The sequence below is a fragment of the Ostrea edulis genome, chromosome 3 (assembly GCF_947568905.1).
Source record: "Ostrea edulis chromosome 3, xbOstEdul1.1, whole genome shotgun sequence".
Lineage (NCBI taxonomy): Eukaryota > Metazoa > Mollusca > Bivalvia > Ostreida > Ostreidae > Ostrea > Ostrea edulis.
The window spans coordinates 97,304,478-97,376,566 of record NC_079166.1 but is presented as its reverse complement, the minus strand read 5'-3'; the positions used below and the strand labels follow the sequence as shown (position 1 = coordinate 97,376,566).

The 72,089-nt window shown below is 35.5% G+C and overlaps 4 protein-coding genes across 6 annotated transcripts in view; 1 reads left to right on the top strand and 3 right to left on the bottom strand.

Moving 5' to 3' along the window:
• LOC125674293 (ficolin-1-like) overlaps positions 1–2,102 on the bottom strand; it is an 8,234-nt gene extending 6,132 nt beyond the window's left edge. The window contains exons 1-2 of the mRNA XM_048911418.2: positions 2,076–2,102; positions 1,742–1,857 (exon numbers count right to left, since the gene is read on the bottom strand). Coding sequence (XP_048767375.1) covers positions 1,742–1,857; positions 2,076–2,102 — 143 coding nt within the window. The remainder of the gene's footprint in view (positions 1–1,741; positions 1,858–2,075) is intronic.
• Positions 2,103–16,974: 14,872 nt separating this feature from the next.
• Positions 16,975–24,109, bottom strand: LOC125673932 (uncharacterized). The gene is made up of 4 exons (XM_048910890.2): positions 23,994–24,109; positions 21,771–22,411; positions 19,893–20,037; positions 16,975–18,486 (listed from the first exon to the last, which is right to left on the bottom strand). The coding sequence occupies exons 1-4, from the start codon at positions 24,077–24,079 to the stop codon at positions 18,342–18,344; spliced, it is 1,017 nt and encodes a 338-aa protein (XP_048766847.1). The 5' UTR covers positions 24,080–24,109; the 3' UTR covers positions 16,975–18,341.
• Positions 24,110–24,144: 35 nt separating this feature from the next.
• On the top strand, positions 24,145–39,140 carry LOC125673931 (nuclear migration protein nudC-like). 3 transcript variants are annotated; one of them, XM_048910888.2, is made up of 10 exons: positions 24,145–24,333; positions 28,526–28,603; positions 30,492–30,716; positions 32,607–32,690; positions 33,960–34,064; positions 34,661–34,729; positions 34,884–35,009; positions 35,313–35,396; positions 37,384–37,502; positions 38,635–39,140. In XM_048910888.2, exons 1-10 carry the CDS (start codon positions 24,256–24,258, stop codon positions 38,684–38,686), a joined length of 1,020 nt encoding a protein of 339 aa, XP_048766845.1. In that variant the 5' UTR covers positions 24,145–24,255; the 3' UTR covers positions 38,687–39,140. The 3 variants fall into 3 exon arrangements, with proteins under 3 accessions (XP_048766845.1, XP_056015633.1, XP_056015634.1); XM_056159658.1 differs by having other exon boundaries at positions 30,492–30,908; XM_056159659.1 differs by having other exon boundaries at positions 24,170–24,333; positions 30,492–30,812.
• Positions 39,141–40,486: 1,346 nt separating this feature from the next.
• LOC125673933 (uncharacterized) lies at positions 40,487–51,331 on the bottom strand. The gene is made up of 10 exons (XM_048910892.2): positions 51,271–51,331; positions 48,817–48,979; positions 48,549–48,711; positions 46,788–46,845; positions 46,592–46,655; positions 45,269–45,424; positions 44,426–44,484; positions 43,734–43,839; positions 43,170–43,229; positions 40,487–40,856 (listed from the first exon to the last, which is right to left on the bottom strand). Exons 2-10 carry the CDS (start codon positions 48,942–48,944, stop codon positions 40,718–40,720), a joined length of 933 nt encoding a protein of 310 aa, XP_048766849.1. The 5' UTR covers positions 48,945–48,979; positions 51,271–51,331; the 3' UTR covers positions 40,487–40,717.
• Between the last annotated feature and the right edge of the window lie 20,758 nt (positions 51,332–72,089).

Genomic DNA, 72,089 nt, shown 5'->3' with positions numbered 1-72,089 from the left:
TCCTGTCTGTTCTTGTATGAATTGGAGCCTTTGACCTGTTTAAGTTTTTCTATTAATCCTGTCTGTTCTTGTATGAATTGGACCCTTTGACCTGTTTGAGTTTTTCTATTAATTCTGTTCTTGTATGAATTGGACCCTTTGACCTGTTTAAGTTTTTCTATTAATCCTGTCTGTTCTTGTATGAATTGGACCCTTTGACCTGTTTGAGTTTTTCTATTAATCCTGTTCTTGTATGAATTGGACCCTTTGACCTGTTTAAGTTTTTCTATTAATTCTGTTCTTGTATGAATTGGACCCTTTGATCTGTTTGAGTTTTTCTATTTATCCTGTCTGTTCTTGTATGAATTGGAGCCTTTTCTACTTTGTGGTCAGTGTCCCTTCAGTGAGTCGTCTTGCAACTCATACTTCACAACACAGGTGCTTGGCGTTTTAAACAAACATGTCTTTCTGTAAGCCGACTACCCAGTATAGGAAGGACGAAAGTGGACATTATTTCAGGATAGCTTTTTTCCATTGGTCAGTATATTTATAAATATGTAAAACAAACGTTCCCATTATAACCCCATGCATCTCATATCATCATATCCTGGTATAAGCAAGATAATATGATACGACGGGAGACAATATTTTAAAAAGTGGTATGTAGCGGAGGAACCCCAATTTGAAATGTTTTCGTATTGCACCAGCATTTCCATCCCCAACTTTATGGCTTCGTTGCAATTTTCACAAGAATGTAATGGCAATTGTAATAAAAAGATTTATATGGCGCCTTATTAACTTAGTTCTCTAAAGCGCTTTACAAATATGAGAGGAAAGATGATGTAATAATAATAATGATGATGAAATAAAGAGAAGAGTTGCCCTTGGCGGATGGTTGATGGTGAATGACCATATGCAAAGAAAATAGATGCGATGGGCTAAGATAATGTATAGAACACATACATACCCGCCGGTCCTGTAAAACCTGATACACTGAGCGTATATTTACTGGCCTCATTTCCGACATGAAATGTGGAGTACTTAGCAAAGGTCTGGTCGCAATCAAAACTTTGAAGGTCAACCCGAAGTACTTGATCATTCTTCTTCGTCAAAATATGAATTGCTTCATTTCCTGTGAGGAAATGAAAAACCAATAATCACACATTCTCTCACCAGAGGGCGCGTCATAGCGATACGGTATAATTCAGAAGGAGAGATATATTTGCGACAAGGAAAATAAGTGAGTGATTTGTTTTCCGTATAACATACATCTGGAATTGTAGCGAATCTGAATGCGAGATTTGAAAATATTGGTATCATACAACGTATCTTGACTTTTTCATTACCATCTTTCTCTGTAATTGGTGTTCGTAAGATTCCATTTAATACATTTTCAATGGGACATTCCGTCTCTCTATGTCCAAAATGTGGGTAGGTAATATTCCGTTGATGTATGGATATTACAGTGACTTTATAAAATCTTTAAAAATCCGTAAAGATTATATACGTAATCATGATAAAAAAAATTTACGGATGTTTACGTGTAGACCCGGGTATACTTAATAATGTACCGGATGTTGTTGGAATCTAGAGCCCTATATTGTAACAATATTTAAATTGTCGGGCTCGGAATTCAAGTATCTTTTGTACTGTACTGTATTCCTGTTGATGATATTCCCGCCATTACAGGCTTTAGCACAACACGCTGCTTGTTGTTATTTATTGGACATCTTTGCATTGAAACATATATAAATATGTATACGTATTAATAGCAATCTTGCCAATCAAGTAGTTTTTGCATGGATCTCCAAATCCGTTTTTGTATTCCACCCAATTCTTATAAAAATCCGTAGATCCATCAATCCTCTTTTGAATGACCTATGTACATATTTTGAAATTAAAAACAATTCATTTAGCCGAGATAATTTAGTAAACAGGATTGATAACCTGTCATCAAAATGGGTCTAGACAATCCAAACAGGGATAAAAATTATTATTTCCAGAAAGTTTATAAATAAAAAGAATGTAGTCAATCCGTTAAAACTGAATCCAGCTGTTTTGTATTGTTTAGATTATTAAGTTGTATAAGAACGCACTGTCCAGCCGCCTCCCTCCGTAGTCATGTCACAGAACACTTTCTTTTTTTGATCGTCCAAGTTTATCTCATATACACCATCTCTTCCTTTTACGCTTGACGTCTTTTTTAAAATATCGTAACAACTTTCATACCGAAAACCCGAATCTGCAATAATTATGAAATAACTAATGACAGTAATGCATTTTATGCATTGCCCGGTTTCACAAAAGAATATTAGCTATATGGACATTTTGAATATAATTCTTATTTCATCATTTGATAATTTTTGATAAAAACATTTCACTATTTGCGTATTTTGCCACTGACTGAAAGTTGTTTTTAGAGGTAATATCCTCAAGAATTTTCAATGCCTGTATTTACATTTCTTATCAGGTAAACATTAACATTAACGGCAAACTGACAACTCAACTGTATGACAAACGGGATGATTTCAGCTTCTCCATCGTCAACTTCCCACATTTATGTAGCAATATTCCATTATCACCTGCATATGGTGTTTATATATCTCAACTGATTCGATATGCAAGAGCTTGTTCTGGGTATAGTCAGTTTTAAATTGAGGTAAGCTACTGACAAACAAGTTGATGGTAGAGGGATTTCAACAGTCTCGATTGAAGTCAGCATTTCGCAAATTCTATGGTCGTTATAACGATCTAGTTCGTCAATACAACCTCGCATTGGGTCAAATGCTGTTTGACGTGTTTCATACCGATTGTTAAGCCGTTCTTGGCACACTGATTTTGACTGCGGATAACACCGTTTACCTGATCAGGATATGGGGCTCACGGCGGGTGTGACCGGTCAACAGGGGATGCTTACTCCTCCTAGGCACCTGATCCCACCTCTGGTGTGTCCAGGGGTCCGTGTTTGCTCAACTATCTATTTTGTATTGCTTGTAGGAGTTATGAGATTGATCACTGTTCGTTATCTTTACCTTGCATAAGGGAAAATATTCATTTATAGTTAATGTTCAGTGCCAAGTGTTACGAAAGGTCGTAAATCTTGTCATGGAGTGAGAGGTAAACGTGTGAGGAAGCTGCGGTTTACGAAGGGACGTAAGTCTACACTTAAACGGTGTATTAATCGTGGATTTTAACGTATCTTACGAAAACCTAGGTTTTAACGTATCCTACGACAAACGTGGATTTTAACGTATCTTACGACAAACGTAGGTTTTAACGTATCTTACGACAAACGTGGGTTTTAACGTATCTTACGACAAACGTGGGTTTTAACGTATCTTACGACTGGGATTCCTTCATATATTTGTCAAAAGAGAAAAAGGGTAGCAGATACGTAACTTGTGCACACTTAAAAATGATTTGGTGATTTGATTGGCCAGGAATTGATGTTACCAACTAAATATAGAATACATTTTATGCACCTAGAATCCAGGGGGCACTTTTGTGAGACCGTTCATCATCAACGTATCTTGATTTTTTCATTAACATCTTTCTCTGTAATTGGTGTTTGTAAGATTCCATTTAATACATTTTCAATGGGACATTCCGTCTCTCTATGTCCAAAATGTGGGTAGGTAATATTCCGTTGATGTATGGATATTACTGTGACTTTATAAAATCTTTAAAAATCCGTAAAGATTATATACGTTATCATGATAAAAAAAAATTACGGATGTTTACGTGTAGACCCGGGTATACTTAATGAAGTACCGGATGCTGTTGGAATCTAGAGCTCTATATTGTAATAATATTTGAATTGTCGGGCTCGGAATTGGTGGGCGGTAAATCTAGTACTGCCGACTCCCGACTCCCGATGGTCCCGGATTGCGATGTTTTAAAGATAATATTAAAACCGGCGAACAGAATTACTTCATACTTCTCGGGAACAATCTTTATGTCCAAATTGATTCACACAATTGTGTTATTTCATAGCAGGAATGGTAAATAACGTGTGTTTTATTATCATGTTGGCTTGTTATGAATTTTATTACAGTAGAGAATGGTAAATAATATGTGTTTTATTATTATGTTGGCTTGTTACGGATTTTATTAGAGTAGGGAATGGTAAATAATATGTGTTTTATTATTATGTTGGCTTGTTACGGATTCTATTACAGTAGGGAATGGTAAATAACGTGTGTTTTATTATTATGTTGGCTTGTTACGGATTTTATTACAGTAGAGAATGGTAAATAACGTGTGTTTTATTATTATGTTGAATTGTTACGGATTTTATTACAGTAGAGAATGGTAAATAACGTGTGTTTTATTATTATGTTGAATTGTTACGGATTTTATTACAGTAGAGAATGGTAAATAACGTGTGTTTTATTATTATGTTGAATTGTTACGGATTCTATTACAGTAGAGAATGGTAAATAACGTGTGTTTTATTATTATGTTGAATTGTTACGGATTTTATAGCAATAGAGAATGGTAAATAATGTGTGTTTTATTATTATGTTGAATTGTTACGGATTTTATTACAGTAGAGAATGGTAAATAATATGTGTTTTATTATTATGTTGAATTGTTACGGATTCTATTACAGTAGGTAATGGTAAAAAACGTGTGTTTTATTATCATGTTGGCTTGTTACGGATTTTATTACAGTAGGGAATGGTAAACAACGTGTGTTTTATTATCATGTTGGCTTGTTACGGATTCTATTACAGTAGGGAATGGTAAACAACGTGTGTTTTATTATTATGTTGGCTTGTTACGGATTCTATTACAGTAGAGAATGGTAAATAACGTGTGTTTTATTGGCTTGTTACGGATTTTATTACAGTAGGGAATGGTAAATAACGTGTGTTTTACTATTATGTTGGCTTGTTACGGATTCTATTACAGTAGAGAATGGTAAATAATATGTGTTTTATTATTATGTTGAATTGTTACGGATTCTATTACAGTAGGGAATGGTAAATAACGTGTGTTTTATTATTATGTTGGCTTGTTACGGATTTTATTACAGTAGAGAATGGTAAATAACGTGTGTTTTATTATTATGTTGAATTGTTACGGATTCTATTACAGTAGGGAATGGTATATAACGTGTGTTTTATTATTATGTTGGCTTGTTATGGATTTTATTACAGTAGAGAATGGTAAATAACGTGTGTTTTATTATTATGTTGGCTTGTTACGGATTTTATAGCAGTAGGGAATGGTAAATAATATGTGTTTTATTATCATGTTGAATTGTTACGGATTTTATTACAGTAGAGAATGGTAAATAATATGTGTTTTATTATTATGTTGAATTGTTACGGATTTTATTACAGTAGAGAATGGTAAATAATATGTGTTTTATTATTATGTTGAATTGTTACGGATTTTATTACAGTAGAGAATGGTAAATAATATGTGTTTTATTATTATGTTGAATTGTTACGGATTTTATTACAGTAGAGAATGGTAAATGATATGTGTTTTATTATTATGTTGAATTGTTACGGATTTTATTACAGTAGGGAATGGTAAATAACGTGTGTTTTATTATTATGTTGGCTTGTTACGGATTCTATTACAGTAGGGAATGGTAAACAACGTGTGTTTTATTATTATGTTGGCTTGTTACGGATTCTATTACAGTAGAGAATGGTAAATAACGTGTGTTTTATTGGCTTGTTACGATTTTATTACAGTAGGGAATGGTAAATAACGTGTGTTTTACTATTATGTTGGCTTGTTACGGATTCTATTACAGTAGAGAATGGTAAATAATATGTGTTTTATTATTATTTTGAATTGTTACGGATTTTATTACAGTAGGGAATGGTAAATAACGTGTGTTTTATTATTATGTTGGCTTGTTACGGATTTTATAGCATTAGACAATGGTAAATAACGTGTGCTTTATTATCATGTTAAATTGGCTTGTTACGGATTCTATTGCAGTAGGGAATGGTAAATAACGTGTGTTTTATTATTATGTTGAATTGTTACGGATTTTATAGCAATAGGGAATGGTAAATAATATGTGTTTTATTATTATGTTGAATTGTTACGGATTTTATTACAGTAGAGAATAGTAAATAATATGTGTTTTATTATTATGTTGAATTGTTACGGATTTTATAGCAGTAGAGAATGGTAAATAACGTGTGTTTTATTATTATGTTGGCTTGTTACGGATTCTATTACAGTAGAGAATGGTAAATAACGCGTGTTTTATTATTATGTTGGCTTGTTACGGATTTTATTACAGTAGAGAATAGTAAATAACGTGTGTTTTATTATTATGTTGGCTTGTTACGGATTTTATAGCAGTAGGGAATGGTAAATAATATGTGTTTTATTATTATGTTGAATTGTTACGGATTTTATTACAGTAGAGAATGGTAAATAATATGTGTTTTATTATTATGTTGAATTGTTACGGATTTTATTACAGTAGAGAATGGTAAATAATATGTGTTTTATTATTATGTTGAATTGTTACGGATTTTATTACAGTAGAGAATGGTAAATGATATGTGTTTTATTATTATGTTGAATTGTTACGGATTTTATTACAGTAGAGAATGGTAAATAATATGTGTTTTATTATTATGTTGAATTGTTACGGATTTTATTACAGTAGGGAATGGTAAATAGCGTGTGTTTTATTATTATGTTGGCTTGTTACGGATTCTATTACAGTAGGGAATGGTAAATAACGTGTGTTTTATTATTATGTTGGCGTGTTACGGATTTTATTACAGTAGAGAATGGTAAATAACGTGTGTTTTATTGGCTTGTTACGGATTTTATAGCAGTAGGGAATGGTAAATAACGTGTGTTTTATTATTATGTTGGCTTGTTACGGATTCTATTACAGTAGGGAATGGTAAATAACGTGTGGTTTATTATTATGTTGGCTTGTTACGGATTTTATGCCTTGTTCACACGGATGCGTATTATCTTATGTTTGATGCGAATTAAATTTTTCGTGTGAACAGGGCATTAGGTAAGTTATCTTCTTCGCCGCACCCATCCTCATGTTTAGAAAAACTGATATTACATGTCTATATGCATTAAAACTCTACATCCACTCAGTTTTAATTGGGTCAAATGCTGTCTGACGTGTTTCATACCGATTGTTAGGCAGTTCTTGACACACTGATTTTGACTACAGATAACTCCGTTTACCTTATCAGGATACGAGGCTCACGGTGGGTGTGACCGGTCGACAGGGGATGTTTACTCCTCCTAGGCACCTGATCCCACCTCTGGTGTGTCCAGGGATCCGTGATTGCCCAACCCTCTACTTTGTATTGCTTGTAGTAGTTATGAGATTGATCACTGTCTTCACCTTTCATGTTTACATCGGGGTCTACCTTGTTCTATGATTAATTGAACAGTAATCGATGGGAAGGTACACCTGGGTGTTCCTGCTCATGCTTGTTGTATGATTAATTGAACAGTAATCGATGGGAAGGTACACCTGGGTGTTCCTGCTCATGCTTGTTGTATGATTAATTGAACAGTAATCGATGGGAAGGTACACCTGGGTGTTCCTGCTCATGCTGTTGTATGATTAATTGAACAGTAATCGATGGGAAGGTACACCTGGGTGTTCCTGCTCATGCTGTTGTATGATTAATTGAACAGTAATCGATGGGATGGTACACCTGGGTGTTCCTGCTCATGCTGTTGTATGATTAATTGAACAGTAATCGATGGGATGGTACACCTGGGTGTTTCTGCTCATGCTGTTGTATGATTAATTGAACAGTAATCGATGGGAAGGTACACCTGGGTGTTCCTGCTCATCCTGTTGTATACACTTAAGGTGTTTATCATGTTTATCTCACACAGAGCGACGTTACATCACAAAATTTATAACGTTAAACGTAGATTGAATATACCTTGAAGTAGGTTGTATTATTGGTATTTGATTGTAGATAAAGACACGTAAATACATTGCAATTTAGCCTGAAATAATAGCACAACGGTGTAAAAAACCATAAACAATCAATCAATCATGTATATATAATCGACTAATAAATTTACTCATTTTGACATCTCTAAAATTTACGCCAACGCTTGAGTTAACGCCCTTCAGTAAAACTGCGTCTAGATAAATGTTTATCTCCCCTGACGTACTTAGATTACCATGAGGAGCTTTATCAGTACGTTTTTATTACTACAATTACTTAAAACAACATTCACTTCACTACATTATCATATATATAAATCCGTTTCAATTCATTTATTCACTCAAACCATTTATACAATGGTACACGAGGTACAAAAATATGATTTTGTAATGATATAAATAACATTGCCAAGAGTACAATTCTATAAATAATGTACATATATGTTCATTAGCAAAAAATAGAGGCGGGGCATAAAGCATACATGAGGTTCAGGAATTTAATAAATACACCTGTTAGGGAGGACAGCAGATAAACTCTTGGGTTTTAGAAATGAAAGTTTTATTTTAATGTTTTTAAATTTGGTGTTGTCATTAATTCTCTAAATTTCTGTGTATTTGGTATACATGACACTATCTAGAAACCAAATTTTCCCCCGAAAAGTGGATAGGGTTTTACATTCTAAGACAAAGTGGCATTCGTCGGCTAAATTACCAGTATTACAGAGTGTGCACTTTCTATCAATTGCTGGAATTTCATACCACCTACCTACCTCTATGGGTAAATGGTGGTTTGTTGTTCTGAATTTAACAACGGGTTTCCAAAAGTATGAATTTCTAACAATTTTATACTAAATTTTACATATAGGACATTTGTCCCCGCTCGTGTGTCTAGTAGTCCGTGTTTCCTACCCTTAATGTTGTATTCTGTGTGTCTAGTAGTCCGTGTTTCCCACCCTTAATGTTGTATTCTGTGTGCGTTTTATGGGATTGATCACTTTTCGTTATCTTCGTCCAATGTATAGCAAAATATAGGGGGAATGTTCCTCTTTTTCTCTCACTCTCCGTCGCTCTCAAATCTTTACCTTTTTTCTTCATTGGTGGACTGTCAATTGCGTCATTACCGGTCAGGAAAACAAGGATAACACCCGTTGCAAATGAAATCTGGTTTGAAAAATGAATTAAAAAAACCCAATAATTTACCCGAGATGCTCATTTCACTATTGTGTGGTGGGCATATAAACCAACAGGGTAAATCTTTCTTTTATTTTGTAAATGAGTTTTAATGTGGCCAAATAACGAATTTCTCACATAACAACATGATAAGAAGCCGAACTTCATTTCTATTTCAATGTAGTTTTAGCTAGCTCATCACAAGTCAATATAATTCAATTTAGAATTCTATTTGCAACAATTCATTAGTTGACAGGTACTGGTTTTTTTTGGCTGATTATAGTTTCTTATTAGCCATTACATTTTGATTTTAGTTATTGCGAACTGATAATTAACCCTATCCATCCATTGTTTCAAGGTTGTTGACTTATTATTCCGCAATATTCATTCTCGTCCAATAATGTTTCACGCTAAAATCGAACCCTCCAATTTCCTCGAGTCATTCCCTCTATCAATTCACGTCAGGACTCTAATATCAATTTCCCCGAGTCATTCCTCTATCAATTCACATCAGGTCTCTAATATCAATTTGGTTAAAGTGGAGGGTATAGGGATTCTGAGTACTTGAAATTGGTCCCTAATCATATCTGTTTCGTACTTCACCCTCCTTGGAAAAGCGCTTAAAGAACTGCGACAGTCTCCAAATATACCCAAGTGATAATATGAAATACAACCAAAATACCCAGTTTCATGTTTAAATAACATAGAAGAGTGAGTGGCATGCCAGTATTCAATATTTACTAATTTCAGCAAAACACCCGAATTTTGTAAATGTTGTAATGGGTAGATAGATACCACGGTGGGTGTAACAGGTCGAGAGTGGATGTTGACTCCTCCTAGGCACGTGATCCCTGCTCTCGTTTGTCCAGGGGTCCGTGTTAGCCCTTCTCTTAATTTTGTATTCTTTATAGGAGTTGTGAGATTGATCACTGTTTGTTATCTTCAACTTTCCATTGGTCCGATTACGTATTTATCATTTCTTTTCTTTTTAGTTTTGGTATACACAAAGATTTATCGTCAGCTTACCGAGATGATTGATCCAAAACATTCGTCTATGATTCTAGGTAACTAGCACATACTACTGCATTTAATGTTTCATATGATACATAAACTTTACATGTATGTGTGATACTGTTAAGATTGATACATTGCATCCTAATTTATTTATCTATTACTTCTGATGAAAAGTATATTCGCGAAAACCACTGATTTTCTAGTTCCAGTGAGACGAATAAATATATATGTTATTCATTGTATCACTTACCTCTAAACAGTGCATGTTGATGTCGTGCAAAAGCCAGAGTTACACTACATCAGAAGAGCTTGTAACTTATATCATGAGCTGTCAATCAATAAATCTCTTATTAGTTATGAACTCCACCCACCTCAACATTGTCTAATAATGAAATCATTTGATTCGAAGACTGCTGTTTAATATGTAAAATAAAATTGTGACTATTTTACACGTCTCTGGTTAGTAACGTAACTACAGCGATAATAGACTAAATTTAACCTAATGTCATGATCTTAAAACATTACAGTAGATGAATCATCATAAAGAGCAATTCATGTCAAAAAGAACTTTATATGTTTATTTTTGGTAAATGCAGGAGAATTATGGCAACTACCAATCTCGCAAATGGTAGAGGGGTTTCAACAGTCTCGATTGAAGTCAGCATTTCGCAAATTCTATGGTCGTTATAACGATCTAGTTCGTCAATACAACCTCGCATTGGGTCAAATGCTGTCTGACGTGTTGCATACCGATTGTTAAGCCGTTCTTGGCACACTGATTTTGACTACGGATAACTCCACTAACCTAATCAGGATATAGGGCTCACGGCGGGTGTGACCGGTCGACAGGGGAGGCTTACTCCTCCTAGGAACCTGACCCCACCTCTGGTGTGTCCAGGGGTCCGTGATTGCCCAACTATTTATTTTGTATTGCTTATAGGAGTTATGAGATTGATCACTGTTCGTTATCTTCACCTTGCATGGAAGAGGCCACCACCAACATTATACTTTTTGTATGACGTTACAGAATATATCATTTAAAAAAACCCATTTTCATTTAGATATATTCATCACTGAGCATCACTGAAGAGACACTATTTGTCGAAATGCGCATCTGGTGCATCAAAATTGGTACCGTATAAGTTTTACATTATGACCCCTGGGTCGAGGCCTCTGCTGGTGGACTGTTAGTCCCCGAGGGTCTCTACAGCCCAGTAGCTAAGTACTTCGTTACTAGCTTGAAAATACGGATGCATATTTAATTGCTGTTGTAAAATTTATAAATTCATTTCAAAATTAAGGATTATCTCCCTCACGCATAGCTCTTATCGTTAGACGAATTTGACTCCACTTTTTTGGCACACTGTTTTTCCCTATAATAGCTCTAAAACTTCATTGTTATTTCGGATTTCAAACATTTCGGTTGAGCATCACTGAAGAGACATTATTTGTCGAGATACGCATCTGGTGCATCAAAATTGGCACCATATAAGTTTTACATTCAAAGATAAGAGATGGGTGAAATACGACTCTAAATCTAGAAAGCGGGATTTGAGACCGACATTCTGCTACATATATATGAAATAAAAATCAAATCAGCAAAATATATATTTTAAGTTTGTTAACGCATTACGGTTGAAAACTATTTGGTTCACAGAGTTTTATGTGATTGATCCATCTTCGATTTCATCACTTTTCATGTTATCTATTTTACAATATCTAATAAATAAAAGTGAATTTTAACTAAGGATTAGTCCGTTTACCTAGCCGAGATAGATTTATTCACGGCGGGTGTCACCGGTAAGCAAAGAACACTTACTCCTAGTACCTGATTCCAGAGGCCCGTGTTTACAATATTTTCATATGTGTGTAGTTTATAATTGACGAGAGTTATTACTGTTTGTGATATCTACGTTCATAATACCATTCATAAATGTTTTATGAAACATGGCTGTAAGTTTTTCTGGCCCTTTACAGCTTTTCTTTCTATGGTTACACAAACTGCTTAAATACACTTGACGAAAATTGTATCGGATACGATAAGTTGTCCCTGAAAATATTATATTCACTGTCTTCATTGAATATATAGAAGTTTTGTATCCAAGAATGTACTTTTCGACTACTAGCTGAAAATTAAATATCAACAGACAAAGACGCTGAAGTTGGATAAAATTATCAATCACTAATAATTGTAGCGGGGATTACTTTTTAATATAACTGCATGAAAGGTGAAGATAACGAACAGTGATCAATCTCACAACTCCTATAAAGGTGAAGATAACGAACAGTGATCAATCTCACAACTCCTATAAAGGTGAAGATAACGAACAGTGATCAATCTCATAACTCCTATAAAGGTGAAGATAACGAACAGTGATCAATCTCATAACTCCTATAAAGGTGAAGATAACGAACAGTGATCAATCTCATAACTCCTATAAAGGTGAAGATAACGAACAGTGATCAATCTCATAACTCCTATAAAGGTGAAGATAACGAACAACTGATCAATCTCATAACTCCTATAAAGGTGAAGATAACGAACAACTGATCAATCTCATAACTCCTATAAAGGTGAATATAACGAACAGTGATCAATCTCATAACTCCTATAAAGGTGAAGATAACGAACAGTGATCAATCTCACAACTCCTATAAAGCTGAAGATAACGAACAGTGATCAATCTCATAACTCCTATAAAGGTGAATATAACGAACAGTGATCAATCTCATAACTCCTATAAAGGTGAAGATAACGAACAGTGATCAATCTCATAACTCCTATAAAGGTGAATATAACGAACAGTGATCAATCTCATAACTCCTATAAAGGTGAAGATAACGAACAGTGATCAATCTCATAACTCCTATAAAGGTGAAGATAACGAACAGTGATCAATCTCACAACTCCTATAAAGGTGAAGATAACGAACAACTGATCAATCTCAAAACTCCCCATGTATTGTCGTCTTTAATAACTGACTTTATAATGAACAGGTATATTTGGCTGCATCCAAACAAACATTGGGGTCGCACTTAACGTTTTATTATAAAAAAAAAAATTGAAAGATGTTGCTGCAGTCAATTTTCCATCCTTTAGCTAAATGTTGAACAGACTGTTATCTACAGACAAATCCAAGTATTAATTGATTCCCTTCGAAATCAAATTTATGAACTTAATAGCAGCATGCAGCTTTTCGAAGATTGCAAATCATAAAAAAATTGTGTCTTAAAGCAATTTGGTGAGTGAAATCCATTTATATAATTGCATTTTAATGAATGTACATAAAGTTTTACGATTTTGTTTGTACATCAGTACACGTGTGTTAGACCGTTCTTTAATAATTACTTTTACTCTGAATTATTACGTTCAACTGGTCAAAATATAGGGGTCATAGAGAGTGTGACTGGTCAACAAGGGATGCTAATTCTAGACTTGTACTTTATCCCACCCATAGTATGACCTTCTGAGTTCAGTTTTTACGCTTGATTAGAACAGACTTTTCTATTGCCACATATTACACACTCGATTATTTTAATATGTAGACGTTTTGTTTGTTACCAGCTTTTGTAGTTTAGTTGTAGTGTTAGTTTTCTTTTCTATTTAGTTTTCTTTATTATGTAAATATTCCATTGTCCTGAGGAAGTGAGTAAGGGACAGGTCGTCCCGAAAATTTTACAATTCGTTGGTCAGTTTTAGTGATATACATGTGTATATATATACAGTATATATATATATATATATATATATATATATATATATATATACACATGTATATATATATATATATATATACACATATATATAAGTAAAGGATATAAGCCAAAAAACTGTCCATTCTATGTTGAGGCCCGTAGTGCCGAGATCAGTTCTTTCTCTCACAGAATGGACAGTTTGAGGCTTATATCCTACTTAAAACATTACATCTTTTGTTCTAAGAATGGACAGGCTCAAATAAACCCATTGACAATGATAATTTTTTTGAAAAGTTTGACAATATAACCAGTCTTGTGTGGAAGACTGTTTCTTTTGTTAACTTATTGGATAGTGTCAGGTAAATAGTCTTGTACTGCAGGTTTTATATTCACTCACTCTATAGTACTGAGCCATATCAACATGTCTTCCTCTGATGGGGAGAGCATTTTCATTGCACAGTCAAAATGTAAGGATTTTAATGAAAGTACTGTGAATATTATCTTAATGAGTGTTATATTCTGGATATGGAGGGTGAGAAAGTTATCGAGCCAAATTTTGATATGAAAAACATTGTGTTTTCGAATATGTGGATGAGGAAATAATTAACGCCATCCAAAAGAATCCCACACGCCCATCTCGTAAAATGAAATTATTCATGAAAGCGAAAATAATAATTCAGAATTAGGATATATGCTAATAAAGAAAACACACAAAAGATTTGTGAAGAAGTTTTGGAATGTGCCTCTGAATCCAGCGAAATTCAAATACAGTATGGAAATGTGTCATTCAAATTTCAGTCTTGATGCCAATGGAATTTAAAAAATTGTGATAATCTTAAAGTTGAAGCATAAAATTCTACTAAGGGGAAATATCGTTTTAAGTGTTTCAGTGATTTTCCGATATCTGTTTTGATTTTTGCTTGTAAGGAATTTAAAATTAAATTTGTATCTGTTTGACAAATGTATTGTCTTTCACTTATGTTCAGCCTACCTGTAGACGTCTAATACATACACGTTATTGGGTTTACCTGGTACTGTCTAATAAGTTGACAATTACTACCCATTATCCTTGGACGAATTTGGCTCCACTATTTTGGCACGCTGTTTTTGGCTATATTTAGCTCTAAAACTTCATAGTTATTTCGGATTTCAAACATTTCGGTTGAGCATCACTGAAGAGACATTATTTGTCGAAATGCGCATCTGGTGCATCAAAATTGGTACCGTATAAGTTTTACATTATGACCCCTGGATCGAGGCCTCTGCTGGTGGACTGTTAGTCCCCGAGGGTCTCTACAGCCCAGTAGCTAAGTACTTCGTTACTAGCTTGAAAATATGGATGCATATTTAATTGCTGTTATAAAATTTAGAAATTCATTTCAAAATTAAGGATTATCTCCCTCATGCATAGCTCTTATCCTTGGACGAATTTGGCTCCACTTTTTTGGCACGCTGCTTTTGGCTATATTTAGCTCTAAAACTTCAGAGTTATTTCGGATTTCAAACATTTCGGTTGAGCATCACTGAAGAGACATTATTTGTCGAAATGCACATCTGGTGCATCAAAATTGGTACCGTATACGTTTTACATTTAAGAACGGACACTTATCTGTCCATTCTTAAAAATAATGGACAGCAATTGTCAACTTATTGGACACCTACGTACAGGTAACATTTTCACTACAAGTGGACTTTCCTCCATATAAAGGCTTAAAAAGACAAAGGATTGCGTAACATTTCATGGGCACGGATTGTGCTTCATTGTTAGCTGATCTGGTTTAAGGAGGTATGCTACACCAGAGAAATTTGATGTAGATGAAAAGTGTAGGATATGTACAAAAATATTTTGAATTTGAAAATTTGAAAATTTACTTTATTTTGTCAAAAAATACAGTTTTAGTAGAAGGTAATCTTAAAAAAATTTAAAACCCCTGCTGGACTCGAACCTGCGACCTACAGTTCAGCAGTCGGTATTCTAACCTACTGCGCTACTCTGCTAGGTATTTAAATGGAAAAGGAAAAGTCAAATATTGCTGATATCGATTTTGTCATCCATGTTTTTAAAGGAAGTCAGCCATTATGACGATGTAGAGTACTACCTTAATATTCTTATGAAGCAGAATTCATTCAAAAGCTTCTACATGAGAATAAAAAAAATCTCTTGCTGTGGCCTTCAACTCAACATTTAGATATATTGACGATGTTTTAACTATTTATAATTCTCATTTTCATGTCAATTCGATATATCCCTATGAAATAAGAATAAAAGACACCACAAAGTCATCCACATCTGCTTTGTACTTCGATAGATATTATAGGTGTCAACGACAACTAACAACTCAACTTTATGACAAACGGAATGATTTCAGCTTCACCATCATCAGCTTCCTGTTTTTATGTAGCAATATTCCATTATCATATGCATATGATGTTTATGTCTCTCAACTGATTTGATATGCAAGAACTTGTTCTATGTATGAAATCAAAACAGGCTACTGACAAACAAGTTGATGTTACAGGGGTTTCAACAGTCTCATTTAGAGTCAGCATTTCGCAAATTCTATGGTTGTTATGACAATCTAGTTTGCTAATACAACCTATCATTGGATGATTGATTGATTGATGTTTTCTGCCACACTCAACCATTTTTCAGTTATCTGATGGCGCCCAGTTTTTATTGGTGGAAGAGAGAACCCAGATACAATGTACCTGGGAAGAGACCACCGACCTTCCGAAAGTAAACTGGGAAACTTTCTCACTTACCGGCGCGAGCGGGATTCGACAGAGGTGAGAGGCTGTGTGATTTTGAGCACAATGCTCTAACCACTCGGCCACGGAGGCTCCATTGGACGAAATACTGTCTGACGTGTTTCAGACCGATTGTTAGGCCATTCTTGGCACACTGATTTTGACTACGGATTACTCCGTTTATGTAATCAAGACGGGGCTTAGAGCGTGGGTGACCGGTTGACAGGGGATGTTTATTCCTCCTAGGCACCTGATCCCACCTCTGGTATATCCATGTGTCTGTGTTTGCCCAATTCTTTACTTTGTTGTTATATACAGGTGGTTGTGTTGGACTTGTAGCTGGAGAATAGGGATGGCAGATTGATTCAGTTTCCTCATTACAAGGATGATCCTTCTATCCAGTCATTTAAAGTAAATTGTACTCATAATATAAGACAAAAGTCATTAAAAAATTTATTTGTTGTAGTTCCAGTAAAAATACAACAGTATGGTGAAAGCTTGAGTAAAAATACTGTGTGGTACTGAATGTGAACTGTGTCTATACATACAAAGTTACATGTAATTCATTAATAATCAGAGTTATCACAGTCATCTGTAGATCTAATGGAAATGTTTTATTGAGTGAAGATCTCAAGTTTAATTCTATTTAACAAAAAAAAATTGTACAATTCATAATCATTTCATCTGTCATCAACTGGTAGGAAACTTGAGATTGTGGTACGTGATCTTCCTTTTTAACCTCACTGTGTTACATCCACTATTTGTTGTAATATTTAGTTTGAAAAGTTGAACATTCAATATTCAGGTTGATACGGAAAACATGATTCTGAATCTAAGCCCTATTTCAAAACAAAAACACACAGGCAATGTAAGGGCAGTTTACGTCAAAAATATTTGAAACGATCACATGGTAATATAATTCACTCAGACAATCATGGATTTCAATTCCGTTTATAACAAAAAGAAACATTATACCAACAGGTGCTCAAAAACAAAACACAGAGCACAATAAATGCATCGATACAGGACTAGGAACAGGTGCATAAAGCTAATATGTGTAAACTCAGTCTGATAACTACACCCTGATGTCAATTGAAGCACTGGCAACCCACATGAACAATGATCATACAAACATGGGCATTCTAATTTCATTTTTGAGCTTGCATACATGAACATTAAAATCTAATAAGTATAAATATATAATCTGAATAATGTTTAAAGCAATCTTTGTCATTCACAGAAAGCTGGAACACCTCTCTACTGCATAATTATCTGAATAATGTTTAAAGCAATCTTTGTCATTCACAGAAAGCTGGAACACCTCTCTACTGCATAATTATCTGAATAATGTTTAAAGCAATCTTTGTCATTCACAGAAAGCTGGAACACCTCTCTACTGCATAATTATCTGAATAATGTTTAAAGCAATCTTCGTCATTCACAGAAAGCTGGAACACCTCTCTACTGCATAATTATCTGAATAATGTTTAAAGCAATCTTTGTCATTCACAGAAAGCTGGAACAACTCTCTACTGCACAATTGTTTGCAACTGTCAAGTTTTACACTGAAACTATACTTAATATGTGAATAAATAAAAATGACATGAAAATGAAAGCTTGCTGCTATCACCTAAGCTCTGAGCTTGAAGTTGGCAGTAGTATACATAAAATCTAAGCCCTAACTAAGCACAAAAGTTTTTTTTTACTCATGAAAGGACACATCCCTGAAGTAACCCTTGTCTTTCTCAATCACACAGCCACTGGTCATATAATGGTCATTTCCTGGTCGGACATGGGTCTATTAACACTACAGACAGACATTTGCCAGGGATTTCATCAGAGTCTCATTTCTGTCGATTTTCGTCATGTTGTCCTTCCATTTTTGCTCCGTTTTCTCCAGCTCTGTATTTTTGTGGCATTCGTAATGGAAGTCTGTTCCCGAGGACTCGTACCTACACAAAGTACACTCAGGTGAGTTTATTTTATTACAGACTCGTACCTACACAAAGTATACTCAGGTGAGTTTATTTTATTACAGACTCATACCTACACAAAGTACACTCAGGTGAGTTTATTTTATTACAGACTCATACCTACACAAAGTACACTCAGGTGAGTTTATTTTATTACACACACATACCTACACAAAGTATACTCAGGTGAGTTTATTTTATTACAGACTCGTACCTACACAAAGTACACTCAGGTGAGTTTATTTTATTACAGACTCGTACCTACACAAAGTACACTCAGGTGAGTTAATTTTATTACAGACTCGTACCTACACAAAGCAGACTCAGGTGAGTTTATTTACCTACACAAAGTACACTCAGGTGAGTTTATTTTATTGAAATCACACCATGGCAGTTATGTAAAAATGCTGAGCAGTGTTTAATGGATAACAGATAACCTCACCTATCCTGATAACCCGGGATACGAATTGTTAATGGGTTAGTCAAATTTCTCTGGCAATATATAATGGGCTAGTAACAAATTGTTAAGGGTTAGTCAAATTTCTCTCTGGCAATATATAATGACCTAGTAACAAATTGTTAATGGGTTAGTCAAATTTCTCTCTGGCAATATATAATGGGCTAGTAACAAATTGTTAATGGGTTAGTTAAATTTCTCTCTAGCAATACATAATGGGCTAGTAACAAATTGTTAATGGGTTAGTCAAATTCCTCTCTGGCAATACATAATGGGCTAGTAACAAATTGTTAATGGGTTAGTCAAATTTCTCTCTAGCAAAACATAATGGGCTAGTAACAAATTGTTAATTGGGTTAGTGAAATTCCTCTATGGCAATATATAATGGGCTAGTAAAAAATTGTTAAGGGTTAGTCAAATTTCTCTCTGGCAATATATAATGACCTAGTAACAAATTGTTAATGGGTTAGTCAAATTTCTCTCTGGCAATATATAATGGGCTAGTAACAAATTGTTAATGGGTTAGTTAAATTTCTCTCTAGCAATACATAATGGGCTAGTAACAAATTGTTAATGGGTTAGTCAAATTCCTCTCTGGCAATACATAATGGGCTAGTAACAAATTGTTAATGGGTTAGTCAAATTTCTCTCTAGCAAAACATAATGGGCTAGTAACAAATTGTTAATTGGGTTAGTGAAATTTCTCTCTGGCAATATATAATGGGCTAGTAAAAAATTGTTAAGGGTTAGTCAAATTTCTCTCTGGCAATATATAATGGGCTAGTAACGAATTGTTAATGGGTTAGTCAAATTTCTCTCTGGCAATAAATAATGGGCTAGTAACAAATTGTTAATGGGTTAGTCAAATTTCTCTCTGGCAATGCATAATGGGCTAGTAACAAATTGTTAATGGGTTAGTCATATTTACCATTTCTCTCTTGGGGGCCTTAATCTTTCTATTTCTTCCCATTTCTTTAATTCTAGCAGCCTCTCCTCCTCCAGCCTCAGCCGATCTCGACGTAAATTGGCAATGTCATCCTCGTAGGGCGTGGTAAGCATACCTTTCGCTGATGCTAAAATAATTTTAGATCATCTACTGTAAGTCAAACTTATGCTCATACATGACATTTCTCAATAATAAATAATTTTTCATGGCATTTCAGATATAATTATCTTGCATCCCATCTTGTTTCTGCAAAAAAAAAAACCCAAAAAACCATGGGGTATCTTATCAGGTCTAATTCAGAGTTAGCATATTTTATTGTAGTTTCTGGTTTTGGCAAGTAAAAATGTAAAGTCAACTCTTATATACCACACACATACTTAATTCCACAGTCATCATTTTGCGGATTCCCATTTTTGGTTTGGTTCATGGGTAAGAAATTCCGCCAATTTGCATATATGGCTTACATGAAAATAGCTTATAAACTTTTAAGTCCGCTAGTATGAAATTACATGAATTTAGGTGACTGTAGACTTAGCAGAAATAAGTACCGTGCGTAAAAAAGTATGTTTACACTACAGTAATAGGAATTACTAATTATTGTAGCAGAGAAGTGGAGGAAAATCTTTGAATACACTGGAGATGGAATGCATGACCCTTGCATTACTAGATAGGTGATTTAACAGTAACATAGGAAAGGAGAAATTTTTGGGCTAGACGGGGAATCGAACCCGGGACCCCTGCATTACTACAGTGTCAGGTGCTTTAATCACTGAGCTATCTGTAAGCCCAAGGGTGGTCAACAGCACCAATTGTGATATAGGAAAGGAGGACAATTATCGCTGGACTGGGGATCGAATCTGGGACCCCTGCATTACTAGTCAGGTGCTCTAACCACTGAGCTACCCAGGTCAATATCAATGTCCACATAGTCCTAACTTCCACATAACCACTGTGTTACCCAGGTCAATATCCATGTCCACATAGTCCTAACTTCTACATAACTACTGAACTACCCAGGCTGATATACAGTAATGTTACTACAATATGAAATTTAAACTCTTTTCAGAAATCATATAAAAATTATTTTTGTCAAGGAATTTTTTTTTTTTACAGAAATGTCGTTTATGACCTTTTCAAAAGGACTTAAAGTAATTCCACCCTCCTGTGATGTCATCAGATTTAGCAAAATCAATGATTTATTTAGATTTATGCATGATAGGAACATAAATTTTGTTGGAGTCTTTTACTATAGTTATTGTAAAAAATCTTGTTAAAAATAAAATATTTCGAAAGTCTAAGTTATAGGTGTATGATCAATGATACATTTTAAAATATTGAATCCAAGGGCAGTAACTCTGTTCCTATTTATTTCTTTATCAAGTCTATTATGCGATGATTTCCATCATTTTTTACAGACATTTTGTATATTTTTGTGAAGATACAGTTTTATGAAATTGTTATGAATGCTACTATATTATCATAACCAGTTTGTATGGAATGTTAATAACACTGTTTAAGGAAAATTGCAATTTTCTGACGGTGATTATATATGATTCTATTTATGTACGTCTCACATCTTAAAAAGTGTGATGACCTATGTATTTTATTTGATAATTTGTTAGTTTTAACTCTAATGAATGGAAATAAATACACATTTTAAACTTGTATTGGATAAAACTGCGAGTATGTAGTTACCTTAATAGGCAAATCTTGAATGATGAGTATATTGTACAATTTAGTAGGAAGATGATCATTTTAAAATAAAATTACAGGAAAATAGAGCTTTTAATTCAACAATTTAAATGAAAGGAACTAATTTCAACTGGTTTTCAAATTAACAATTCAATTGTGAGTAGTTACCAATTGTGGGTGCCTCAGAGGACATTAAATAAAATTTCTCTGCATCGTTCCTGTCAATCATCTCAAACTTCCTGGACTTGTATTTGTGATATTTTTCAGCTTCAGCGGATTGCCTGAGGTTCTGTAGAGCAGACCTCGCCCTGGTGTAGGCGTGCCGTCTCCCCGCCGCAGGAGCCGACATGCACTGAGACCGCGACAGCTGGCTCTTCAGCTTCTCCTCTTCAAACAGAGCACTTAACGTGACTGGGTAATACTTCTTGGCCAATGAATCATAAGTGGCTAGTGGAAAATCCCTCCTTTCTTCCTGAGTATAATCATCTGAACTGTGATACGTGGACTTTCCTGATTTAGTGAATGAAGGAGCAAACTGAGACAACCTGGCCTCTGGAAACTCCTTGTCATATAAATGGTTGATCCTGACAATTTCTTCCCTTGAAGGTTTTCCCGTGACACTGTTGTTAAACATTACACTTTTGGAGAAAGTGTTTGACAGTTGCTGGCTCACACGGTCGCAACTGGAAGCTTGGTTTCTGAGAGTTCCCCGTTTGTCTTCATACCTTTCAGGATCAAATTTGATATGTTGACAAAGTCTCTCTGAAGTGCTCGTAAGCTGGGAATTCCTGGCATAATCTGGTTTCTCCCTGTAAAAGAAATTTAATTTAGAAAGAATTTCATTTTATATACTATCTTAAAACCAACTTTTCTTGGCAGCTACTTTATTTTGCCATTTACCAGTGACAAACTGGTTTGCAGAAAGTAATTTTGCAAATGAGTCTTCTTTGTTTAAAAACAATTAATCATTTGCTGTAAAGCCATTTTGGCTAGACAATTTAAGGTCCACCCTTCTGTCACGGGTAGCACACTCTCAGACTTCAGTCGTTTTATCTCCGAGATTGAAAGATTTGAAAAGTAGCTGATGTTACTTCATCTTCGCTAGTCAAGTGTTTACGATCGGTTCTGGTTCTCTACAACCCATGGCTGCGTTAACACGATTTTCATAGCTTTGAGTGGAGAATGTAAACTCTCTTTGGATTACATCATGTTCAACCAATGAAAATGCGTTTTTCAACTACACTTTCCGTGTTGTTAAATTAAAAATGGCTGCACCCAGTGAGTTACATGATGTTATATGCAAATAATTTGACATCAATAGACTTTTTTTTCACAGGCAAAGCCTCATTGCACAGTCTACACACCATGTTGTATGAAGACTAGAAAATCTTATTAAATGGAAGTTTTCGGAAGACAATGACTAATTGTTTACACATTCCTTCGTCTAACGTAACACACCTGATTAGATGGAGACTTGGCCTGCAGCCAATCATATGCAGGAAATTTTTTCACAAAAATCGTGCTAATGCAGCCAAGGGTTGTAGAGAAGCAGATCATATCATAAACACTTGGCTAGCGAAGATGCTTCATCTTTGATACCGAAAAATGTTTACCTCCACTTTGCAGAATGATACATTATAGCAAAACCGATCTTATAGAAATGACAGTGGTCTACATCTTCAACAGATAAACAACAAATGCTGTAGGACTGGTTTTGACTCAAGAAATATTTGCAACGACAAAGTTCTCAATAACCTTGTGCAATTTTCTTGTATCTGAATAATAGTTGTTTCACAGTACTTCAATATATTTCAAGTTAACAAAAGTAGAATGAATCAAAAGAGGACTATAAGTAAATAAATAGAATAACAGCAATACTTTGTAAGTTTCATACAGCTTGCTTGCAACAATGTGCGACTCGATTGCAGTTTTATGTTCAAAAGCATTTACTGATCAAAGTACAGAGAAAAATCACACATCTTTGCTCTTAATCACACAGTACTTAATGTCTGCAACATTTGACTTGGATGTTATTATTTGCAAAGGAATGCACAATACCACAAATATACCGGTCGGTTTAGGCCCAAATCCAATACCACAATTAAACAGGTTGGGAACACTTAAACCTCTCGAGATTCTCAAGATTACCCCCCCCCCCCCTTTTGTGATACATCATAATGACCTTTTTCGTGATATAAAAAATCGATGAAAATTATTTAATTCTTTGAAAAGACATTTAAAAGTTACGAAAAATGAGGCCTCGTGCTATATGTCATCTGAAGTGTACCGTGTTGTTTCACATGGCAACGCGCGAGAAAGTGTCACAAGGTTTTAAAGAACATTTTTATAGTAAATAAATGCTGCGTTAATGTAATGCATTATGCATTTTACCAAAATGAAGACTCTTGGCCATGCAATACAAAATCCTCGTCGGGATTTCTGAACGTTTGACTCCGGCGGAGCGACAGTCTTGACATTTTCGTCTGTTTACGGAAGTCTCCGATTACGCTCATGCGCAGATTATTCTAAAAATCTTGGTCTTAGCTTATCTTTTAATTGGGAAGAAAACGCTATACAGACGACAAGCGTGAAGCGAACTTGGATAGTGTGGTTTGGTGTGGGCTTGTTGAAAAATCTAGAAAATACTTTAAAAATGGCTGGACATGACCCGGAGAAGTTTGATGGCATGTTTCTCGCTATGTGTCAGCGCTCCGAGAAAGGAATTGACGAGGTTGTGTAATCTGCTTTCCTTGTAGTTTGAAAAGGGAACAAACATTGTATTGCCAGCTAGAAAGTGAAAGTAGGAAAATCACGCTTAAATTTGTACTGCATTGAGCAGCGTATGAGAATCTTAAAATGTAGAAAATACACGTTCAGCCACTGCAACTATATCTAAAATTATGATAGCCTTTTTATCTAGTGATGCCCTCGTTTTGATTTAATGTTGTACAGGTTCAGTGTACACTCCTTCCGGTAGTCTGAAATATCTGACGTTTTGATTTAATGTTGTACAGGTTCAGTGTACACTCCTTCCGGTAGTCTGAAATATCTGACGTTTTGATTTAATGTTGTACAGGTTCAGTGTACATTCCTTCCGGTAGTCTGAAATATCTGACGTTTTCCGGGCTTTTTTATGATTTTGATATTTACCGTGCCAGGAAAACGTCAGAACCGGTGCCATTACGTAGATTGGAAATTCGCTGCGGCTTATTTTAAATATTTGCAACCTGGATCCAATATTAAAATCAAAATTAATCAACAAAACGATGCTTCTTGTACTTACTAATATCTATTAATAGAAAATATCACTCCAAAATTCGATAACAGAAGCACACAATTGTAATCAACCAAATTTCCCCTGTCATTTGAGCAAACGAATCACGTGACTCAAAACAAAGCTCGACAGTTTGTTAAAATGTTTTCAAGAGACTGTTTATGTGATGAAAGAACCCATAAAATCGATATTAGCAATTATTTTATTGATTAATTATGATTTTAATATTGGATTCGGCTAGCAAGTATTTAAAATTGGTCCCAGAATGCCGCCTCCAGTTTACGCAATGGTGCCGGTTCTGGCGTTTTCCTGCACGGTAAATATCAAAGTCATAAAAAAGCCAGGAAAATGTCAGATATTTTGGACTAACCTTCTGGCTGAAATTATAGAGTGGCGCTCCCTCTAATTCATTAGGAAAGGTTTATTTTATTGTACCTGTTGGGAAAGTTTTAATTTATTGTACATGTAAAACATATTGAATTCTGAGAAGCACATTTTTGGGAGGAGGGTTTGAAATTACTTCTATCGTAGAAGTGTCAGGCTTGGTATTTTCATCTTGAAGAAGAATACCACCACTTGAAATACAGACAATATAAAATTTGTTGATATAGGAAAGGAGAGAGTATTTTTGGGCTTGACTGGGAACCGAACCCGGGACCCCTGCATTACTAGTCAGGTGCTCTAACCACTGAGCTACCCAGGCTGATATCCACAGACATATAGCCCGAACTACTACTACATGTGAATGAGATACCATTTCAGTGCATCAAGTGACACAATTTAACACAATCAGCAACTTTCCCCTCATTTTAACAAGGCATGTTTTGGTAAAATCCACACTGATTCAGGTTTCATTTTAATTAAAATATAAAGTTAGAACCTTTTAAATCCTATCAATGAAACATTTGTCATAAGACATTAACTTCAAAGTAAAATCAAAGTGTATTTTAAAGGGTAAGACAAAATTGACCAAAACCGCATTGTTTCAGCAAATGCTCATGATCTGTGTGTTCATTTTTCTTGTAACATGTTTGTTAATTATCAAACCACCTCAAGACTTGTTATGTTTGATTCCAATTTACAATAGAAATGAAATGATTTAAACCAAATTAAACATTTATTTATCGTGCTAATGAAATTAAGGATCTGTATCTGTATGGGTACGTCGAAGCTACCAATTCTAGCTTTTTTACGATGGTGAGAGAGCTAGTGTCAGTCATATTGACACAAGCTGTCGAGGGTGGTCTTGAATGCCTCGACATTTCTAGTGCACACTGTATGGACTTCATTTGATTATGGTGTCCACAAAGAATGAAGATTTGTTTTGTGTTGACTGTAGTTGTTTCTAAGCACTTGCTGTTGTTTTTAACTTGGTTTGAAAGAATGTTTGTGTTTACACAGTCTCCAAAAGTTTTTGATTTAATTTGTTTTCTTGGTTATGCTTTGTTTACAAAGTTTTGTGGTGGTAGCCCCGGTACCAACCCCTCAACCACCCTATATCACATGACGGGTCGTGAGCTGGTTCTTCTGGTCTGGAGAGGTTGTAATTCCAGCTCCCTGGCCATTTTGTTTATGTATCCCTCTTCTCTAGATCTGTAGTCTATTTTTATGAAACAGATGGCTTTGCACTGAACTCTTTCCAGTTTATCAATGTCTTGTTTCTGAGAAGGGTCCCAAATGATGGATCCGTATTCCAGAGTTGATCGAGCCATGGAGATATATACGCTTTAGGATTTATAGGTTACATTAAGGAGATATACGCTTTATTAAGAAGTTGCTCATCTCTGTGACATATGTCTCTGACTTCAGCGAAGAAAAAAAAAAATTTGTAAGGACCCCCCCCCCCCCCCCTCAAATAAAATTATATATGTGTGTGTGTTCACAGTCACCTGCTGAAAAAAGAGGGTCAGTAGATCCGATTTCTTTTTGGCAATTTTTTTTTTTGGCAATTTAGTGTACTTGTTAAATATCTTGGCGGTTTTAAACAATCTCATCAACTCGGGGATAGTGTTTTCTCACATTATCACCAGTGTGAGATAGACTTTACCCATGTGAGACAGCCATGTGAGATTTTTCTGTCTCACACTGCTGCGACGTCATTTGATTGTGACGTCATATATTTTCTATGATTTACGTTACACGGTGAAGATTTACATTACACGATGAAGCAAAAATATTTTGCATTGTTATCTTTATATTGTAATGTATATAGCTTTCTGTTGGACAACCTTGGGTTTTTTAGTTTACACTTACAGTGTAAACCATTTTCGGGTATGCTCTTTCTGCCTATCTAATTAGTTTTTGCATCGAAGTTCAAATAAGGATTTTGATAATTTAGAATTTTCTCAAAGCTCCTAAAATTTTGCACTAAAATGCAGGTAAAATGTGAGAAAAACAATCCTTCATTATTTACTCGTGTAGGATAGGGAAATTCCACCTCTGGAACAAGATTCCCTGTCTAGGACTCGGCAAAGCCTCGTCCTAGACTGCGAATCTTGCCCCCTCGGTGGAATTTCCCTATCCCACACTCGTACTAATGAAGGATTCTATTAATCTCGTCAACTCGGGGATAGTGTTATCTCGTGGTGATAATGTGAGATAGTGTTATCTCGTGGTGATAATGTGAGATAGTGTTATCTCGTGGTGATAATGTGAGATAGTGTTATCTCGTGGTGATAATGTGAGATAGTGTTATCTCGTGGTGATAATGTGAGATAGTGTTATCTCGTGGTGATAATGTGAGATAGTGTTATCTCGTGGTGATAATGTGAGATAGTGTTATCTCGTGTTCCCCACAACTTTACATTCATTGTTCCTTGGTTTGTTGGTTACGTTTAATGTCTCACCGGAGAATTTTTCACGCATATGGAGACGTCGCCATTGCTGGTGAAGGGCTGCACAATTTAGGCCTATGCTTGGCGCTTACGGCCTTTGAGCAGGGGGGGGGGGGGGGGGGGGAATCTTTATCGTGCCACACCTGCTGTGACTTGGGGCCTCAGTTTTTTACGGTCTCATCTGAAGGACCATCCTGTGTAATTGCCTCTCACGACAAGTAAGGGGTACTTAGGACCGAATTCCCATGGGTTCTTTACATTGAAGTCACGATATTGGTTGAGAATATCTATAAATGTTGTGGAATTTTGGAATGGTGCAATAACGCTCAATGAACTCTTTCAGGTGAGCACATTCTTAGAAGATCTGAAATAAAACAATTGCCATTTTCAGTGAATCCCCATTGGCGGAAGTTGTCATTTTTATATAAATGGAGTGATAGCGGATTTAGTTCTGGAAGGAGATGAAAATTCTAAAATATAGGGTTGGTCGGGTGGCTGAAAACACATATATATTTTATTTTTTTGGCCTGTAAATGGGAAAATTAGACATGATTGTTTGAAGTAGGGTTGCATTGATAATTAGGAAGACTGAAAATTCTCACGTGAAGAAATAAGCCTTGCGAAATTTTGCTACTGTATTAAACAGATTCAGTACTGTAGGATTTGCTTTTAGTAGGAAAACATTATGTAAAGAATCTCTATGACATAAGAATGACCCCTACTGTGTTGTAGGTCAAGAGGTCAAGATCACATTGGGATGTGATATAATGTGAATGTATATGGTAAGAAATTTAATGTTTGAATAATTTTTACAGCTCCTCGACTGTTTGTTCAGTTTCCTGGTCAGGAAGACGGATTACTACACCGGCGGATCACCAGGGCAGGCTGAACGGGTAAGTCACACACACACAAAAAAAGAAAGATGCGTGTGTTTAAATCAGTCGGATGTAAAGGAAAGATGTGTGGGGTTGGGGGTAAGGGTAATGATAATAATAATAGTAAAATTTATATAGCATCTTATATATAACAAATTACATTAGGACACTTTACAAAGATAAGAAGAGGAATAAAATAATAAAACAATTATTAATAAATGAAATTAAATGACAGAATGATGTAAGATCTTATATCTGTAAAATTATCAAAATTAGAAACTATTTCTAAGATCGACAGCTAAAAATTAAAAAAAAGGTAAATTTTACATGATGTAAAGCAGTGAGGCATTTAAGAAAGACAGGGGTCGAAATTAACTTTTTCTACCACAGGCTAATTTTAGCCTGTGGGTAAAAAATCCACAAACTAAAATGAAAATAATGAAGCAGTGCTTTTTTTATATATATTTTTTTTCAATCAATGATTTTTCCCATCATTACTGAGCCTAGTGGGTCAACAGGCAACGTTTGGACAAGACACTAAGTTACGTAAGTCATATGGTGCAATGTCTAGGTCTCTTGATCATCGCACCTCTAACTGTCTAATCCACGACTTGTTTACCGCAGGTCTAGATCCAGTCTTCCAATTTCATGCCACATCAGGGTTGTCACTAGTGATTTTTTAAAGCGAATACAGGACTCATGGTTTTATAAGCAGCACGATCACGAGTCCTATGACTTTTTTGATAATCGTCTACGCGGTGAGAAATGCACCCGTGTCGTCACTACAACCCGACCTCAATATGACAATAAATTTAGATATGACATTCTCATGATTCTGATAAAAATAACTACCGGAAGACTTGGTAAAACATAGATTCCGATATTTTTTGTAGATAAATGAATAACAAAAACATCATACTTGGAATTATTCAATTTAATCACCCCTATAGGTGAACAGGACTTGTGGCACATGTCGATATGCGATGTCCAATCTCTAAAACATTTGTTTGACTCCGAGTTTCTTAAAAAATCATAAAAGAAAAATTTGGATAAAAACAGTTATTGAAATTGGTCGTTCATGTAAGCGTTTGTATGATTCAGAGTGCAAGTTTGAGAAAAGCGAATAGCGCATCACCATATAAAACGGATATGATACGATCATAGTTTGTAAATCACCACTCGCTAAGATTTTCGAGTGTCCATTATTTTTACTCGCTATTTTTCAAATGTACTCGCATTTTGCGAGTATTTCTCTCTAATTTCGAGCCCTGAAAGACATTGAGTGTATAGGGGGAGGGGTGAGATTCTAAAGTAGTCATTTAAAGGAAAGACATTGTCTGTGTGTGGGTGGGGGGGGGGGGGAGATCTAAAGTAGTCAGATGTAAAGGAAAGACATTGTGTGTGGGGGGGAGGATCTAAAGTAGTCAGATGCAAAGGAAAGACATTGTCTGTGTGTGGGGGAGTATCTAAAGTAGTAAGATGTAAAGGAAGGACATTGTGTGTGTGTGTGTGGGGGGGGATCTAAAGTAGTCAGATGTAAAGGAAAGACATTGTGTGTGTGTGGGGGGGGGGAGGATCTAAAGTAGTCAGATGTAAAGGAAAGACATTGTGTATGTGTGTGGGGGGAGGATCTAAAGAAGTCAGATGTAAAGGAAAGACATTGTCTGTGTGTGTGTGTGGGGGGGGGGGTGGATCTAAAGTAGTCAGATGTAAAGGAAAGACAGTGTGTGTGTGGGGGAGGATCTAAAGTAGTCAGATGTAAAGGAAAGACAGTGTGTGTGTGGGGGAGGATCTAAAGTAGTCAGATGTAAAGGAAAGACATTGTCTGTGTGAGGGTGAGAATGATGATATCTAACAGTTAGGTATACAGGAAAGGTAAATTTCACATTTGATTTTTTATTGATAGATGTTGATGGAACATTTTAAAAAGTATGAAAAGATAGCAGTAAAACAAAAAGAGGAGGCAAAGAAAGAACGAGAAGAACAAGAGAGAAAGCGACAGGAAAAGATTGCAAAGAGAAAAGCTGAGGAAGAAGCGGAAATGGAGAGGCTGCGAAAGGAAGAGGAGGAGCCCAAAATAAAGGAGATAACAGACGAGGAGGCCGAAAAGATACAGAAAGAACTCGAAAAGGTAATAACAGACAAGGAGACCAAAAAGATACAGAAAGAACTCGTAAAGGTAATAACAGACGAGGAGGCCGAAAAGATACAGAAAGAACTCGAAAAGGTAATAAGAGACAAGGAGGCCGAAAAGATACAGAAAGAACTCGAAAAGGTAATAACAGACAAGGAGGCCGAAAAGATACAGAAAGAACTCGAAAAGGTATTGATTAAACTCAAATTTAACTTTATCAAGATACAGAAAGAACTCGAAAAGGAATTGATCAGACTCAAATTTAACTTTATCAAGATACAGAAAGAACTCAAAAAGGTATTGATCAAAAACTCAAATTTAACTTTATCAAGATACAGAAAGAACTCGAAAAGGTATTGATCAAAGACTCAAATTTAACTTTATCAAGATACAGAAAGAACTCGAAAAGGTATTGATCAAAGACTCAAATTTAACTTTATCAAGATACAGAAAGAACTTGAAAAGGTATTGATCAAAGACTCAAATTTAACTTTATCAAGATACAGAAAGAACTCGAAAAGGTATTGATTAAAGACTAGTGCAGGGTTCACATTTAACTTTTACAAGATGATAGTGCTATCACTGCTCATTAATCCATGAAGCATTTCATGAGTTGTCCACTATCTTATATCACAGAATCATTATTTAATCCCACCAAAAATGCAAAAATTTTCCTGGGTCGTGGGAACGTAATTTCGTGAGTAACTTCAAATTGAAAATCAATCTAGATGCTAACTTGATAAATGACACTTCCGGGAATATTGCACAGAAAACTGCAAAGCGCTCTGATATGATAATAAATAAGTAATTAAATAATTTAATAATAAATGTGACTGCACAGTTCTAATGTGACACTGCTTGTATTTAAATTCTACATATGTTGTGAATATTGATTCAAGTAATTATTTACTGAAATAACCAGCTTAATTATTCTATTTATACAATTAATAATGTGACAAATAAATAACTAAAGGTTGCCTAAAGGTACCTGTTGTAATCGGGATAAAAATTATTTTACCTTTAAAAAAGAAACTTAAAATTGTGTGTAAATGCTCGTGGGGATGTAAGTGTGTGGGTAATGGTGACCCATTAAACCAAAGAACACTGATCCCCCACAAATTTTGGTGATTCAGCAGTAAATATGACATTCCGCAGTAAATATGACATCCCGCAGTCAGTAAATATGACATTCTGCAGTAAATATGACATTCTGCAGTAAACATGACATTCCGCAGTAAATATGATATTCTGAAGTAAATATGACATTCTGAAGTAAAGATGACATTTCGCAGTAAATATGACATTCTGCAGTAAATATGACACACCGCAGTCAGTAAATATGACATTCTGCAGTTGTGATGAAACGATTGTCGCCGACAATCGATTGACGATTGTTTTTGGCTGTTCGATTCCAATTATTGATTCTATTTTTCATAATCGGTTGTCGCCAGTACACTAATTAATATCTAATCCAAGATTCTTCTGACTGTTAATACCGCTTTTATATCGAGACGTGTGGGGGAGAGTCAGAGTTTGAAAAGTGGGAATTCAGTGACACCAGCTAGTGTGTATGCTGCACATATTCATAAAACTAAATAGAAATAACCCCCAAAATGATAAACATTTGTCAACTACATGTAAATACCGATTATATTGATCATTGATCAATACAGTTCTTCCGATTATGACCGATTATTGATTATGAAATTTTTCTGATTTTTCAACACTATTCTGCATATGATATTCTACAGTAGATATGACTGTCTTCATTATTGTAAAAAAAACACCAAGTTGTTGATTAAATTGTTAAACAAGTTAATTAAATTTCATTGAAATTGCTTGCTCTGCATGAATTAGCATATTAAATTAAATGATTTCTTTTAAAAGAAGAAGGAGACCCCTGCTGCGGATCCGGAACCATCCGAGGAAAAGACGGATGAGAAATCCAAGGAAAATGGAGACAAAGATAAGGTCACTCTCATTTCATGATAGAAATACATAAAACACAAAATATTGAAAACACTACTTCAGGATTAATGTTTGTTTTGAAAACAGTACTTTAGGATTAATGTTTGTTTTGAAAACACTACTTTAGGATTAATGTTTGTTTTGAAAACACTACTTCGGGATTAATGTTTGTTTTGAAAACACTACTTTAGGATTAATGTTTGTTTTGAAAACACTACTTCGGGATTAATGTTTGTTTTGAAAACAGTACTTTAGGATTAATGTTTGTTTTGAAAACAGTACTTTAGGATTAATGTTTGTTTTGAAAACACTACTTTAGGATTAATGTTTGTTTTGAAAACACTACTTTAGGAGTAATGTTTGTTTTGAAAACACTGCTTTAGGATTAATGTTTGTTTTGAAAACACTACTTTAGGATTAATGTTTGTTTTGAAAATGCTACTTTAGGATTAATGTTTGTATTGAGAGAAAATTTCAGCATTGAAACCCCAGCTTTCTATGCCATACATTGTCATGCTAACTTTAAAAGTTAGATTAATTGGTTATAGAATATAAAGATCAGTCATATCTATTTCCTGACAGATAATGTTCAGAAAATATAAAATTCACATAGGTGAATGGATAAGATAAGTTTATTCCAATTTTGGGCCCAGCGGGCATAACAGCAAGACAGCTTATAAAGAAGGAAATTTCAAAAAAGAAAGAAAGTTTACAACATTAACTACAGGTTGCATGGACTGCAAACTACATGTGGATGCAGCATGTGGGGAAATGAGTACATACATATCGGGATGGGGAGTCTGTACAATGAAATGAAATATCCTATACATGTACCTCTAATTGGTTATATGCACATCTACCAATCGACTGCTGGTTTGTATGTATGCAGTTTGGTTGCTTTATTTGTACCTGCTGTACATGTACCGTTTGTGTCTTAATTATTGAATTCTTTAAAATTACATGTTGGGCATGATTTAGTGTATGGTAATGAATGGCCATGTTACGACTAATGTGGTGTGCTAGGTCGAGATCTGATTGGTTTACCCATAAAGAACAAAACTCCCCCAAATTAGGGATTCATGATTTGACACAGGAAGACTTGCTATAGCTGTTTTAATTTTCTTTGACAGTCTGATGAGGATAGGGATTAATGATTTGACACAGGAAGACTTGTTATAGCTGTTTTAATTCTCTTTGACAGTCTGATGAGGATAGGGATTAATGATTTAACACAGGAAGACTTGCTATAGCTGTTTTAATTCTCTTTGACAGTCTGATGAGGAGGATGAGGCAGACAAAGGAAAAGTCAGTCCAAATGCTGGAAACGGAGGAGACATGCCAAACTACCGCTGGAGTCAGACTCTGGAGGAGATCGAGGTAGGTGGAGGAATTCGGGGCAGGGTGGAGGAATTCTGGGCAGGATGGAGGGAATTCTGGTCAGGGTGGAGGAAATTCTGGGCAGGGTGTAGCAGAATGGAGAGAATCTGGGCAGGGTGGAGAGAATTCTGGGCAGGGTGGAGGAAATTCTTGACAGAATGGAGAGAATTCTGGGCAGGGTGTAGGGAATTCTGGGCAGGGGAGGGAATTCTGGGCAGGATGGAGGAAATTTTTGGCAGGGTGGAGGGAATTCTGGGCAGGGTGGAGGGATATTGCAGAGGGAATTCTGGAAGGTGGAGGGAAATTGTGGAGAGAGTTCTGGGCAGGTGGAGAGATAACATTCCCCCCCCCCCCCATTTTTTTTCTTCAAATTTTAAAGTAAACCCATCTCTAGTGCAAGCATTTGCGATACTGTATGACATAAAGCAATTAATCTCAATATTAGGGCTTGAAGTCACTTTTCTATGAACAAGTTCATCTTCTGTGCAGTGTTAGGAATTTTTTTCTGCATTGCTTCCTACCTTCATCACCCGATAAAACAACAAAGACATTTTACTGTTTATATGAATGCTTTAATTTATCACTTCTCACTGTAGTGTCAGTGCTGGTTCGATATTAAGTTTCCCATCAAATCCAAAGATTGTGTTGTGGAAATTGGTAGAAAGGTATGCAGTTTCAAATTTTACAACATTCTATATATATAGCAAACTATTTCTAACATGTCAAATCGAATAAAACAATTATTGGGCATTTATCTATGTATACAATATTTAAAATTATGAATACATATATCTTTTGAATTTTTGTCATATTTTTCAGCACTTGAAAGTTGGTCTCAAAGGCCATCCTCCGATAATGGACGGGGAAACTTTTAACGAAATTAAAGTGGAGGAATCGACATGGACAATAGATAATAAAAAATACATTACTTTGAACATAGAGAAGGTGAAAATATTAATGACACGTCTTGTTTTCCATTGTGTAAAATGTTGAGATACTTGTGAAAGCAAATTGTATTTGTAGAAGCAAATTTTGTCTCGTGCAATGAACTTTTAAAAAAAAGTTGTACGAAATTGAAAATTGAAATTAAACTGTAGAGTTTACGCTTAATGAAATTGAGAAATAAAAATTTTCTTCTAAGATTCATGACTACGAGGAAGTTGAGATGTTACTGAGACATTAGTTGTTTTGAATGTGATTTTGACATGTAACTTCACTGAAATTAAAAGTTTGGTTTTGTTGTGACAGGTGAACAGAATGGAATGGTGGAACAGATTGATTATGACAGATCCAGAAATCAACACAAAAAAAGTCAATCCAGAACCATCCAAGGTAAACACCGAACAGTAGGGTTCCAACCTCCTTAAGCTTACGTCATGTCAGAGTTCTATTCTCCTTAAGCTTACATCATGACAAAGGTCAAAGGTTCCAACCTCCTTAAGCTTACATCATGACAAAAGTTCCAACCTCCTTAAGCTTACATCATGACAGGTTCCAACCTCCTTAAGCTGACATCATGACAGAGGTTCCAACCTCCTTAAGCTTATGTTATGTCAGGGTTCCATTCTCCTTAAGCTTACATCATAACAAAGGTTCCAACCTCCTTATGCCTACATCATGACAGAGGTTCCAACCTCCTTAAGCTGACATCATGACAGAGGTTCCAACCTCCTTAAGCTTATGTTATGTCAGGGTTCCAACCTCCTTAAGCTGACATCATGACAAGGGTCCTGGGCAAGAATTGACATATAATATATACAGTGATTTTACAATGGCTTGCAGTTCCGTACTTAAAACTAAAGAATTTGATTTGTTCATTTGTTAAACTTGGTTTGATGCTTTGGATTATGTGTTACTACATTGTAATCCTTCACATGTGGCAAACATCCCTTACATTTGTAAACATCCATTTTATGCAAATATTTCTTGTCAAGAACTAGTCAATTTTTATATATTAAAAAGATTCAGAATTTCATCTGCACCTGAATATGGCATATCCCACATCCTCTGTTAATTTGTGGATAGAAGTAATTGCAAATGAAAGACAATTCAATCAAAGTAAGGGCTTTTCCAGCAAAAAACGTATGGGGGGAGGGAAGGCAGTTGATATTTTTTTGGATGGGTGGTGATGATTTGGGAAAATGTATTTGTATGGGTGGTTGTCTTCTAGGTTAAAAAAAATATGGGTGCTAGTGAACTATGATAAAATGAAGACATTACAGAGTCTGTATCATGTTGCTTTTCATTTATTATGAAAGAAGAGGAAAAAGAAAAGCGGAGCCATCCTACATTACATATGAAAAAAGATTGATAAATGGGCAGATAACTCTATTCAAAGTAAATGTTTCAGTTTGTGTAGAAATGACAACAATAATAATTGAATAAATGAAAACGAAATGTTTTCTGTTGGAGTGACATGATTAGAAGTAACACCATCTCCAGATATGATTTAATAAGTGATATTTTTAGCTAACTCGGAAGGGAATGAGAAGAAAATTATATACGAGTTAACAAAGAAGTTTTTATAAGCCCACCGAAACATGTTTCCACATTTTTATCAGCCAATGGCTTTGGCAATTAATGTCAGGTCTTTCAAGGTAATAATAATATCCGCATTCATGTAAAAAAAAAAATTAAAAATGCACGAATTTTCTCGGAACGTTGTGATGTGCCACACGTGTCTAAAACATCAACATGTACAACCTGTTTCAACACACAGGCCTATGTCACGGCCAAGGCTTGAACCTACAACACTGCTAGAAGACTAAATGCTGAACACTAGACCACTACGGTAGTGTAATGATTTTGGTATGAGCGAACCTTCTGTTAACTATTAAAATCAACATGCTTAGGATGACATTACAGGTTTAGTTTGGCTTGAGAATGGATCACAAATTCAAAATCAACGTTCGAATGTTTATTCACATTAATGTAGTCAAAATTCATTTAAATTCGGGTAATTTGTTCTTATAAATCACCACAAATTCTGGCTCATCTGGAAAATAGTTGCATGCACATTGGATTAAGACCAATATGAACTTGTTGAAATTAAACTCTACCTTTGAAGGAAAATCTTGTTATACAGGTGATTTCAGTATTGAATTCTTAATTTTATTTGTATGGGTGGTGGCGTCAGGGGAGAATCTAATTGTATGGGTGGTGGTAGCAGAGGAAAATTTAATTGTATGGGTGGCTGTCTTAAAAATAAAGTGCCTTCCCTCCTCCCATATTTTTTTTTGCTGGAAAAGCCCTAATTCATGATGTATCATTTGCTTGTATATTTGGAACTATCTATTCTTAGCTATGTATCTATTTTTAGCTCTCTGACCTCGAGGGAGACACACGCGGGCTTGTGGAGAAAATGATGTACGACCAGAGGCAGCGTGAAATGGGTCTGCCTACATCAGAAGACCAGAAAAAACAGGAAATCCTTGGAAAGTAAGTCATTCTGTAATACAGGGAATTCTGGGAAGTGGGAGAGAGCTGGCAGGCAGGAGGAGGAGAGGGGGGAGGGGGGGGGGGGGTCACAAGGACAGGGTGATCTGTGCATTCCCCATTCAGAAAATCATATCAAAACAGGACATCCTGAGTACTTATTCACTGATGCAGTGTTCTCTGAGTTTGGGGTTGTGCCCGAGGATGAACTAGTGAGACTAAGAAGAGGAAAAATGGGGTACAAGGGGGCAGGAGAAAGGGGCAGAGAAAAATAGGGTACAAGGGGGGTAGGAGAAAGGGGCAGAGAAAAATGGGGTACAAGGGGCAGGAGAAAGGGGCAGAGAAAAATGGGATAGCGTTTAATTGTTTGGTAGCACACCTTAAAATCAAACATTACAAAAATCAAGTCAACAACTTGACTGTAAATCAACTTCTCCTAATGAGAACTTTATTTTTGCATACAGGTAAATTTGGGAGGTCACCTCCAAGCAAATCAAGGTTCTGATGAACATTAATTTAATGAATGCATTCAGTGTTAAATAAATTGAATGTTGGAATTGTTATGTCTCGCTGATCCGAAATCTCAGGAAATAAATGTGATATACAGTATTTTGAGGTTTTCTTTACGTCTATGAACTGCTTAATTGATGAATGAACAGGTTAGATACATGCATGATTGAACTGTAACTTTACAAAGATTAACACAAATCTAAAGTTTATATGAAAACAAAGAAAAAATAATAGCATTTTAAAACTAAATACAGTAAAACATGGTTATTGTGAACCTCCAGGACCAGCGAAAAACTATTCGTTATAACCAAACTTCATTATACAGTAAAACATGGTTATAGTGAACCTCCAGGACCAGCGTAAAACAGTCCGTTATAACCAAACTTCATTATAACTAAACTTCATAATATCCAATAAACTTTTTGTTATTTTCCTCTCAGGGAATGCATGTTACTTTGTAGTAAGCATGACTTTGTTATAAGTGTGTTCATTATAAGTGTGTTTTACTATTTTGACTTTTTGTGTTTTACTATTTTGACTTTTTGTGTTTTACTCTTTTGACTTTTTGTGTTTTACTATTTTGACTTTTTGTGTTTTACTATTTTGACTTTTTGTGTTTTTGTAGATTTATGAAGCAACACCCCGAGATGGACTTCTCCAAGTGTAAATTTAACTAGAGCTCTCAGTACAGTAAATATATGTCATGTGATTTCATTGACAAAACACCCAGTTGGAGGAAAGTGAACTAGTGTGAACAACAATGAACAACAGATAAAATTTCACGAGAGTTGACACTGAAAACCGGTACTGGGTAAATTTGCTTAGAGTGGACGTGTTTTTCATGGAGGACCATTTTGTGAATTTTATACTCATAGATATGTGATTTTGTTTTTATTTTCTCTAAAGGGATAGAATTATAAAACTTATTTGTATTGATTTTGACAGAATTATGAAACAGAATTCTATTGATTTTCATAGAATTATGAAAATGAATTATATTGATTTTGACAGTCATCACATTCCTGCATGTTCTAGATAAACATTATTACTAGAACATAACATCATATTTTACATTATTACAATGAAAAAAAAAACAAGATGGAACCAATTAAATGATGTCATGAACAGTAACAATCGTTAACTTTTTTTGTGTTGCGTGTGAGGTGAAACAATCGCACTTTGTCTAATTCACTCCATGGTGTCATGAACAGTAACAATCGTTAACTTTTTTTGTGTTGCCTGTGAGGTGAAACAATTGCACTTCGTCTGTCTAATTCACTCCATGATGTAACTGACAGCTTCCTGGTAGTTTTATTTTACAGAACGTTTAGCATACAAAGTCAAAAGTTGTTGTAATTTTCTATTTCTCTGTGAACTGTAAACCAGCTATTATTTGTGATGACTTTCACGATTTACTAGTTATAAACTGGTTTACAATGATAAATGTTTACGACAGTGATACAATCTTAAACTAATATTAGAATGACATTTAAAAGCACTGTTCTACATGTATGGCAAGAAATATTCGTGACATGGTTTTCATGAAATTTCTCCATGCAGGAATAAAACTGGGTTTAATTTTACACTTATGTTAATGCATGGTGGTAGAATTTGACATAGGATTTAGTCTGGATAGTTCAGTGGACAGACTGGCCTAGTGATGCAGGGTTCCCTGGTTCAGTAGACAGACTGGCCTAGTGATGCAGGGGTCCCTGGTTCAGTGGATAAACTGGCCTAGTAATGCAGGGTCCGTGATTCAGTGGACAGACTGGCCTCGTGATACAGGGTTCCCTGGTTCAGTAGATAGACTGACCTCGTAATGCAGGGGTGACTGGTTCAGTAGATAGACTGGCCTCGTAATGCAGGGGTGGCTGGTTCAGTAGACAGACTGGCCTCGTAATGCAGGGTCCCTGGTTCAGTAGACGGACTGGCCTCGTAATGCAGGGTCCCTGGTTCAGTAGACGGACTGGCCTCGTAATGCAGGGTTCCTGGTTCGACTCCCAGCTCCTCCACACGTTTCTTACAAGGTTTCTTCCTATAGTACCAACTGGTGGAATTGGGAATAATTGTGAGGAACAACAATCTGATTAAACGCCTTATGTAGCCACAGTATTAAAATAAAGGAGCGGATCGAGGAGGTGATGTTAATCAGATTGGAGGGAAAAATAACAGGAAAGGAATATAGGACTGAAGTGGATGGTGGATATTGGTCTGCACTGCTCTGTGGGTGCAGCTTTAGCTCAGAAATGCAGGGCCCTTATTCACAAAACATCTTATGACTAAGCTGAAAAAAATAACTGATAATAAAAAAAATCTACAAGAAATGAAAAATAAGAAAATTACAGTGTTCATAAATTTTGATCTTAGTCGTAAGATATTTTGTGAATAAGGGCCCTGGGGCCAAGGTTCGAGTGACAGATCTTTTATCTTCTTTGTTCCTCTTGTTGACTCCATGAAGCTACTCAACAAAAAGTATGCACAATATGATTTAAACATTTATTGGAAAGAGTAGTAAGAAATCTTATGCCGAGAAAAGGTTGTGTATAATGCAAATTATTTATGATCATTTCTCCCTTGCCACCTCTACAGATTTTAGATCCCCCTCTGTGTGTTGTTTATGAGAATTTCTCCCTTGCCACCTCTACAGATTTTAGATCCCCCACTGTGTGTTGTGTATGATCATTTCTCCATGGCCGCCTCTACAGATTTTAGATCCCCCACTGTACTTTCAGGTCCTCCACTGTCCAAACTTTTTCACGTTCTTTACCAAACAATCCGTATTTAGGAGCCACCGCCCCTATGTCGCCCATGTACCGGGGATCTGCTTCTTCATTTGCTGGCTGCCATCTGATGGGAAAAGAAATGAATTAGAATTACAGGTTTTATGTACATGTATATTCATTGTCACACTATGGGTTCACATTGTGTGGGAGGCTGAAGCAGAACTGTGGTATAAAGTTGAGCCAGTCTGTATAAACAGTCAAGCCTCGTTTATATCCGGACACTTTGGTTTCAGGCAGAATCATTCATAGATAAATGAAGAATCCGGATATTAAAGAAATAAATACCGGATAACGGGTATTTTCTGCGGTTATCCATTTTTCGCGGATAAGAAAAAGCCACAAAAATTACAATCGCAAAATATACATGCTCATATATAGGTACATATAGGTATAATGCAACTGCAGAAATTGGAAACGCAGAATGAAAGGTAGCTGCAATAATGTAGCCCTCTCTGATTTTTTTTTTTTTTTTTTTTTTTTTTTTAGGAGAGGGCTACAACTCCTTAGGATCTCCGTAATGGTGCAAATGCGGGAGTGATTCACTCCCGCAACATTTGCGCTCATTCTAAACATTTCCTGACTTTCTTTACGTAAATAAAATGATATTCTATGTTTCTTAGTCAATATATAAATTTACAACCTGCAACTTAAGGTTTGTGAGGCTCTATTCTACCGTTTTCAACAATTTCGATAAATTCCAATTTCTCGATTCATATTTGTGCGCCATGTTTGATGTACTGAAGTATAAACTTCCGATTGTCAAGTCATTTGCATATGCCATATAAGGTAGTATTTACATCAATGGAAAAGTATGGAGGCGAAAGCTATTTCGTCGGTATTGAAAAGGTTTGAATTTAATATCAAGTTAAAAACCGAACAGCCGAGTGTAAATTCTTTCTGCAACAATATGATTTTCCTTTCTTTGTCGAAGTGGCTCGAGTAACTACATTTTCGCGCTGATTGTCAATGCTTAGGTTTTTCATTAGATCCACCTACGAGATCTCGCGATAACAAGCATGGCGGAGCAGACGAAGAATTTTGCATGCTGTACATTGTATTTAATGAAAAACACCTTTATTAGACATGCCCGAGCACAAAGTTGGTACTCCTTTTGGTGTAAACAACATTTGGGACTAATACACAGAGTTTATTATCGGTTATTTATAAAATTATTTTGCACCATTACGGAGATCCTATGGAATTGTAGCCCTATCCCGAAAACGTCAGAATTAAAAAAAATTGGATAGGGCTACATTATTGCAGCTAAATGAAAGGTGAAGATAACGAACAGTGATCAAACTCATAATTCCTATAAAGGTGAAGGTAACGAACAGTGATCAATCTCATAATTCCTATAAGCAATACAAAATTAGGAGTTGGGCAAACACGGACCCCTGGATATATCAGAGGTGGGAATAATTTGCTACCATTTATGGATGAAATTGCAAAATATTCCAACCGCAGAAAATACTTGTTATACGATAAGATGCTAAAAAATTTTGAATCCCGAGAATTGTTCCTTACTACCTTACCCTGTGATGATATGCGATGTGTAAATCCTTACTACCTTACCCAGTGATGATACGCGATGTGTAAATCCTTACTACCTTACCCCCTGAAGATACGCGATGTCTAAATCCTTACTACCTTACCTAGTGATGATACACGATGTCTAAATCCTTACTACCTTACCCCTGATGATACGCGATGTGTAAACCCTTACTACCTTACCCCCTGATAATACGCGATGTGTAAATCTTTACTATATTACCCCCTGATGATACGCGATGTGTAAATCATTACTACCTTACCCAGTGATGATATGCGATGTCTAAATCCTTACTACCTTACCCCCTGATGATACGCGATGTATAAATCCTTACTACCGTACGCCCTGATGATACGCGATGTATAAATCCTTACTACCGTACGCCCTGATGATACGCGATGTATAAATCCTTACTACCGTACGCCCTGATGATACGCGATGTATAAATCCTTACTACCGTACGCCCTGATGATACGCGATGTATAAATCCTTACTACCGTACGCCCTGATGATACGCGATGTATAAATCCTTACTACCGTACGCCCTGATGATACGCGATGTATAAATCCTTACTACCGTACGCCCTGATGATACGCGATGTATAAATCCTTACTACCGTACGCCCTGATGATACGCGATGTATAAATCCTTACTACCTTACCCCTGATGATACGCGATGTATAAATCCTTACTACCTTACCCCTGATGATACGCGATGTATAAATCCTTACTACCTTACCCCTGATGATACGCGATGTATAAATCCTTACTACCTTACCCCTGATGATATGTGATGTTAAATCTTTACTACCCCTGATTGTACAGACCTTGTGTCGCAGCTGATTCGGATAAAGTCGGTAAGGTTAGAGGTGGACATGTGAACCGTTCTACAGAATAAAAATTGCATATTAATTTTGGACTACACTGTATAGGTATGTTTGAACAAATGTCATTTGCTCAGATGCTGCTAGAGTATAATCTATCTAAGAAATGACTTCTTTTTTTTTAAATTATGGACATATAAGAATTTAAAAAGTAACATAAAAGCCTATGGGATACTTTGCAGAAATATATTTTTGAAGTTGATATTAAGAAATATAATCAACCACAGAACAAGCAGTGCATTTCGTATTCCTGGTCAAAGGCGAAATATTGTACAGAAAGTTCAGGAACATTTGGGCTTGGCCATCAGAAATATTACATTTACAAGCACACCTTTATGATATCATATTTACAACCACACTTTTAAGATATTATATTTACATCCACACCTTTATGATATCATATTTACAACCCCCACCTTTATGATATTATATTTACAACCACACCTTCATTATATCATATTTACAACCCCACCTTTATGATATAATATTTACAAGCTGACTCAATACCTCATGGTGAATATGAGGACGTCTCCGGCATGGAAATCGGAAGTTTTCCAGGTTCCACCAAACTTTGACGTAATTTCGAATGGGTCTTCCGTAAACCAGCCGGTACCTATATATATAGAATTGTTAGATGAACAGGGAAATGAGCACGGTGATCTTTTTTATCGATTTACCCTCATCTTATCTCAACACTAACAGAGAGAAAACAGGCGTAAGTACATAATCTTCATCAGCCCGGACTCGGGAAATGAAAATAACAATGCTGTAATATAGTTTACATGCTATTATATAGTGTACATGCTATTATATAGTTTACATGCTATTATATAGTTTACATGCTATTATATAGTGTACATGTTATTATATAGTTTACATGTTATTATATAGTTTACACGCTGTTATATAGTGTACATGCTATTATATAGTTTACATGCTATTATATAGTTTACATGCTATTATATAGTGTACATGCTATTATATAGTTTACATGCTATTATATAGTTTACATGCTATTATATAGTTTACATGCTATTATATAGTTTACATGTTATTATATAGTTTACATGCTATTAAATAGTTTACATGCTATTATATATATATAGTTTACATGCTATTATATAGTTTACATGTTATTATATAGTTTACATGCTATTATATAGTGTACATGCTATTATATAGTTTACATGCAGTAGTACCTTCTACATTTTCCTTTTCCATGTCCAGTTCACCATATGTAGCTTGGAGTTTCCTGAAACTAAGAAGCACTTCCTTTTCATATATTACTTTAATTTCCGAATCACCGTACTTACATATGTACGACATATATTTTTTTGTCTTTGTTTTTACATGAAAGTATGTAAGACCGAAAGCTCATGAAATCATTTTTGACACTTCCATTAATCCCTTAATGTAAGGCACGCCCTCCTTTTTGCCCCAATAAAAGTTACAGAGGATCCCCTTGTAATGGTAGATGATAGTAAACAAATAATCCTTCACTGTCAATTGTTGGTGAAAAGAAATTCGCAAAATTTGAATGAACATATCACTACCATCATTCATCAACAAAATATTTGTTATTAACTTGATTTCGAGCACCTGTTAATTCAAAATACACTCCCCAGTGGATCCACCACCTACATATACAGCCTTACCTTGGTAGAGAGTTAGATCCACCAACTATAGGTATAACCTTACCTTGGTAGAGAGTTAGATCCACCACCAACATATACAGCCTTACCTTGGTAGAGAATTAGATCCACCACTTATAGGTATAACCTTACCTTGGTAGAGAGTTAGATCCACCACCTACAAATACAGCCTTACCTTGGTAGAGAGTTAGATCCACCACCTACAAATACAGCCTTACCTTGGTAGAGAGTTAGATCCACCACCTACATATACAGCCTTACCTTGGTAGAGAGTTAGATCCACCACCTATAGGTATAACCTTACCTTGGTAGAGAGTTAGATCCACCACCTATAGGTATAATCTTACCTTGGTAGAGAGTTAGATCCACCACCTACAGATACAGCCTTACCTTGGTAGAGAGTTAGATCCCTCACACACAGCCAAGGTACCCATTTCCACCGAAGTGTCTCCGAAAGGTGTCCACACTGTGTACAAATTCTTGGATCCACGCCCCATGTAAACGTTGTCTACATGAGCACCAGTGAATTGCTTTCGATTTATACCTCTGTTCATCAAATCAAACAAACACACTGGACTTAACGCACTATTTAAAGATACTTTTTGTAAGTTCACATACAGATAGTCCTAAAAGTTAGCTACATCAGTCTGATTAAAATGAAATGTTAGATCCGCTCACATACATACTACACTAAACTACTTAGCGTGCCGAATTAACATAAATTCAAATAATTGAAAATATCTTTGATTATTTGAAGATATCATCAATTCAATGATTGCGCCAAATAACTGATTTGAATCATTATTCGTTTCATATCAATGTCACTTGATTCCCTGGGTAACAAATAGCTGCAACAACGCCCCTCCAACGGCCGCGGATTTGTGCTATCCTCTTCAGCTCAATTGAATTATTTCTCTCGTTAATTACTTATTTGATGCACGCATCGATTCAATTATTGCGCACAATAATTGATTTGATGCGCGCATTAATTAAATTGATGAAAACATCAACTCAATTATTTGCTCTCATCAATTCCATTGATGCGTGCATCAAGATGTTGGAAATAATGCTCGCGAAAATTTAATTTAGAGTTTCGTATTAATGATTTGACGACCTCTTTGAAGATCTATCTTTATTTGCGCGTATCAATAGAATTCATGATATCATTAATTCAATTGTAGAGAGCAATAATTGAATCAATGCCTACGTTTATTGAATTATTATACTTTATTCCATTGAATTGTAGTGCGCCTCAATTAACTTGTTGCATCATTAATTGATTTGAAGAGAGCCACAATTCAATTAATTCGCGCATCAATTCAGAAGAATAATTAATGCTATCTAAAATTCAAATAATGTGCACAAAAATTCAGAATTGAAAATATCATTAATCATTTGAAAAGATCTTTATCATAATTGAATTGCGTGTTTCGAATGAATTGATGAAATAGACAGATCTATACAAATGTAGATATTGTAGAAATTAGAATTTAGAGGTAAGCTGTCGGACATTAAGTACATCTCGTCACTGATCAAGATTAATTCGGTATGTTAATCGGAATGTGGGGTGGGGGTCGGGTGACAGTATGTGGGAAAGAGTGGAACAAGGGGAATAAGCAGGAGGGGAGAGGGGTACAGAAGGAGGGGGCATAAAGAAAGAAGATAATTATATCTAATAATACATGATTAGTTAATTAGTAGCAATCTTCTCACCTCAACCACTTGAAATCAAAAGTCCTGGCTTCCGTTCCAAGAAATCTCTGAAAGAACTGCCTCGCTAGAAATGCAAGAATATTACTAAAGATAAAATCGTGGAGAGAGAGAGAGAGAGAGAGAGAGAGAGAGAGAGAGAGAGAGAGAGAGAGAGAGAGAGAGAGAGAGAGGGAGAGAGAGAGAGAGAGAAACATACGTCGGCGTCCTTCCAGAATCTTGAGAACACTTGGGCAGTGTGTGACGTCATTCTTCCCCTGAATAAATTCGTTTGACATTGTTTCATGTCAATATTTTTATTATGACGTGTTATGATTGCAGTCATTTTGTTATTACAAATTCAGAGCAATTTTGTTTTACGAAGTCTTAAAAAAAATTCTGATTCTACTGTACACGCCTAAGACACCGGTGATTAACGTTACCAGCACAGAATCCATTATATTAAACACCGTATACCTACACTAAATATCTACTGTACACGCCAACACCGCATACCTACTCTAAATATTTACTGTACACGCCTAAGACACCGGCGATTAACGTCACCAGCACAGAATCCATTATATTAAACACCGTATACCTACTCTAAATATTTACTGTACACGCCTAAGACACCGGCGATTAACGTCACCAGCACAGAATCCATTATATTAAACACGGTATACCTACTCTAAATATCTACTGTACACGCCAACACCGCATACCTACTCTAAATATTTACTGTACACGCCTAAGACACCGGCGATTAACGTCACCAGTACAGAATCCATTATATTAAACACCGTATACCTACTCTAAATATTTACTGTACACGCCTAAGACACCGGCGAATAACGTCACCAGCTCAGAATCCATTATATTAAACATTATATACCTACTCTAAATATCTAATTAGTGTATGTGCGATGTAATTATAGCGACATTGATGTCTATGACCTTTGACATACATAGATGTATACATACTTATATACAGTAAAACCTGTACTGTACGAACAAGGATACAGCGAATAATTCTACATAGCTTTTTAATTCTTCCTATTTTTTCTGTTATTACGAACTGGGATATCATGGCAAATATTGATGGATATAACGAACTATTTTTCGTTCCCCTTCTGCATAAAAAAGTAGTACATGTAACCTTGATAACGATTTTTTTCTCTGAGGATCCTTGTATTACATTTTACATTTTCACCCACCACATTTAATGAATTATTTCTACTTTCGTTCTTATCATTGAACATCCTTCCCCACACTAAATCCCCTCGTAATTAATCGTGTTTATTTAGTGAGTTATCATAGGTACTTGTTTGAAAGCCATGCGTACAGTATCAATAATTACAGCCCCGTGATGTTTATTGTAATCCAAATATGTTATCATTTGTTTTACTATAACAATATTTAACAAACATTATTTTGATATTGCAAGCTTAATTTGATCGGGATCGCATCATTTTTATATTGTAAGCTTGATTTGATCGGGATCGTATTATTGAATCAGCCATCTCGAAATGACACCCGCAACATATACTGTACAACTGGAAACTAAACTGCTATGTAAATTTTCGTCAATTATGTTCCTCAAAAGCGAAATTCTGCACTAGTAATAAAAAAACCCACGAAAGAACTTCCAAATGTTTTGCATTGTTCTTTATGTTAATGATCAATTCTGATCTATAAAGAAAACTGAATTCCCCAGAGAATTACAAGTTTATCCATATCTACTAGAAATAATTAAATCTGTTGTTGGCTGTACGCCATAGGGAGGAAAGACCTCTGGCAGCGGTCAGCCACGGTGCATATATACGTAGTTCCAGATGAAAGTAAAAAAAAATGAATCGCCATTATAATTCTGAGTACTAAGTTAATGCTGCTGACCAGGTTTTATATAATGGGAGACTAACAGTGCGCATGTGTCATGTAGTGTCTACTTTTTTGACAGTAATTTAAAGACAAACTGTACCTCCATGAATGGTATACACCCTCTGCCACACCTTTCATCTAGAATTCCTTGTGTGGGCGGGGACATTAGCTTAAACTCCGCCTTCTGATTAACATATTCCAGGACTGACAGGCGAGCTTGTAGCACCTCTTGCCTGTCGTGGAATCCTCGGATAAAGAGAAAACTGGAATTGTATTTATCATATTGATTTACATACTGATTGATTTACAGGTCAAACCATTCTGATTTATTTCAAGCTTTTGAAGCATATTTGATATCTGCTACCAACCCCTTTTCTTGAATTTCCTTTCGGAGCGCCTCGGGATTGTCCAGTAAGTGGTTACTGTCTTGTAGTTGTTGTAATTCCTTTGATGGGAAGATAATTTCCTGTGCTCCTAGTACAACCTTTCGCGCCATTTACGTCATTTCCATAGACTTCGATTTCAACAAACCTTTTGAGTAGTAGAAATGGAACGAATAACACAATCTAGCATTACATATATGTGTTCATGCAAGGTGAAGACAAGGAACAGTGAACAATCTCATAAATCCCATAAGCAATACACAATAGATAGGTGGGCAAACACAGACCCCTGGATATACCAGTGGTGGGATCAGGTGCCTAGCAGGAGTAAATATCCCCTGTCGACCGGTCACATCCTATATCTTGATCAGGTAAACAGAATTATCCGTTGTCAAAATTAGTGTGCCAAGAATGGCGTAACAATCGGTATGAAACACGTCAGACAGCATTTGCCCCAATGATAGGTTGTATTAACGAACTAGATTTCTATAACGACCATAGAATTTACGAAATACTGACTTTAAACGAGAATATTGAAACCTCTGCACTATCAACTTGTTTGTCAGTAGCCTGCCTCGATTTAAAAACTGTCCATACGCAGAACAAGCTCTTTCGTATCGGATCAGCTGAGTGATATATCGTATATACTCGCCTGTAAGTTTGGAAAGTCATACGTTTTGATGTTGCTGCTTTGAGAAAAGCTTTGCGATTTCAAGTTTACTAAAAGTTCTTTAGAATCCACATTTGATTTACACCACTTTTTTTAAATATCAAATCACTCTCCATTTTTCATATGTAGTTTGCACGAAGGTAATATTCATATTACATTGTATATTGTTACCTTCAAATCGCCCGTATATTTTCTGATCCCAATTATCACTGTCTTTAATTTACATTATTATTGTGACAAGCTGCAGTAAATGTGCAACGAAATACAGTGTATGGTTGTGTTTGAAGTTTATATATTTATATTCTTAATATAGCAATGTAATAGGAATATAAAATATATAAACTTCAAACACCACTATACACTGTATTACATTGATATATACGAAATGTGTTGCTCCAACTTTTGACACAAAAAGAAACCCCCTTTCCGCATCTGATACTATCTTGCATACCAAAAAAGTATGATCCATTAGATGCATTTTAAACTTCCCTCCTTTTATCGGAGAACTTGCTTTCAAGATTTTTTAGCTAATAATGGGTGCGTTCAGAGTAAACCCAATGGTGCCATCACTGATTTATCAATGGTAAAAAGTTTAGCCACTGCTACTATCGGATCCCTGTTTACTCTGAATGAGTTTGGTGAGAAATTCAACAACGGTACCATTGGCATACCATTGGCTGATCAGTTAGCACGAAATGTGAAACAAAGATATATTCATTTCAATGTGCATAGTTTTGCAGCGAGGAGATGTGTTCAGAAATATGTTTTTCAGTACTGTGAGTTACTTTCTTTTGCAGATTATTTTTCCATCTTCGCTAGCAAAGAGTTTTCGGTTCATAAATGGGGCGCGGAGGTGACAGAGAATCCTTGGCTAGCTAAGATGTATTCTTTCTTGCAAAACATGGGTAGATCACCGGATACAATGGTTAGAGTGAACAATTTTAGGCCATCATATACACTGGATTTTTAAAAAACCCATTTCCAAGGACATGTTTGAAGCAACAAGTCTGAAATTGTCTTCATTTGATGTCTACGAAAATTTATGGGGAAAACTGAAACAAAATCTGTTGCTTTCAGCCATTTTTTATTCCGTCATAAATAGAATTACCAACGCTAACAGAGCTTTATGTTGTCTGCAAAAATGTTTATCATTGCTGAATTTTATTAGCAAACGTTGATACCACTATCGTACCAATGGTAAAACATTTTGCTGATGGTAACAATGTCAACCAATGCACCCAATATAAAGTAAGATTTGTTTTTCAATACAAAAAGAGTCGGCCTATAGCCGATATCCTTTCACTATTGCGATTATTACAATCATGTTTGATGGTTCTAAATTTATGTCCTGTGATAGTCTCATGATGATAAACCCCATACCGAGATGGAAATGTATGGAAGCCCACTAAGTATCGGTATAAACGTCGATTGGTTCTGGGATATGTTTCATTGAATATTATCCAATCAAAACACCTTTAAGGACTGTTTTATGTATGTACTTTACTTTAGTTCTGTATGGGATGCCTCAACTCAATTGTTGACCGCTCAGCAGTTGCAGGAAACAGTGGACGATTTACGGGACACTTAGGTTACAGTACTAGATATAATATGGAAGTTATTTTTAGAAAGTACTTATCAATACTGCCCTTCACAATTCTGCTGAGATCCCATGTATCTCAGTAAAATTCCATTCACATTTGCAACTCAGAATTTATATGTAAATACTTAATCATCAATACAAATACTAAGTAATTTTATACATACCTTACCTGTAGTTCAGGGAGATATTACAAGTGTACGTCCTATTTCTCATCAGATAACCCGTGACATGCTCTTGTGCATCTTTGTACGTATACATTTAAACAAATGTTGGGTACGATTAAAGTTTTTATTCCCCATTACAGGCTCTCTGGGTCACCTTTGTAATATACGTGCCCTCCCCCGTTATATTTCACCCTCCAGTATTAAAAGAGTATATGTTTTGTCTGGATCCGCTCCCGTAGTGTTACTTTATCAAATAAACTATACTGCAATATACTTAGATTGAACTATGCATTATATCATATAACATGAAAATGGACGTGTGGAACTATGGAACACTTGATTAGGCGTTTCACCACCTGTTCTTTTTAGACTCTTTAAGTGATAACTGTGTACATGCATCCATCTTATTGGTGCATTCATATGCTGATGGGTTGTTTACAGCCCAAAGTTGGAGAGAGAGAGAGAGAGAGAGAGAGAGAGAGAGAGAGAGAGAGAGTTCCAGAATTTTGAGAACACAAGGGTAGTGTGTGACGTCACAACCTAGAGTTATCGTTCCTGCTACGCTCCACTAAGACGACTGACTTGCATTTGTTTTTTCCCGCGATTTTGATTTTCCAACCTGCTCGCTTTTCCGCGACTACTACATATTGTTTTTCTGCGATTGTTCTTTACTATGTGTTATGTGTTATCTCCTTTATTTGATACCTCCTTTCCGCGATTTTTAAATGGTCACGGTTAGCGCTTACCTTCAAATGGTTGCCGAAATTTACCTGGGTTATTTGTTTACAAACTTTGGAATTTGTCACGTTTTATTTTTCAATGAAATCGTTTAATATTATTATTGTAAATATGACTTAAGACCCTTAGTTCATTGGAATAGTCAAAATCACGATTTTGGACGTGCATGCACGTGTACTTCAAATGACTGTAAAGGACCGTCACACATGGACGAACACCAACAGAAGACATCTACCGTTACATTTAACGGGGGAAAGTTAGGGACCGATGCGACACGAGATTATCCATGCAACAATGCAACGGTACGTGATCAATCTGAGCCAATTCAACGCACACAAAGGTTTACCGAGAAACTGGGAAACCTCGGTCATCAGTCTAACGTCCGTAAGTCTGATGATATCCACCATGCGCTCAAACCTACTAAAGATGGAATATCATTAACTATTAACGTTGATGATGATATATTCGAGGGTGTTTCCTACAAGCGAAATGCTAGGTATTACATCGCTGGAATTGGACCTAGGTCCACGCAGACCGGTTTGGTGAATTTTCTTAAAAACAGAGGCCTCTCTGTATCACACTGTGTATTTTTTAAACAAAAACACCCAGGTGCAAGACGCAACGCAAAGATCAACGTATCACTACGTGATGTGCAAACGATCGAATCGCCACAATTTTGGCCTAATGGTATTTCCTGTCGCCGATGGTTAAGTAACAAACAGTGGGAAATCAAAATCGCGTGTGAAGAAAAACAGGACAATGGATTTGCGGAAAATGATAACCGGGTGCAACCAGAGGACAATGATGTTGATTAAATTGTCATATACATGTATTTTGTTGTTTGCAACTGTTTATATTCATTTGATCAACTGCAATGTTTTTATGTCAGCATTTCTCAATATTCTAACATGGAATGTACGTGGCATTATGTCATCGTCCATAAGTTTATCAAATATTCTGGACAATGTCAATTGTGATATTGCCATTATATGTGAACACAAGCTTAAACCAACCAGTGTGCAATACTTAGACACGATTAGTTCCAAATATGTAGGTTACGTTCATATAGAACCAGGTCATGGTCAAAACTCTGACAATCTTTACTCAAGCTTTATAGGCAAAGGAGGGGTGGGGATTATGTATAAGAAAGACTTGCAGTTTACAGTTTCGAAAATACCAGATATAGATTCTTCTCGCATCATTGGTATTGAGGTTAAACGCCAACATCAACACCCGTTATATATACTTGGAGCGTATTTACCATCAGATAGTAATATTCAATCATACAACACTGAATTAAACCTGTTAGATGCATTATTCAATCATTTTTGCACTCTAGGTGATGTGGTAATAGGAGGTGATCTGAATGCCAGTATTTATGAAATTGATCTGCCCCATGTTAATTCATACAAGTCTAAAGCACTCAAAGAATTTATTTCTCGAAACGATATATGTCGTCCGAGGATTGATTTTCCTGTTGTAGGGTCTAGTTATACCTTTTTACAAACTAAGACCACATTAGACTTTATTTTGTGTAGCAAAACTCTTGTTAGCAATGTATACAAGTATCAAATTTTTGAAGAAGGTACCTTCAGTTCCACGTCTGACCACCTTCCGGTTTTTATGGATATTGTCTTAAACGTAAAGAATTATGTTTCATGTAAACCATATAACTCTCTTCCAGCATGGCACAAAGCAGATGTAAGCAAACTACAAGATTATGAATTGTATATCAACAATGAATCAAGTGTTTTGTTCGATAAAAATCTTAGCTCTGTTGATGACATCGATTCTTTTTGCACTGATTTGTACCATATGTTATACACTGCTGCATCCCTTTTTATTCCTTTAGCTAAATTTAAACCTCACTTAAGACCAGAATGGACGCCTAAAGTTAAAAGTCTGCACAACCGAGAACGCCACTTACGGAATGTCTGGTTAAGTCAAGGCCGTCCTCGAGGTATGGTACACGAATCTTATAAGAACTACAAACGAGCTAAAAGAGACTTTCGAAACGAGTTAGATGCTGAACATGAAAGATACATGGCATCGGTGTTCCATGACATTGATGAAGCCTCTGAATGTGATGTGAGGTTATTCTGGAAACTCGTTAAACGCCAGCGTCCCAAAAAAACGAAATCGTATCCAGAAATTGAACTTGACGGAAAACTGTTCGACAAGCCTGATTGTATTGCAAACTGTTTTGCCAATTACTTTGAAAGGGTCTACAACCCAACTGACTGCAAAAACTTTGACTCAGAGTTCTTTACCCTTGTTGAAAACTCGTACACTTCGATCAAGAAATCAACTTGTTATCAACAATATTCAACGATTCCGGGAGGAGAAATATCCTCAACTGAGGTCTCTAACCTTATCAAGGAACTTAAACGCAGGAAGGCACCTGGACTGGACCGTATTCAAAATGAACATCTTATATATGGAGGACCCTCACTTTCCAGATGTATCTCATACCTCTTCAACGCAATAATCAAGATTGGTAAAATCCCAACTATTTGGAAAAAGGATCTCATAGTACCTATCTACAAGGGAAATAACAAGCCCAAAAAATTTCCCGACAACTACCGACCAATCGCTCTTCTTCCATGTCTTATGAAATTATTTGAGAAAATACTGATGCTAAGGATTCGCCATCACATACTACCATCCATCCTATTTCCAAACCCACAACAACAAGGCTTCCAACCAAGACTAGGATCCATTACAGCCTCATTCAATCTCCAAGAAACTATATTCCACAACTTAGAACATGGTAGTCCTGTCTATGTTGCCTTTCTGGACACGCAAAAAGCTTTCGATACAGTCTGGAGGCATGGTCTCATGCTCAAATTACGTCATCTCGGTGTGACAGGACCTTTATGGACTCTCATTGATGATTGCCACAAGGATACTCTCTGTTCAGTTGCCGTGAACCAGACGAATTCTGACTGGTTTCCCATTTCCCAAGGAGTAAGGCAAGGTGGTGTCCTTTCAACCTTTCTTTATTTAGTGTTTATTAATGACCTTCTACAGGAACTGCAAAACAATTGCACAAATACCGGAATCTACAGTATAAAATCTTCAAATCCAGCTTTAGCAGATGATATTTCCTGTGTAGCCTTGTCTCCACGGTCACTCCAAGTTCTTCTAGACACAGCCTACAGCTACTCAATACGGTGGAGATTTACCTTCAACGCAAATAAATCTAGTGTTTTGCGCTTCTCTCCCTCAGATACAGGCATTAACTCCACCTCATGGCGACTTGGCCAGAATACTGTTCAACTCTCAAAAGCTTACACTCATCTTGGTATTCTTCTTGATGCAAAAATGGATCCCAGTGATAGGATTGCCAATGCATGCAGAAAAGGACAACAGTCATATTTTGCTCTTAAAATCAATGAACACCTCAACCCTGCGACTTTATCCAAATTGTATAAACGAGTTATTCTTCCTGGCGTCTTATACGGAAGTGAACTATGGTGTGATCTCAGACAAAAAGATATTCGCTCCCTCAACATCTTTCAGCACTTTATTTGTAAACATGCTATGAATCTCCCCAAACAAACACGATCGGACATGTGTGAGTCACTGTTCGGACTAATGCCAATAGTGTCTGAAATAGACAAACGAAAATTACAGTTCTTTGGTCGCCTATGTCGGATGGAAACAAACAACCTCACTAAACAGATCTTTCTTAACCGTCTTTTTTCATACATCGACTTTCCAAAACACAAACATTATGGGTTCATACCGGATGTGATCGATCTCCTCAACAAGTATTGCCTTCAAATACATCTCCACTCATATCTACAAAGTGGAATGTTTCCCACCCAAGTAGAATGGAAAAGAACTGTAAACTCTGTTGTATCCAACCATTTTTCAGAAACTAGATCAGCACGTATACTCGGAGACCCTGAATTCACACTCTTCAGATGTATAACCCAAAATAGAAATCCCAGCATGCTCTGGCAAATTCCTACTGACATGCACGAAGTTCAACTTTGCAAATTCATAGTGAAACTCTGGACTCTTGTGGATACTCCACCCGAAACGTGTATAATTTGTCATCGTGTTTTTACAAATGTATTTGAACATGCTTCAACAGCATGCAAAGGAACCTTTGTATTTAGAGAAGCTTGGTGGCAAACAATAGTAGAGAATTTTGATATTAACTTATCCGCTGAGTTGTGTGGACTTGACAGTCGTGACCTATATACGTTTCTTTTAGGTGGAAGGTCTCTGCCAGGCCTTACATTTTCTGAACAATCCTCCAGTTTACATCTCCTTAACTTTCGTTTATTAAGGGATGCAGCAGCCTGGTACTACAGAATGTCTCGTTTAGCTACATAATTTCAACCATAATCGAACAATCGCAAACCAATGTAACTGCCCAGTCTAGATATCTCAATGTCGTATTTCACACTGTGCCCAATGATGCAAATTAACTGGTTATGCATATGAACATATACGTGTATATGTAAATATAGATGTGTGCATATGTATGTATGTTTTCATATATAATATACGTATATTAACGTACGATGTGAGAAAACATTTTTCTTTAAATCGAGTACCTGTGGTATAACTTACCTATAACATGTATTCACAATATAATTGTTTTTTTTCTGTCTTATATACTATCTATGTGATGTTTATTTCTAATGTATAATTGTTGTATGTAAATCTCCTTTAGGAGGAAATAAAGAAAGAATGAATGAACCCATCTTAAATGCAGTTATGTTTGAATTCCCCGTTTCACTACCATTTAATTTTTTCTTTACAGACAGAGCATTAATTGTTTACGGCACCAATTAAACTTTTGGCTTTGATTATCATCATTTTGATAATTACCGAGTGGGGTTGATACATGTATACTGCACCTTTGTACATCATTTTTCGCAGCTTCGGTAGTTTGTCAATTACAACACATTGAATGCCCATTCAATATTTTGAATTTATGTATATAACGTCGGCTATATGATTTGAAGTTTAAACGAAGAAAATATATAGTTTGTTAAATTTTTAATAGAAATGCTACAAAATCTCGTGCTTTACTGAAATCTACATTTCTCCCAGAAGATACTCAGTGAAGATTACCGCTATAAGGCATGATTGCCATTTCTTAAAATGTAGCTCCGCTGTATTGAGGACTTACATTATTTCCACATAGAATTCTAGTGAAATTAATCGCAAATAATAAAATCAAGATTGGTAAGAATTTTTGCCGCGTATTATACACACGAGCTGCGATTCTTCCTCAATTTTCAGACTCAAAAAGGGGGTGCGTATCAAATAGCAATGCGTATTTTATTCGGCAAAATACGGTATATTTCATGTTTTTGGTTTTTTTTAAAAAACTAAAACAGTGAAAAGCTAATTTTCCTTAAAGTCGTGAGTATCACATGAAAGTGGTGAAATTTATTTCCATTTAAACCCATTAAAAGTGCCTAAACATTTGAGCTTCTTTTTTTCACACAATACACACACAAACAATTAAGGAAATGAAATTGAGACTTAAAACACCTTGTTTATTTCAGATTAAATGTTGTTCTATGGAATGACGCCAAGAACGTCATGACGTTACGCTGATGCTATAGAATATATAAGTGCTTCAAACGCAGAAAAATACGTCTTAGAAGTGAAAGAGGGCTATAAAATTACATATTTTGAATCATCTACCTATTATCTATCAGAATCTGCTAAAAAGTGAAAATGGGTAAAAATTGCCATAAGGGCCCTTTTGTCATGGGCGCAATCAAATAGAATTACCAACGCTAACAGAGCTTTATGTTGTCTGCAAAAATGTTTATCATTGCTGAATTTTATTAGCAAACGTTGATACCACTATCGTACCAATGGTAAAACATTTTGCTGATGGTAACAATGTCAACCAATGCACCCAATATAAAGTAAGATTTGTTTTTCAATACAAAAAGAGTCGGCCTATAGCCGATATCCTTTCACTATTGCGATTATTACAATCATGTTTGATGGTTCTAAATTTATGTCCTGTGATAGTCTCATGATGATAAACCCCATACCGAGATGGAAATGTATGGAAGCCCACTAAGTATCGGTATAAACGTCGATTGGTTCTGGGATATGTTTCATTGAATATTATCCAATCAAAACACCTTTAAGGACTGTTTTATGTATGTACTTTACTTTAGTTCTGTATGGGATGCCTCAACTCAATTGTTGACCGCTCAGCAGTTGCAGGAAACAGTGGACGATTTACGGGACACTTAGGTTACAGTACTAGATATAATATGGAAGTTATTTTTAGAAAGTACTTATCAATACTGCCCTTCACAATTCTGCTAAGATCCCATGTATCTCAGTAAAATTCCATTCACATTTGTAACTCAGAATTTATATGTAAATACTTAATCATCAATACAAATACTAAGTAATTTTATACATAACTTACCTGTAGTTCAGGGAGATAGTACAGGTGTACGTCCTATTTCTCATCAGATAACCCGTGACATGCTCTTGTGCATCTTTGTACGTATACATTTAAACAAATGTTGGGTACGATTAAAGTTTTTATTCCGCATTACAGGCTCTCTGGGTCACCTTTGTAATATACGTGCCCTCCCCCGTTATATTTCACCCTCCAGTATTAAAAGAGTATATGTTTTGTCTGGATCCGCTCCCGTAGTGTTACTTTATCAAATAAACTATACTGCAATATACTTAGATTGAACTATGCATTATATCATATTGCATGAAAATGGACGTGTGGAACTATGGAACACTTGATTAGGCGTTTCACCACCTGTTCTTTTTAGACTCTTTAAGTGATAACTGTGTACATGCATCCATCTTATTGGTGCATTCATATGCTGATGGGTTGTTTACAGCCCAAAGTTGGAGAGAGAGAGAGAGAGAGAGAGAGAGAGAGAGAGAGAGAGAGAGAGAGAGAGACTTCGACAATTTTGAGAACACAAGGGCAGTGTGTGACGTCACAACCTAGAGTTATCGTTCCTGCTACGCTCCACTAAGACGACTGACTTACATTTGTTTTTTCCCGCGATTTTGATTTTCCAACCTGCTCGCTTTTCCGCGACTACTACATATTGTTTTTCTGCGATTGTTCTTTACTATGTGTTATGTGTTATCTCCTTTATTTGATACCTCCTTTCCGCGATTTTTAAATGGTCACGGTTAGCGCTTCACATAGAACTTTCCTTGAACTAATCATGCTCCTACCGGATGTACTTAATATGCGTGTTTTGGGGCATGCGCCATACGTAAATAGGTACGAAAATATCAACATCCGGTGTATTTTTAGAAGCGGAAGCACGTGTATGTAAATTTTCAGTAAACGATGTCTTGGCGATTTCTACCTTCCCTGAGCTGAGTCTAGTAAGGCTACGTACACGGCGCAAGGTAGAGTTGGAAATGAAAATTTTTCATTATCCTCCTCAAGAAGAAAATTCATATATGAAATTAAAAATAGAAGAATTATCAGACGGTGAAGTAATCTAGTTACATGCTCAGTGGGGGCGCTAGGTGCCAAACGGATGAAAGAATCATTTTGACCTTACAGCAAATTTTGATTTCCTTCTTACGGAATCTGATATCTCAATACAGGCCATTGGCAAAATAATCTCTTCAGGATTAGAATTTCCCCCTCTTCAGTCAAGAGCTTGTAGTCTTTGTACAAAGTATTGTATGGAGAGGGCTGGATAAAACACCCTTAGCTTAGCACATCAGATGATTTTTAAATTTTTGATATAAATGAAAGCAAGTGGACAATAAACATTGTTGACTGTGGTGTAGGGGCAATAAGTAAAACAGTTCTGACAGGCACTGCCCCATCTGCCAGAACAAGTCATTATTGAATCTTGACGAAGATAACTGATGATTTTCTTTTATTGTATGGGGGTTTGTATAGAAATGGGAACTAAAATCAAGTGTATTCCCGAAATTTGAAAACTTTAGAGATAAGAATGCATATTTGAATCAAATTCTCTTTGAAATATCATTTCAAAAGCCGAGAAAAATTTAAAAATCTAACAAAAAATACGTTTAATAATGAAAACAATCAACCGGAAGTAGTATTTTTCTCAAAATTTGCTGTAAGGAAATATGATTTACCCAGAAAATGAGGAAAAAACTCTGAATCGGACTTGCTGCAACTTAATCGTCAGAGGAAATTCAAGCTACTTACAAAAATCGAAGATTCAAATCAAAATATCCTCATAACAATTATTAGTTTAATCACCGAGTTGGGAGTATATCAATCTCTTTAATCACAACCAGTCGAAAATATTGAAAAATTCATTAAAAATTCATTTCTTGACCAATTTCTATAAAAAAATTTCCAACGAAGCGCTTATTTATATTCCCTCAATTTCTGATCAGTGCGCATGTGCAAAGGGATAATCCCGTCTGAAAATAGAAATGCGCATACCTGATAGGGTCGTATCAATATACGGCCCGCTTCAATGTTGCGACGTCATAGGTCACCTAATTTGAATTAATTATTCATAGTTACAAGGAGCAAGGAAAGTTCTATGTGCGCTTACCTTCAAATGGTTGCCGAAATTTACCTGGATTATTTGTTTACAAACTTTGGAATTTGTCACTTTTTATTTTTCAATGAAATCGTTTAATATTATTATTGTAAATATGACTTAAGACCCTTAGTTCATTGGAATAGTCAAAATCACGATTTTGGACATGCATGCACGTGTACTTAAATTTAATTGGATACACATAACATTCTTGTTAACGAAAGGAATACATTGATATTCACATAGACATTTCAAATATCTACAGATTCGCATCGAGATGTGAAAGCATGCATGTTTTTTTCCTTGGATCTGTTAGTATATTTTAATCTTTGTTTTATCTAGTTATCTTTTTTCGCGGAAAAGCAGAGTCAAATCACGGAAAAGTGAAACTGCGACTAATACCTCTGAGAACGTCTAAAAAGTATATCAAAATGTACTAAAACTAACTTAGCATATCAAACTGTAATGGTGATACCGGTATCTAAGCAAATCAAACATTTGTGTGATTTCCTTAAAAGCAGAAGACGGTAAATATGAGAGACCTGAGCGAATTAAAAGGTTTTATATAAACATTCTTTCAATAATACTAGAATAATCATGGAATTCGTTGTTTTGTGAAAGCTTAAAACTAAAACTTGTAAAATTATTATTTATGGTACATTAGATAAAAGTAAGTTTTGCCAAGAATCTTAACATTTAGACGTTGATATATAATATGCTAGAAATTGAATACAAGCTTAATTATGATTTACATACTAGAAAAATGGTCAAAAAAGTGGCTACTCAAATTCAATCCATCCAAGACTAAAGCTGTTTATTTTTCGAAAAAAGATAACTCTCTTTTACCGAAACTATTTTTCCAAGGTGATAGCTATAGATTGGAGTGTGATCCAGTCCATTGTCATCTAGGCTTATTATTGTCACATAACCTCAGTTGGTCTTTATACATTGATTCCATAGTTGATAAATCTTTTTTAAAAAATAGGGCTTTTAAAAAAGCTTTAGTTCAAAATTGATAGAAAACATCTGTCAAAATTGTATATAGCTTTTATTAGATCTACTGTTGAATATGCTTGAATTGTTTGGGATGGCTGTTCTGTTCACGATACTGATAAGCTTGAAAAAGTGCAATTATGTGCAGCTAGAATTGTTACTGGTCTTCCTATTTTTGCATCTAGAGAATCCCTTTATTTAGAAACAGGCTGGCAAACTTTACAAAGTAGACGTTATATTGCAAAAATGACTACCATGTTTAAAATTTGCAATGGTAGCGCCCCTGATTATTTAAATGAAATTATTCCACATAAACATGAAAATATATCCCTTTATAATACTAGAAACAAAGATCAGTTTTACACTCCAAAATGCAGATTAAAGTTATTCAAAAATTCATTTGTACCTGACTCTGTAAAACAGTGGAATTTATTAAATGTAGAAGCCAGAGAAGCCATCTCAATCAATTCATTCCGCAAAAATATAATAGACATTACAAGACCACCATCATATTACTCTTTTGGAAAACGATATATCAACATTATTCATACAAAGCTAAGATACAACTGTATATTTAATTATGATCTTTATAAACGAAATATTACAAATTCTCCGTTTTGTACATGTGGACATATTAATGAAGATATATACCATCTCTTTTTTGCTTGTAAAAATTACTCCAGGGTTAGAAATAATCTTTTTAATCGCCTTTTCATGCTTGACTTGGTTAATATTGATACAAAATTGTTATTATGCGGTAATGTCAATTTACCTCTGCAAACTAATATAAATATTTTTTCAGTTGTTCATAAATTTATAGAAGAAACTTGTAGATTCGTTTAATCATTGTACATTTTACCTGTTAATTATTACCTTGCATGACATATTGTAATATTTTAGGAGAGGGACTTGTAAGTTGTCAGAACTTGCGCTAACGGCCTTTGAGCAGGGAGGGATCTTTATCGTGCCACACCTGCTGTGACACAGGGCCTCGGTTTTTGCGGTCTCATCCGAAGGACCGCTCCATTTAGTCGCCTCTTACGAAAGCAAGGGGTACTGAGGACCTATTCTTACCCGGATCCCCACGGGACCGTGATATTATGAAAACTGCCAAGATCAGAAATTTTCACGTGCAAAGTCACGGAAAAGAAATAATATTTAGTCGTGGCAAAAGTATATCGATTGATCGGACAAACGTATTTTTGAATCGATCGATCAACTCAATATAGCCTGCTGTTGACTTTGGTATTACGAAGTTAAAATTTTATAAAACTAGTTGCATTACTGAGCTACCAATGAATGGTTACTTCATGTAATTAACAATTCTTTTCACTTAGTTCGTTCATCTTCAAAATTTCTCTAAGTTTTACCAGCCTTCGCGTTGTAATTTTCTCGCGCTTTTAAATAAAGGAATTCTTTGGAAAACCTTTTCTGAAAATATTTAGCTCTTATACTTCCCAAAATTTTTCCGGCCCATAAATTTGGTGCTTGCATCAATGTTTCATGGTTGGCATTGTTTCACGTCATGGCGTGTTATGACTGCATGGCAGTCATTTTGTTATCATTACAAATTCAGCGCAATTTTGTTTTACGAAGTCTTAAAAAAATTCTGATTCTACTGTACACGCCTAAGACACCAGCGATTAACGTCATCAGCACATAAATAAATCCATTATATTAAACATTGTATACCTACTCTAAATCTCTATTTAGTGTAGGTGTATCCTTTTTAGATGTTGGCTATTCATAGCCACTGTCTTATGCAGCCGCTACAGTGGACGTTCAGGACTGTGTAGACCCTAGCGGCAGAATTTTGCAGGCAAACATTCCTGAAAACGGAGTTGTTTTTATTATCAAAATTATATGTGTATGATTGTAAACAGTTTTTGAAAAGGTTTTTCAATAATATTTTTTGCTATATACGCAAAGATAATCCCTAAATACCGGTATGTTATATTACTCGTTTCATAAAATTAATATGCATAAGATAACGGCGTTGTATTCAATAGTCGGCGCCTTTGAAGTTGCGGCTTCTCATAGAAGATGACGTGTCCACTGAATGTCCCGGTGTGTTTTCACGGCAACACACGGAGTGTAAAATTGTATTCAATGGATATAATGCACAGTGCAATTTTTCTTGCAAGATACTATCAAAATGTTGATTATTTAAAGTATAAAGATCTATTTTAAAATGAATCGTTTGAACGGGGGTGATTTCTTGTTTCTACTTTCTGTTTTAATTTTCAAATCTTTTGTAATTTGTGGAGTAATTCATATTGATATTAATTGCCGTAGGTCTTTGTAGGATATTCATGATTTGTTAGTTGGTTTCTGTATTTGATTGAGAATATCATGAACGGTGTTTCGGATCAAGTCTACATGACATATTTTTGAAACGATTTTCCCTTCACCTCGTGAATTACGGTGTCTTTGATATTGTACACATTCCGCATAGCGACGAGTTTCCTCCCGCAAAAGTATGGTAATTCTATGTAAGTGACGAGGATAGTTCAAATCAAAATGGAATCAAATGGTCAACGTCCATGACGGCGACAATTGCTTTGTGCTAGCATCAAGCAATTGAAGTGAAATTAGCGTGAATCACCACATCCACTTTCCACTGAATAAAATCAAGAACATTGTTCGCAATTTCGACAGTACATTCATTTTATTTCAGTGTGGAAACAACCGGGAACTTTTCCAAACTTTCACTTGTGAATTGATTTAAATAACTGCAATAGATAATGTTGTGTGTGTGTGTGTGTGTGTGTGTGTGTGTGTGTGCGTGTGTTTTGGAGAAAATTTGTAATAAAGGAGTTCGAAAAATCAGACCACACGCTTTATAATTTCAGTTTGTTTTAAACATTTTCCCCTATAAGACCATCAACTTCTAAAGCAGCAAGCGTCAGCTGATTGTCAGGTGGAGCACGTGGATCTCGTGTGTAAAACAAATTGGGAAAACTTAATTAATTTAAGGTGGCTCACTACACCCTGAAATAGTTTTTCAAATCAGTACGAATTGATTTAATCATAAATGATATATAATAAGACTATATGCCAAAAATGCAGAGAATATGGAAATTCGGATAAAAACATGATTTAAAAAAAAATCATTTCAACACTTATGAACAAAAGACTGGCGGATTTGAACTCGATATCTGCGGTTCACCAGACCAATGCTTTAACCACTGAGCTACGATTACATACACAAAAGTCGATCAATACAAATTATTTCACAAAAAAATTAAATCGCCATCTTGTGACGTGGTATCATAAAGAGTGTAAGCTTTAGTGTAGTGAGCTACCCTTTAAGTTGTCCTTTGCTGAATAGACAGATTAAACGATTTTACTGCCTCATCAGGGAATTCGATTTATCACTGTAAAATAATACTTAGTTCATTGATATATTCAACTAGACATGTAAATACAATTTTACGGCACTCATTGCATGTGTAGAGGTAATCACGCTAACATTCTATAAACACTAATCTTCTCCATTATTTGTGCACAAAGTTGAACACCTTCAATTTTACAAAATTGCTTGTAATACAAAAATAAAGATTGAAATTTCTGAAAAACGGAAAATATAGTTTGTCCACCAATATAAATGATATGAAAAAGCTTGATACATGCGTACATTGATCGTTTACGGATAGTTTGGTTTTACTATAAAGTCACTAATTAATCACATCTTAACATACAGTTCTTTCTACGAATTAAATAGATAAAAGTATATAATTAGAATTGATAATATTTGGGGTTTTTTAAGGATCCGATCTTCAGTTTCCCCACAAGTACGTAGTGGACTACCGATGATGTTAGAATGGAATAAATGTTTGTTTAAATTGTGTCGAAGTCTCGTGTGATCATTTACAACAGTTGGTACACAAGCATTTTTGTTAATAGAGTTACATTTAGGTAAATGCAATTTAAAGTGTTTCTTGTGTTGTATTTTCAGCAGGAAATAAATCTTTATGATAGTTTGGAGTAAAATTTTGATCCACTTTATGCATTGTTTTATTCATGTCTGTTTTTACCTCATTTGAAACTGACCCCATTATATTTCCAAATAAAGATATTATCTCGATGCTTATAAAATTCATCCTCAAATTAACTTGTTGCAATTAACTGAAATGCTTGTAGCCAATTATGCATATTCGTTTTGAGTTTTACATCATCCCTATACTCTGTTGGTTGAATTTTGTTCGATGTCCCACTCGATATTGATTAACTCACATGGAGACGTCATCATTGCCAGTGAAGGGTTGCACAATTTTGGCCTCTGCTCGGCGCTTATGGGTTTTAAGCAGAAAGGGATCTTTGTCGTGCCACACCTACTGTGACACGGGACCTCGGTGTTCGAGGTATCATCTTAAGGACCGCCCCATTTAGTCTCCTTTTACGACAAGCAAGGAGTACTGATGACATATTCTAAGGAGGATCGCCACGGGACCCTATAGGCCTTTCCGAAAACGTGAGTTATCTCTCTTTGTATTCTTACATTTAGTGTGAATATGACAACTTCCGGGTAGTAACACAGTCAGACTGCGCATATATTATATATATAGTTATTGGGAGTTGAACTATGTTCAATCTCCCTGGGTCATCACGCACTTTTCTGCGCAGTAATTTGTATTGATTTGTATAGTGGTCGTCAGCGGGGGTTCTGTGTCAGCTGATTTACTACTAGGTAAATCAACATAAACTTTTATAAACATCCGCCTTTAAATAATCCATGTAACTTTTCTGAATTAATCTAATTTTGATAATTGACATGTAAATAAATGCAATGATATTGTATTCAAATCAATTTGAATACAAGATTTCGATCAAATTGATACTGATATACATAGAAAAATAAAAGATAAGGTTGAAAATTGTCGTTTGTAGCGCAGCGTCACCTATAAACATTGATAGGGAAACGAACGACAACTGCACACAAGCCCTATTGACACCGTGGCGCGAAATATCGAATATGGTGCGAAACCTCAGAAAATTTACAAGAAATAACTCTACAACATTGTGTATGTGTATATATTTGTTTTTTTTTTAATGTGATATAAAAAATGCTTGATGTTACATGTAGATTGAATTAAAATACGTCATTCCCAGTCAACAACTTTCGATTGGGATCGGAATACGAAATAAAATTTCTTATATCCGGTGGCAAAGTGAAACTGCTTCATGCTTCAAGTTATTGAATTACGTAGTAATTGCACGTTACACATTAGAGAACTGTTCCTTTTAATAAAGAAAGTCACAAAATAGATACAAAATGAGTGTACCTTATTCATTACTGTTACCGAGCTTTCGTCGACTACAATCTCGAAATGCCGTGTTTCGCTGCGCTTGATGACGGTAAGGTCCACATTTTCTACGTGAGTAGTGTGATATTTGTTTATGAATTTTTTGCGCATACATGGTATGTCTCGGCTAGGAATAATGGAAACTTTCTCACCTATGTATGTAAAGACATATTAATCTCTATTTTTAAAAATGTAGAACACTTTTATGAAATGACAATGTTTGAAAACGCTTAGAGCCCCGATGTCAGAATTTCCTTTTCCAAGACATCAATATGTCAAATTCATTATCCTTTTTGAATAGTATGTACCATATTTTGTACCAGTTATCCATTTTGAATCCCCTATTACAATGGGATTTTGCTGCACTCTGTAATGTTTGAGTGGATGTCATGAGTGTGTGTCAAACAGAAATTTTAAGAGCATGGGATAAGGTGCTGCCATGTATTACTTCACTATCAAAGTTTAACCCAGTTGCCACAATGTTGAATTTATGCTGCAAAAAGGATTGGAAATTGCTCTGGTCAAAACACATTGTTTATTTGTCTACAGATGAAAGAGACATGAGGATTCTCCCTCACAAACTGAGAGAAAAAAAATAGTTATGGATCTTGTACATGTATAGTTTATTAATCACTATAGATTTCCAGCATCACAAGTCTGATTCCACTATATGCTTTCCATACTGTCAGGTTCATTCACCCCCTGTTTGAGCCACAGTATAATATCCCAAATACCTTGGCAATAAATAACATTATTTGACTAGTGTTTCATTTTTAGCGGAGTTGCGATGAAGTCGAACTCGGCTTATGATCTGATGAAGTGCCTTTGGGAGGGCAGGCGGACACGCATCAACATTTCATTTCCGCACCATAGCTCTTGAACGAATTATAGGATCTCAATCAAACTTAGATCGATTAAGTAAGACAAGAAGCCTATCGATTCCGGGGTCACAAGGTCAAAGTCACAGTGGATATAAATAGACTGAAATTTGGAGAAAATTTTGTTTTCTGCACTATGATTTTTTAACAAATTATAGGATCTCAATTAAACCTAGATGGATTATCGCCCTTGATGAGACAAAGAAGCCTATTGATTTTGGTCAAGGGTTAAAGGTCAAGGTCACAAAGGATTTAAGTCGGCTGAAATTTATGTACGCAAAATTTTGCTCCCTGCTTGATAATTCTTGAAAACTTTTCTGCCGGTTCCCTCTATGCCCATTCCTTGCGCAACTCGGCTTGTGCATTTCCGATGCCCGACAATTTCTAATTTTTTTGCATTTCATTTATTTTAAGTTATTATACAATTATTTACCATTCCATTGATCCTCTACAGGACTGTAGTATACTCAGGTGACAGTTTAGCATATTGAACTACCTTTTCAAGTAATGAATCCTTAGAATTAGCTATAACTAGGATTAAACTTGAATGTATATATACAGGGGAAAAACTTCTTCATAACTGCAAGGCATTGATAACCATACTGATTTGAATGTTTGGGCCATAATAAGTGGTCACATTTTTCATGAGAATATAAAAGGGTGAAATTCTAGAAAACAACAACACGACTTCAGTTACTCGAGGAGCGTTGTGGTCCATGGGCCTTCTATTATCCATGTTTGCTGTTGTAACGCTTTGAAAAACAACAACAGTTGATTTGTATCTAAAATCATGATAATATTCAGTCATTTATCCCCCTACCCTTCCAGCACTATCTTTTCTAACTGAATTTCCACAATGTTCAACTCCCATGAGTACTTTAAGTACTTTGATATTAGTATGGGCGCTGTTCAAAATCGAGAACAGTTGAAATCATTTGTACGAGAGAGTAAGAAAATGTTAATGGAAAAAAAAGAAGAATCGAGTCGGGAGTGATTTTCGGGGGTAGGGGGGATTTTAAAAATTAAATTGGAAATCACCCAGACATTCATTTGTTTACATATGTCTCCAATAACGACTGACATAATTATTTTGTAGGCAATTTTTTTTTATTATAGATATTTAAAACGTCGAGTGTCTGTGGTGAGAAGATCTTGCATACATGTAAAATGCTCCCCCCCCACCCCTCTTTTCAAAATAAAAAAATCAATTAAATTAGGAAATCAACGCTTTCATTGTTTTATCAGGGCTAAATTTATTCCACCACCACCAATCGACTCTTTCAAAAATAAACCAGATTGCAATCATTGGGTAACTTTCTCCAAAGTACCTGGACGTGCAAATCATTTTGTACACTGCAGCATGAAGCTAGGATTGTTAAAGGACATGTCCCACGTTCGTGAATTATTTAGAAACTGAAGTAACTTTTATCACAATACATATAAAAAATGATCTCCCAGTTTTTAAAGCAAGATTTCAGGTTTAATTTAACATTTCAATCGACTCAAATCGACTTCCTGATTTCGAAATCTCTACTAATGAGATAGCGGGTCACGTGATACCGTGACGTCATATGCGACAATCGCATCTCTCGCCGATCAACTTTTTGTGAAGAAACCTGTTATTATTTAACTTCGTTTGATACCAGTGTGGTACGGGTAGATATTTTTTTTTTTACATCAATGACGAATTTGTTTTATTAGATATTATTCCTTTACATTAAAACTGTTCAACAAGAAAACGACGAATGGAATTTATTGATATAGCCTACTGCATACCGTGCATACTGACATGCACGTACACGCATCTACATTACGTTAACATTTTGCTTATTTGCATTATTTATAATTTACAGTCATTCAATTGATTACTAATGTTCTTCATTTATATATTTTTAAAAAAAATATGCCTTGATGTGAATATTTTACTTATAATCCACGCGTAGCTATCGAACGATGTAAACATGGCGAAATCAAAATAAAACACAATTGCTAAAATTAATACGTAAATTAGGTAGGGCTTTTTACATGTCTTATCAAATATATGATATATATATATATATATTTTAAATCATGAACGTAGCCGGGGGTCTTTTTAAAAAAATTGAATTACGAGAAAATAGCAGTTGTGGACAGGTCAATGCTATCAAAACTAGAAGCTAGGATTGTTAATATCAACTGATATGTTTAAAATGCAGTAAAATAGGTAACTAAATAATATTTTTTATTAATTTTGTTGAATATTGCTAGACTGATATAAATTATTTTTCAAAGACCTGTGTGATCCCGGAAGGGGGGGGGGTATTCTCAAATGTACTCTCTGGGGGATAGGTAAGTTTACCCCCCCCCCCCCCCTAATACAATGCTTTTGACATCTCTGTATCTTCCCTCTTTTATTCGTTTTAGCCCCCTTGAAATCTACTTGATTATGTATAGGCACGTATCGTGTCATAAAAGAAATTGCAATGACAGATTTAGACACCCCCTTTAGCCACAAATTTACAAAATAATTTGAGTAAAACTCCAAATATTTAACTCAAAATGGCTGTATTTACAGGTACATACTCTTGCCGACTATAAATTCAGGGTGTTCAATTATACGTTATTTTATTTTCAAAGCATTGCATGCCTAAATGTCAGTTTAAAGATGGTTTGTGACGACGAATTTCTTTATGGTTATACTTGTATTTGAAACTGTATAAAATTTGTGGGCAGACAGCTGGAAATCTGTCAGTGGCCTCTGTTTCATTTATAAGTAGGCCTACAGGCTGGGTTAAATTTTACTCACCAATCGAAGGAGATGAACATTTTCAGAATCCAGATGTGTCAGTCCGACATACCTAGACGTACATCGTGGCAGAACTTTCATCACTGAATGTACATGTACTACATTGATATTGAACAAGTAACTTCTGATATTTTATTATAAATCTGACTGTATTAAAACACGGGCTAAAGATCCTGAGGAAATGTATGCAATATATGATATATACTCATTTCAGTTATAAAACACGTGAAATCCTGGAAAATGGGGGGGGGGGGGGTTAGTTAGAATAATCTTACTGCGTCTCAGGACAGGCCCGTCGTAGGAAATTACATCAGTTTAACGATAGAACATCCTATCGGAGAGGGGGGGGGGGGTGTCCTCCTCTACTTACAACATTAATTTTCTATTATTTTTACAGGCGAAGTTGGTTATTTTCACGTGTATGAAGTAAACCTATGCATTGAGATCTTTTATTAACGTTAACATATTTGTTGGCGTGATTGCTGTAAAATTATACAGCAATATATATATGCGGCCTTCTGCACTGTTGATAATGACGCTTCTCGAATATACTACCCGGAAGTCTTAACCTACTGTTACGCAAGGGCACTACGTTCCGGATCAAGGAAAGATAACTCATGTTTTCGGATTGGCCTATACTCGGATCGAGTCTACTTTTTGATAACTCCCAACATTCTATTTGTTTGAGAATTCGATCATTTAATTTTAAGATTACATGACTGTGAACTATTTAAAGATAAGAATAAGTAATGATTTAAAATTCAAAATTATATATGGGAGAAAATAGGAAAATTTACAGAGAAAATCAAAAACATACCGCTCAAATACAATGTGCTTTGACTGAGTCAAATATTTTGAGAACTTAAACATTCCATTGCCGTTAAGATTAATTACTTTTTAGTAGTTTTGAGGTTTCTATGATTGAGAATATATTGTAGAAACGATTGAATGATTGAACCTTGTTTAATGTCCCACGCGAGAATTTTTCACTCATATGAAGACGTCACAAAGACCAACGAAAGGCTTCAAATCTACGGCCATTGGGTTCTTTAGCGTGCCACACCCACTCACATTAACATTACATGTATATTTGAGATAAATTGAAAAAAAAAAAATGTACAGGATCAAACACGATTAAGACACTCTGGCTGAGTCAAGATATCTTCTGAAAATTCGAGAATTTCATGAATGATTTTCCAAGGTGTAAGATTTTGTGATTGAGAATTCTAATACTTCAGCAATATATATGAGAATTTTTTTTATTGTATGACATTGATCAAAAGAGAACTATTTCAACCATATGAGGTATAGTTGAAATATCGTTTGAGAACTTCATGAATCTATTATAATTTATTTTGGAATAACATGACAGAGTGCGAGAACAATCTGGAGATTAAAAATCCACGTAAGAATATTTTGAACACATGATAAATGACTCATTTGAAATATCTTTTGAAAAACAGCATATAAATATGATATCCCTTTGTCCATTCCTTAAATAACGGTACACAATAAAATCATACTTATCAGGAAAATTAGATCATGAACCCCCCCCCCCCAAAAAAAAATATCTTGAAATGTGATAAGAAAAATAAGATTTCC

What these genes read in the sequence shown, in the direction of transcription:
- LOC125673931 (XM_056159658.1), top strand. Translation starts at nt 24,256, where the DNA reads ATGGCTGGACATGACCCGGAGAAGTTTGATGGCATGTTTCTCGCTATG. An exon ending in AAAATGGAGACAAAGATAAG is followed by an intron (nt 32,691 to 33,959) that starts GTCACTCTCATT and finishes TCTCTTTGACAG; the next exon opens with TCTGATGAGGAGGATGAGGC. An exon ending in TTACTTTGAACATAGAGAAG is followed by an intron (nt 35,010 to 35,312) that starts GTGAAAATATTA and finishes TTGTTGTGACAG; the next exon opens with GTGAACAGAATGGAATGGTG.
- LOC125673933 (XM_048910892.2), bottom strand. Translation starts at nt 48,944, where the DNA reads ATGGCGCGAAAGGTTGTACTAGGAGCACAGGAAATTATCTTCCCATCA. An exon ending in TTTGATTTCAAGTGGTTGAG is followed by an intron (nt 45,425 to 46,591) that starts GTGAGAAGATTG and finishes TTTGATGAACAG; the next exon opens with AGGTATAAATCGAAAGCAAT. An exon ending in GGATCTAACTCTCTACCAAG is followed by an intron (nt 44,485 to 45,268) that starts GTAAGGCTGTAT and finishes AGTGCTTCTTAG; the next exon opens with TTTCAGGAAACTCCAAGCTA.
- LOC125673932 (XM_048910890.2), bottom strand. Translation starts at nt 24,079, where the DNA reads ATGTCAAGACTGTCGCTCCGCCGGAGTCAAACGTTCAGAAATCCCGAC. An exon ending in GGCCAAGAGTCTTCATTTTG is followed by an intron (nt 22,412 to 23,993) that starts GTAAAATGCATA and finishes TTTCTTTTACAG; the next exon opens with GGAGAAACCAGATTATGCCA. An exon ending in CTCTGAGGCACCCACAATTG is followed by an intron (nt 20,038 to 21,770) that starts GTAACTACTCAC and finishes AAATTATTTTAG; the next exon opens with CATCAGCGAAAGGTATGCTT.